The sequence below is a fragment of the Lutra lutra genome, chromosome 15, assembly GCF_902655055.1.
Source record: "Lutra lutra chromosome 15, mLutLut1.2, whole genome shotgun sequence".
Classification (NCBI taxonomy): Eukaryota; Metazoa; Chordata; class Mammalia; order Carnivora; family Mustelidae; genus Lutra; species Lutra lutra.
In genome coordinates this window covers 43,216,102-43,284,623 of record NC_062292.1, presented here as the reverse complement: position 1 = coordinate 43,284,623, position 68,522 = coordinate 43,216,102, and the positions used below count along the sequence as shown (strand labels likewise).

The following is a 68,522-nucleotide window of genomic DNA, read 5'->3' as shown; positions in this document are numbered from 1 at the left end:
TGGCAGGAAAGCTGCACTGGGGTCCGTGGGCATGATGGGGGTCTGGCAACACCGGGTAGGAGCAGGAAAGGGCTGTATAAATAGACGAGCAGCTAGAAAAGACAGGTTCCCCATAAATTGGGCTGCATTCCCGGGACGCCCTGGCCAACAGCTAGAGACACACACACACACACCCCCTCAGGCTTCCACAAAGAGCCATCACGTGGAAGCCCTGGGATTGCCCTCTAGGGAACATGACTAGACACACACTGCTTCAAATCCCCGCTACATCCTTTCTGAGTTCCCCCACCCCTGGGAGCCTCTGCTTCCTGGTCATAGAATGAGGACGACGACGATGGCCTCATGAGGGCTACGTGGGGGCGAAGGGTAGTGTCTGGTGCTCACCAAGTGGCAGCTCGGTATGCTTTACCCCCCATCCCCAGTGTCTTTAATTCCACCTCCCAAAGGCGAGGGGCAGGCGACAGGGAAAGAAGCTGAAGGACTGGGACTGGGACTCAAGAAGGCATCTCTTTCCAAGGACAGAGGGCGCAGGCACTCTGGAGATGCTGGCTGCTTTCCCCTCCCCACCTGATCAGTCCTCCTGCTCCAGCCCACAGCCCTGGCTGGGAGTCTCACCCCGCATGGCATCCCAGAGCCCCTGCAGGCTGCAGCGGGTGCCTGCCGCCACCTACAGGCCTCCCGCGGCACTGCATCCTCCTGTCCAGCCTTGAGGGGAGCACGCCAGTCGTCATCTTTAGAGGGCATGTCATTGTTAGGTTTCCTCCTCTTCCTCCTCCCGCTCCTTGCCTGCTGGAGCTCCCTGAAGACAGCGATGATCTTTATCTTTCTATCTCTAGTATCCAGTGCAGTGCGGACACAGAGTAAGTGTTCAGCTTGTAATTATGGAATGAAAGAAAGAATGAACAGATGCCTTTGTCGTGATAGGGATCAAAATTCGACAGCAGAAGGAAGTGCACGGAGGATTATTTAATTCCAGTGCAGTTGACTCGAGGAGGCTTGCAAATTCTCTTCGAGAGGCCCTAGAGCACAGGAGCCATGCTTCAGAGTCCGGCTTGGTTAGGGAGAATTGTACTAGAAGCTTCGGGGACCCCACCATTATCATGGGGGAGTACAGAGCTCTTCTGGTTTTTCCCTCCTTCCCCCTGGACCAGGATCTTCCTAAAGAAAATGCCCTCCATCCGGGAAAGCCTGAAGGAGCGAGGCGTGGATGTGGCCAGGCTTGGTGCTGACTGGAGCCTTTTTACCAAGAGACTCTCCTTCGGCAACGGCACCTCCCCCGTGGTCCTCACCAACTATCTGGACGTGAGTGCCCGGCTGGGGCCTTGTTCCTCCGTCTCTTTTCTCTCTCGGACCCAAGGCTTTCTGTGCTCTTTCCACGCTGTCTCTGATGGAGCTGTTGAACCACACTGGGCAGCCTATAAAATTCCCATTTCAGAGCTGGGAAGGCTGAGGCACAGAGGGCCGAAAGGAGCCCAGAAGCAGAGTTAGGTTGGGAACGCAGGAATCCAGGCTCTGGGCCTCGAGCCCAGGTGTCCCTGGTGGGTAGGACGGGTATGTGACCTCAGGGGCAGGTCTCTGTGACAGGCTCTGTGCATCATGACTACTGATTGCATTAGTATCCCCCCCAGATGTGGGACACCTTCCTGCTTCATTTTCAATATTTTTATTTTGCTCTATGTCTCACTTCCTGGGAAGTCCTAAGATGGTACTCAGCCTTACACCGAGGCCCTGCCAGAACGTGGAAACCTAGAGAGGCTGTGTGAGCTACCTCATCTCACCTCACGTGCCAGAAGGGGTATTAGGCAAAAGCCCAAGGCTCCCGAGCCTCCCCATACCCCAGCTGCCTCTTCCCTTTCACCCCCACAGACCCAGTACTATGGGGAGATTGGCATTGGCACCCCACCCCAGACCTTCAAAGTCATCTTTGACACGGGCTCGGCCAACCTCTGGGTGCCCTCCACCAAGTGCAGCCCTCTCTACACGGCCTGTGGTGAGCTCCCTGCCTCCCCCCGCCACCCGTCTCTGCAAGACCTGAGGTTCCTCTACCGAGCCCTCCCCATGCCCGGCCAGTCCCGCCTCACACCCTCTGCTGCCATCAGATCCATTTCCTCTCTGTCCCTGCTCTCACTGCCCCCGAGAGATGAAAATGCCCCCCCATTTTCCCAATATGACCACCAAGGTAAAATGGCAAGCCTGAAGAGTCCCCAGCCTGCCCACAAGGCCATTTCTCCCCTTTCCTGAGACTGGAAGAGGACTGACTTCTCCTTAGTCAACAACCTCTTAGTTAATGCTCACTGGGACCAGAATCTTTTCCGCACCCCTGCATTAGAAATGCTTCATTAGAGACAAAATTCTCACAGATCTGGGCACCTGACAGGGGCCCAAGAAACCACATAGTCCTTGATTGACGAAACACATTTTCAAGCCTCCAACCACAGGGCCACCCCACCCCTGTACCTAAGTCCTCAACCACAGGGACCATACACCCAGGGCACCTGCCTCCCCGCCCCCCTGGCCAGGGCTCCATCGGACAGCCCTGAGTCTACGTCTCCCTGACAGAGATTCACAGCCTCTATGACTCCTCGGAATCCTCCAGCTACATGGAGAACGGGACGGCATTCACCATCCACTACGGATCCGGGAAAGTCAAAGGCTTCTTGAGTCAAGACATGGTGACTGTAAGTGGGAGTGCCCCAGGTCACTTGACACCTGCCCTTTTTGGTCCCCAGCCATCTCCTACTGCCTGAGGGCCCATACGTGGGGAGGGTACAGTTCAATCTACCTTGGAGCCTGGGGAGGGGAGGAACCCTGACCCCCACCTGCCAGGGGCCAGAGAGGCAAAGCAGCAGCGTCTGGGACCCAGCAAACCTGAGTTCCTGGTTGCATGTGGGGACATTTATGGAGCCTTTGATCTCGAGCTCACCCAGCTCCGACTGCGCTCTTCTTAACCAGACACCAGACTGAAATCAGGGTCTGAGTCAGGGTCAGTGGTACTGGTGAGGTTAGGGTCAGAGTTTGTTTTAGGGTGAAGCATAGGTGTTAAGTTCACAGCCGAGGTTAAAGTTTGGGCTATGGTCAGGGCTTGGTTTTCTTTTTCATTTGGTTTGCATCTGACCCTCTCCATTCTGGGGTTTCTCCAGCTCCTGCTGTCAGTTATGGGAGCGGTACATGTGGAATGTGAGAGCTAATCAGTAGGAGCCCTTACCCTCCCCTTGTCTGTGAAACCAGGAGAGGAAGCCTGGCTGGGCTGAAGGAATCCTTACCCACAGTGGGGGTGGGGAACTGAGGCCCAGCTCTGCCAGTGTGGAAGCTGGGCCCCTGGCAAAGGGGTGTGGAAGCTCCTGGTGCCTTTTTCCATTACTTTCTGGCAGAACCGTCTTCTCAGCCTCTGTCCCTCCTAGCCCTGGGGCAAGCCTGGTTCTCTTTGGACCCCCACAGCCTGCACAAGTATTAGAAGAGAGGATATGGGGGGGGCCAGTGTGGGGGTGATTGATGAAATGGTCTCATGCCAAATTTCTTCACCCTAGGGCATGTGGGCCATAGACTAGACCCTGGGCAGGAACAGGACAGTAGGCTTGGTCTCCTCTGGTCCTTTCTCCCACAGGTGGGCGGCATCACAGTGACACAGACGTTTGGAGAGGTCACAGAGCTGCCCCTGATCCCCTTCATGCTGGCTAAGTTTGATGGGGTTCTGGGCATGGGCTTCCCAGCGCAGGCTGTTGGCGGGGTCACCCCTGTCTTTGACCACATCCTCTCCCAGGGGGTGCTAAAGGAAGAGGTCTTCTCTGTCTACTACAGCAGGTGAGCCTGGGGCTCCAGGGGCCGCGGCAGGTCGGGGGGGAGGGAGGGAGGGAGGCAGGAGAGCAGGAAGAGAGTCGGGACTGGAATTTTGACGTGTTCATGACTAAGAGGCATTCAGTTCATATACAGAACTCCACTATCCAGGTTGGAAGCCGCCACTTAAATTAATTAAAATTTTTAAAAAGTTCCTGAGTCACACGGCCCCATTTTAAGTGTTCAGCCGCAGTTACTAGTGGCTACATACTGGGTAGTAGAGATAGAGAACATTTCCATCATTATAGAAAGTTCTTATTAGCATTGCTCTAGAACAAGAGGAAAATACAAACTGGGGGAGATGGAAAGTAAAGCATTACTGTAAGGGGCCCACGACCCCACTCACACAGAAAGAGGACTTCATTCATTAATTCTTTCATTTATTTGCCCCTTCATTGATTCAACAAATATTGGGTGTTCATGTGCCAAACGCCATGAGAAGTCCTGGGGTGCAGCCATGAACACATTATACAGGACAGAGTCCCTGCCCTCACAGAGTTTACGGTCTGGAAGGAAGACAAGAAACACCATGACATAATGTGCAGCAACAGGGAGCGAGGGGCTGAAACCCATAGGTGCCTTTTTACTCTGGGCTGAGCTTATGTGGAGTTCAGCCAGCCTCGGGGAAGCCGTTGCCAGCTGTTGGGTTGGTTGCTGGGTCTGGAAAGACAGTAAGAGCTGGACACGAGGAGTCCTAAGGGGAGGAACACAAGGCGAGTGGAGGGGAGGCTCGGGGGCCAGAGAAATCACACAGATAAAAGGAAACGCAAAGGCCACCAATGGGCCCTGTAGCCAGGGGCAGTCACAGGCAGAGCTGTCTCGGAGATGGGGTGTGGCCAGACGGCCAGCCGTTGGGAGGTAGATGTGGGTGTCAGGAGGCGAGGGCAGATGAAGAATGCCCTGAGAGATTCGACAGGGAAGGAAATGTCAGGAAGGGGGTACAGGTGGAGAAGCGAGAGAGGGGTGGGTGTTTGGAAATGCTGGGGGAGGCCGGAGCCTGCTTGCAGGTGGAGGAAGAAGCCAATGGAAAGAGAGAGATGGAAACTCTGGAAGAAGGAGAGGAACATGGAGGGCGCGGGAGCCTGGAGGTCACGGGAGCCTGGAGGCCACGGGAGGGAGGAGAATCCAGCAGGCAGGAAGAAGAAGAGCCTTGTGGAGAAGAGGGCCGGCTTCTTCCTTGACCCTGGGACAGGGAGGAGGGAACCTCGGAAAGATCTTGAAGTGTTGGGAGTGGGGCAGAGGTGGCTGGTGTTTGCACATGCGCATTGTACAAGGGCAGTGAGGTACACGTGCCCACAGAGCATGTGCCAAACCTCCCAGGTGCCCGTTGGAAAACCCCCAACCCACACATGCACATAGGAAACCAGCCTCCTGGGGTAGGCCCTGAGCTGTGGGAGGTGCTGTGCAGCAGGGAGGAGAGGAAGGCAAGGGGGTTAGCTGTGGACGGGGCACCGGGAGCCTGTCTCCACTCACCCCACTCCCCGCTGCTGTGTGACTTCACCTAAAGGGTAAAAAGCGGGCATGGTACCCACCCTGCCCAGCAGAAAGACTGGTGAGGCTCAGCTGAAACCTAGCCCTCCTCTCTGCTGTGTCTTTTTCTCTGCAGAAACTTCAAGTAAGGAGCTGAGCCCCACCCCCGACCCCTGGCCCTGACCCTGACCCTCCTGAACACACCAGAGTCCGATTCACAGCGGCCACCCAGCCCAACTCACCTGTGCAGGCCCCAGCTCTGCCGGATGCCGACGTTGTCCACCCCTCCTTCCAGTTCACCTCCTGCCCCTTACCCGCTCTGACCCCACAGGTCCCCGAGAGCTCCCCAACCCACACACCTGCTCAGCCTGCAGCTCCCCAAACCCAAGTGAGGGTGCAGCCAACTGTCACCTTACCTTCTGCTCACGGTCCTTGTGCCGGATCCTTCTCTGGGGGGATGCTTGAGCGGGTGCAAGGAAGGTGGAGAAGTGGTGTTCCTGCAGCTTCCCGGCCATGCCACCCTTCCCACCGTCCTCTGTCCTGCCCTCTCCCTCCCACCCCCACCCCTGTCTCCTTGCCCAACTGCCCTGGTTGCTGGGGTGCCGGGTCTCCAGGAGCTCTGATCTTTCCTCTAGGGATTCCCACTTGCTCGGAGGAGAGCTTGTCTTGGGAGGCAGCGACCCCCAGTATTACCAAGGGAATTTCCACTACGTGAGCGTCAGCCAGACTGGCTCCTGGCAGATCAAGATGAAAGGGTCAGGAACCCTCCACCCTCCTGCTCTCCAGAACTGCTGCTGCTGTTGCTGCGGGGGGTAGGGGTGGGGGTGGGAAGGGGCAGCCTTACCATCTTGTCCTCTGTCCTAAAATGCAGTACCTTCTTAAGGCACAGCCTACATTTGCTCTCTGGGCGCTCTGCCCAGGGCTGGGGAACACGGAGTTATGATGAGCAGAGGGGAGGGGGTCCACTGAGAGGAGACGGCGGGTCACCAGGCGGTATGCTGGGAACGGGGACGGCAACTTTCCTCCTCCAGTGCATGCCTTCCCATCCTCCAGTGCATCCCGGGACCACCAGCATGGGCCCCCGCCCCTGCCACTGGCCTCACTCAGAGAAACTATGCAGCCTGGCAGGGTCCCATCAGCCTGCTGTCTGTCTGACACTCCAAATGGCCTCCCCCAGGGTGTCTGTGAGGTCGGCCACCGTGGTCTGCGAGGAGGGTTGCATGGTGGTGGTCGATACTGGTGCGTCGTACATCTCGGGTCCCACAAGCTCCCTGAGGCTGCTCATGGACACCCTGGGAGCCAAGGAACTGAGCACAAATGAAGTAAGTTGGGGGAGTGAGGGCACCAGAGGCTGCTGGGAGCACAACCTGGACCCCAGAATTACCCCAGAAGCAGTAGGTTCCAAGTGGGGCCACTCTGGGGCTTCCCCTCCTCTCCTCTCACTCCTCCAGCAGAGGGGCCCAACCACAGGCACGGGGCTGTGTCTGCTGGGGGACTTCCCACACTCAGCGGGTTCCTTTTACCTTCCCCTCAGTATGTCGTGAACTGCAACCAGGTGCCGACCCTCCCCGACATTTCCTTCCACCTTGGAGGAAGAGCCTATACCCTCACCAGCTCGGACTATGTGTTACAGGTGAGGATCCAAGCCGTCCCTCAGCGACAGGGATGACGGGGGCGCAGGGGCCTCTAAAAGGGACCAGGTCTTATGCCTCATCAGTGGTTCTCAAACTCAGCTACAAGTTAGAGTCACCTGGAAGCTTTACAAATCCCACTAACAAGGGGCGCATGGGTGGTGCAGTCCGTTAAGTGTCCGACTCTTGGTTTCAGCTTGGGCTCGTGATCTCAGGGTCATGACCTCGGGCTCATGATCTTGGGGTTTCGAGATCGAGCCCTGCCTTGGGCTCTGCACTGAGCATGGAGTCTGCTTGAGATTCCCTCTCCCTCTGCCCCTCGGGCCGGTGCTCTCTGTCTCACAAATAAAGAAGCAAACAAATCTTTGAAAAATCCCAGTAACGAACCACAGCCCATATCTATTAAATTAGAAGCTCTGGTGCTGAAGCCTGGGCATCAGTGTTTTTTCAAATTTTCCCCAGGTGATTCCAATGTACAGCCAAGTTTGGGAATCACTGTGCTCATCCCCTTGTCTCCACCTTCTCGGCAGCTGCCCCCAGTAATGCTATGTGACTATACTTTTAACCCCTTTTATGCCCAATGGACTTAGGGCAGCTAAATAACTTGCGTAGGATCAGAAGTTCTGCCAGAATGTAAGCTCTTGGAGATGCATTGTGCCTGACGAAGTGTTTGCCCGGTGTCCAGCTCAGTACCCACATCCAGGAGGATGCATGTTGGGTCGAAAGGTCAAGAGAGGCCGGAGTCGATGGGAGAGGAAGGGGTGAATGTTGCTGAGGACAGCTGCTGGGGTCAGGCGAGGGGAAAGGAGAAAGGTCGTGTGCCAGGCAGTGGCAGAAACCCTCTCGCTTCCTGCCAGGATTCCTATGGTAATGATGACTTGTGCACCCTGGCCCTCCATGGTCTGGATGTCCCACCGCCCACCGGGCCTGTCTGGGTCCTGGGCGCCAGCTTCATCCGCAAGTTCTACACAGAGTTTGACCGGCATAACAATCGCATCGGCTTTGCCCTGGCCCGCTGAGAGGCGCTCTGCTGCCCAAGTGGGCCCTTCCTTCAGCCCTAGCCCGGAGCTAGAGCACTCTGGGATGTTCCCCCGCCGGAGCCCTCACGCAGGGGCATGGGGTGTGGAGCTCCTCCCGGATGCTTGCTCTGCCCCCAGCATCAGCGCTTCCCTGCTTCGAGAACAAACAATAAAGACTTCATGTTCACAGCCCTGTTGCACCTGGGTTCACTGGGGTCTGAGATGAGAGACGCAGCCAGGGATCATGTGCAGACAGGAATGTGACATAGAATGACAAACTATCCACTCACCCGCACGCACAGGTTCCTGCGTGCAGGGGTGATGCCATTCATCCTCGCTCAGGTGGGGCTGCTGACACACACAGCCAGCTCCGTGCTCCCCCGCAGCACCTGCAGGACCAGGGCTAATGCTGTGACCTGAGACTGTGGGTCAGAAAGGTGCTCCCAGCTGGTAGAAGCCAGCCTCAAACTCAGGCTCTGCTGGGCCCCTCGTGCATGACACATCCCTTACCCCCCAGCCCATGTCGCCATTGACACATGCAGTCTAAGACACCATCGCCTGGCAATGTGGAACACCAGAGATCTGATACTCCCTTTGTACATGTGGGGAAACTGAGGCTCAGAGAACGGAAGGCATGGGACCAAGACGGCTCGTCAAAACATGTCAAGATTAGAAGCCAGCCCATATGACTCAGGTGCCGGGGGCCCCTTAACCCATGCAGGTGTACCTTCACAGATACAGAGTTGCACGCGCCCTGGAGAGGGGCCCACGTGCACAAGCCCACAACCACATACACAGCTGTCCCCCCCTCACAGACATGGAACGCGACAGGTTGAGGTCCTCTCCCACTCTTACTCCTCGGGCGACCAGCATGGCGTGTGTATGTTGGGGAATGAGAAGCAGCACCGACCTAAAGTCGTGGATACTGGCCCCCTTCGCGGTAGCTGTTCACCCCTCTTTTGACCAAAAAGGGTGAAGCACAGGGTGGCCCAACCAGGCCCCTGGCAAACCTCATAGCTCCAGAATTGCAACCCCTTGGGACTGTGTGGGACCCTGGGGCTCCTCTAGAGCAGATGCCCAAAGGCAGGAGCTGTCGGCAGGGTCCCCTCCCCAAGCCAAGAGCGTGAGTCTGTGTTCAGGATCCTGGATCCTAGCCTGGGACCCCCTGCCCCATTCTCTAAGTTCTCTTGCCAGCCTGCCTTTATTTCCTCATTGCAAAAAGGCAGAGCTGGAGTCAGTGTCCTTTCCAGCTCTATGTCCTGAGGCTCCACGACCTTGAAATAGGCAGGCTTCCCCGTCTCCTGAGCTGTCCAATACGATAGCATCATAGGGTGATTTATATTAAAATTAAGTCGAATGTCACACTAGCCGTATTTCAAGTGCTGGGCAGTCACATGTAGCTAGCTAGTGGCCACTGTGCTGGACAGCACGGATATAGAACGTTTCCACTATCGCAGAAGTTCCGCTGGGCAGAGCTGGATTCTGGACAGCAATAATGATAGGGGCCTTGTGGTTGAGATGTTCCTGAAGAGGGCAAAGGAACAACTTGGAGAAACAGAAGAAGGCCCCTTCTCTGTAGGCACTTTTCTGGATGGGGCTGCGAGAGCTCTCCCACCCGGGCTGAAGACAAGCGATCTTAGTTCCCATTCGTACACCCATCCTCCACATGCATCACCCAATGTCACCTCTCCACCTAATACATGCGTTGGGCGGGGGGTGGGGGGTAGGTTAGGATTTGTCTGGGGAGCTCCCTGCAGAGAAGGGAGAAGGGCCTCTGAGATGAAGCGGGGGACTCCTTTTCCAGCAGGGACCTGCGGCACAGGTGGGCGAGTCCAAGCCGACCTCTTGGTGGCAGCCAGATCTCCATCCACTAGGCTGGAACCCGGGCGCAGGAAGAGGCCTCCTCCGGCCCTGCCCCAGGCCGCCCAGGGAGAGCGGCCCACGCCGATGCAAGGGGAAGGAGGCTGGCCATCGCGCGGGCTCAGAGGCCGGGGAGAGATCCCCGCGCTGCTGGGCCTGGGACCCGGGTGGGGGCGGGGCGGGGCGGGGCTATACCATGCCCCGCCCCCGGCGTCACGGCCTCCCCGAGGGCGTCACCCCCGCCCCGCGCTCCAGGTAGCCGCGACCGCCGAGCCCGAGGCGGCCCGCGGGCCGGGGCGGGGGCGGGGCGGGGGCGTTCCCGGGCCCCCGCCCCGCGGCCCGCCGCCCGTGATGATGTCACAATCGCGGCGGGCCACGGCGTTCCCGGGTCGGCTTCGGGCGCGGATCGGAGCGGGCAGCGGGCTCCTGAGTCATGGACTTCCCCTGGCCCCTCCTCTACCACTCCCTCCGCCGCGCCGGGCCCCCCCGCAGGGGCTAGCGCTCGCGCGGCGGCTCCGAGGGGGTGGGGCTGCTGGGAATGGCTGTGCCCCCTTCGGCTCCTCTGCCGTGCTCGCCCTTTTACCTGCGGCGGCAGGCGCCGTGCCCGCAGTGCTCATGGGGCATGGAGGAGAAGGCGGCGGCCAGCGCGGGCTGCCGGGAGCCAACGGGCGCCCCGAGGGCCGCCGCCGTCCCTTGCTTCGGCATATCCGTGGACCAGGACGACATCCTCCCGGGCGCCCTGCGCCTCATCCAGGAGCTGCGGCCGCACTGGAAGCCCGAGCAAGTTCGGACCAAGGTAGCCGAGGGGGCGAGGAGCCGCGCCGGGGCCCTGTCGGGGCTGGAGCGGGGATGCGTGAACGTCTGTCCGTGCATCCTTCCGGGTGGCGGTCCCAGGGGTGCGCGGCCGCTGTGCAGGGCAGGGTTGCAATGGTGGTTTGGGTGTGTATTTTGCTCCATCTGTTTTGGTCCCCAAGCAGAGCCAGGCTCCCACCTTCCTCGGCCACCCACCCCCTCCCCTGGTCCCCACACCCCCCTCCTCCCGGGGGCTCGTGGGCAGCCCGGAGGTCCACCTGCCCACCGTCAGCATGCTGCGCGCGCGGGCCCCACCCCCTGTTGCCGCGCGCCAGTGCCCCTCGCCGCCCGAGGAGCGCGCGGCCGGCGCTGAAACCTGAGGAGGCAGGAACTTTTAAGGGAGCCCCCCCCACCTCCGCGCGCGCGCGCACACACACACACCCCCCTGCCTTCTCTACCCCGTGGTGGGAGCAAAGTCTCCAGGCTCTGAGCGGGTCCCAAGAGCCACCGTGTGGAATTCCGGCTTAGCCCAGGGCCCCTGCGCCGGATGGAAACCCTCCCCGTCGCCCCAGGCTCAGGCTCTGCACCCCCCCACACAGGGGTGCCTCCTCATCCCCAGCTGGGCACATTCTCCGGGACACAGATGTGGGCAGAGCCTCCCACTGAGGAGCCTTGGGCAGACCCCCCAGCTGATCTGTATTCTCTAAAGGGTCTTCACCTGCTCACCCTCCCCCGCCAGCCCCTCTGGGAGCTGCTTGTGGAGGAAGAAGTCCGGAGCTGGGCTAGTTCTGGAGTGTCAGGGGCTCCCTGCTGCTGGGCCTTCAGGGTGGGGAGAGGCCAGGTTCCCCCACCCCAGTGCAGAGGCTGACAGATACCTCTTGGGGGAAAGATGGGTGGGTAGCATTTTCGAAATAAAAGGCACGCTTCAGTTGTAAGACCCACAGGGCATTGAGCAGGTCTGAGGTTAATTTCAGCACTGATGGAACATGCTACGTGCCAGTCCTTCCCCTCTCTGGGCCTCAGTTTCCCCACCTAGAATTAGTTCGGATGTCCTTTAATCCCCTACTGGCTCTGTCACACTGTGCCCTGTCAATTCCATGGTTCAGTCCTCCTTGTCACCGTACCCAGAAAGTCTAGTCTGTTTCCCCCCACCCCAGCCCATGGCCTCTTGTCTTTTCTGGTTTGGAACTCAGAGGCCCTAAGGAGCTCTGACCCCTAAAACCCTCGGCTGAGTTCCAGCCTCTGTAAACTCCGCACTGCTGTGGCTGGATGGGGTGTGGGGTGCAGCAAAGAGTCCTGAGCCGGGCAGAGGATGAGAGGCAGCTGGGTCAGGATGTACTTGTCCTGGGCAACTCCCGATCCTCCCTGGCCACAATCTGGTCCATAGAGATTTCTTTCAGGGATGGAGGGGTAAGAAATGGGGAGGGGGCTTCTCCCACCAAGGAGTGTGGAAATTCCTCTACTGCCAAATCCCATCTGCTAGAAGCGGACCCAGGAGAGGTGAGGGTGCCTGGTCTGAGGTTTTCTTGTAGAACTCAGGCTCTCCCAAGCACTGAGGAGGGTAAAGCATTAGGAACAGTGCTGAGGTCCCAAAGGATGGTGGGGCAGGGTTCTGCATGGTTGTGCTGGGCATGCAAATGAACACCCCTTGCTGGAGGTGGGGAGCCATGGGCATGGGCCAGAACAGAGACCCTGCCCCACACGCCCTTGTGCTCCCCCTCCCCATGCCAGCGCTTCACTGATGGCATCACCAACAAGCTGGTGGCCTGCTACGTGGAGGAGGACATGCGGGACTGCGTGCTGGTCCGGGTGTACGGGGAGCGCACTGAGCTGCTGGTGGACCGGGAGAATGAGGTCAGGAACTTCCAGCTGCTGCGAGCACATGGCTGCGCCCCCAAACTCTACTGCACCTTCCAGAATGGGCTGTGCTATGAGTACATGAGGGGCATGGCCCTGGGACCCGAGCACATCCGGGAGCCCCGGCTCTTCAGGTGAGAAGGTGGCCCGGGTTACCATTCATTTCCACGATTCCTCAAGCCTTGGTCAACTTCCTTGGCATAGAGTGGAGTCCATGAATGAGTCATAAGGTCTGTGAACTTCCTGAAATTGCATGAAAATGTGTGTTTGTGTGTGCGCACGCGTTGCTCTGCAGAGAGGGGCCATCGGTCTGTATGGATTTTCAGTGGCATCCGCTGGAAAGGTGACCTGCTTCTTAGGCAAGTGAGAATTTGGTGAACCTGGGACCAAAGGATCTGCTTCCCTAAATGCAGCAGGGCTCTGCTTCCTGGCTTCATGTCTCCGCCCTTTGCCCACCCCACATCTGACCTGGAAACATCTTGAAGCCTTGGAAATGAAATCTGAGCTAAATCCCCAGAGCGCCCAGGATTTCCTGCCCCTCCCCTCCTGCCAGGAGCTCAGGCATGCTAGGAGAATGGGCCCTATCCAGGGGGAGCCTGGGTTTAGCAGCCCAGAGAGACACCAGCCCTCCCCCAGTCTGAGCTCCGTCCAGGTTCCCCGACAAAGTGGGAGCCCAGGTTTGGGAAGCTGCCAAGGCTTCCTTCCCGAGGCTCACCAGAACCCATGATCCCCTGGGAGCCCCTCCCAGTGCCTGAATGTGTAGCACCCAGGAAGCGGACTTAACCTTTAAGCACCGTGGTTGCCTCTGTGAGGTCTGGAAGGGGGAGAACTAAAGAGGAGCCCTTAGTGCCTTTTCTCTCCTCTAATCATTGTGGGCACGGAGGTCAGGCCCTCCCTCCCATGCTACCGCTGCCTGCGGAGCCCTCTGGCCAAATGAGGTCCCCAGGCCGACCGAGGCTGACTTCTGATCCTGGAAAGCAGCACAGGGGCCAGCCTGGGATCCTCCGGTTCAGTCCCATCCCCATGAAGGAGAAGGCACTTTCCAGATACCCAGGTGAAACAGTAAAAGGTCATCTAGGGAGCAGACCAAGAAGTTTTTGCTTCCTCACCTGTTACCTAGTTAATCCCAAGTAAGTGCACCTGGCCCTATTTGTGGAGACAGATGGGCCCCCCAGGGACTTAGAAGGGACTCTGAGATGCCTTCCCTCTAGTGCTCCCTCTGGGGCTGGTCAGGCTCTGGGGTATTTGTGTTGTAGGTCTAGTTGTATGTCGTATCTGTGTGTGTGTGTGTGTCTTTGGAGTTAGGGGGACGTGCAAACCTGTCCAGTGGTCTTCTCCGGCTCCTGCTGAGTGACCTGCTTGGAAGCAGGCGGTCAGAGCAGGGTGGGGGCCCGGGGAACCGTGGGCTGGCTTCTCCCATGCCACACTGCTGGCACTCCTTCAGTCTTGTGTAAATAAGCTCAAATACTGGCACGTTGTCTCTGGGTCACTCCCAGTGTCTGGCCACCTCTGGGAAGTGGTACCGTTCCTCGTGCTCTCGTGGAAACAATTACCATCAGGAAGATTGAAGATGGATGTGGGTTTGATAACAACTTTACACTTGGGGGAGAGCCAGAAACTGGGATAGGTGTAGGAGGTAGGCTCTTCCCTGATGATTTTTCCAAGGATAGCCCGTTATCTTTCTCAGGGGAAGGTGGATCTCTGAGGGAAAGGCGAGGAGAAGGCCTTGGGGAGCCACGGCCTCATGTTCCCCTGAACCCCACCTCTCAACCTCTGTGAGGCTTTGCAGCACAAAAATGCTGAGTGTTGAGGTGACTTCCATTGCTTTTTCAGACAACAGCCCTATTGATATTCAAGGAAACGCTCTGTTCATGCTCTAGTCGGACTCTTCCTTCGGAAAGGAAAGGCCTGGGTCTCAGGTCTCTTTCCCTGCCTCGCCTAAAACCCTGGTGGGCTCCCTCCTGCTCCTGGGGCCTCTGGCCTCTGAAAGCACAGCCTCCTGCGCTCACCCTCTCATGGCTGCCACGCCCCCTGCCCCCTCCGCCCTTCAGGAGGTGGGAGCCTGGGGGGCTTCTGGAGGAGACCTTAGCCTGCCCTGCTATCCTGTTAGGTGACAGCCTGCCCCTTCCCAGGACCTGGCAAGGGGAGGGGTGTCCCTGGAACAGCTCAGTAACAAGGTTTCAAACAGCCAATGCCTTTGTTGTCTTTCCCAGTGATTATTATTCGAGCAACAGGCAGAGGCGAAGGAAGCTTGAATGTTGGAGGCTTGGCAGCCGGGTTGGGGGTGGGGCTCCAGAAGGGAGAGCTGGCAGAGGACTGGGGGAGCCCAGCTGGGACGCAGGGCCTCAGACGCTGGGGTCCTTATCAAGGCCCTCCCTCTCTGACCGGTCAGCCCTCCATCCGCCCCCCGCCCTCTCCCAGCCCCCTTCCCCACCGCCCCCTCCTTCTCTCCCGGGACCTTGGATAATGTCCACAGGAGAACTTGAAAATAGAACGCTGGTTTGTTTTGCGTCCTTGGCACCCAGCCGCCAGCATCAACTCCCTGCCGCTGAGGAAAGGGCTGCCCTGGGCCGGCCTGCTTCCCTCCCTACCTTGGCCAGGCTGATAAGAGGCGGGCATTTCTTCCCAGCCAGGCATCACCACCCCCTTCATTCCCTTAGTGCCCTGCATTCACCTCCCCCTGCGGGCATGGATCAGAGTCCCTGGAGGGAGGAGGGCCACTGCCCCCATCCCCAGGTGATCCTTCTGTCCTCACGGGTTGCTGTGGGTACTTGACCTTGGGGTGGGGCAGGGTCACTGACCCGTGGCCAGCGACCCGCAGCTTTGCCTTCCTGCTCCCTGAAGCAGCCTCAGCTATGGTTCTGGAAAAGTCGCTGCTGGGCTAAAGGCCTGACGTCATTTTCAGACCCTCCTCCCGCAGGAGCAAGAGTTGTCAAAGAGCTGTCCCACACTCAGCCCTCTGGCTGGCCCCAGTCGTCACCCTGTTCGAGCCCCTTCTGGTCAGGAGGGGCTGAGCTGGGATGGGCCTGCCCCACGCTGATCTTCTCCCCTTCCTGTTTTCTGTGTAGGCTAATCGCCCTAGAAATGGCAAAGATCCACACCATCCACGCCAACGGCAGCCTGCCCAAGCCCACCCTCTGGCACAAGATGCACAATTATTTCACCCTTGTGAAGAACGAGATCAACCCCAGGTACAAAGATCTGGGAGGGTTCAAGGCTGCCCCTGTCTCTGCTGCCTTCGTGGGATCCCTCCACCCCTCACTCTTCGGGCTCCATCCCACCCCCACCCCCTGGAGGCTGAGGGGCTTAGGTCCTGACTGCTGAGTCTCTGTCTCCAAGCAGAGCTGGGCTGATCGACTGAATCTCAGGAACCTGGACCCACAGCTTTACGCCTGTGTGCTTGCGTCTCACTGAGTCTCTGGTTGTGGTAGAGATGAGGGTTGGGGACTGTGCCTCCCCTTTTACTTAAAGGAGACTGAAGCTCAGAGACTAGGCTTGACCCAGGATGTGGGGCTCATGGGGTGGGGGTGGGGGGTCAGGGATCTGTTTCCTAGCCCAGGGCCCTTTCTACCTAAGCTGCTTTCTGAGCAACCAGAAGGGAGAGCCTGGCCTCTGAGAATGGAGTGAGGCCAAGTTCACAGTCAGTCAAAACTCACCTTGTCAGTTGATAAGCCTTGGGACATCAAGACTCTTGCTACTTGCCTGGACGCCTCTCGTCCCCACATGCCCCTGGGGACCCTGCTTCTCACTTTGTTCACACTGACAGCTTACCATTTCTTCACTGCCCTTTCCAAGGATCGGTACTCCACCCATCCCGACAGTGCCTTTCCCCAGGGAAGACTGGGCTCCCAGACAGCGGGCTCTCCAACCAGCAACCTGAAAATCCTTCTAGCCTTCGGCTGCCTGGCTGTCCCCAGCACAGCCTTGAGTGCTGTTTCCCCTGCAGGGAAAGGCAGTAGTGAGTCTCTGATCCCTCCATGTACCCTACTGGGTTGAACATCTCCCTTGTTCCAAAGGTTCATGGGAGTAGGGTATCTCCTTCTCTCCTCCAAGATGACAAGACAATAATTATCTCTATTCCAATCATGTGTGTCTCTCTCTCTCTCTCTCTCTCTCTCACACACACACACACACACACGTGACTATCTGGATCCTCCCACTTAATGATTATCAAGCCGTGCTTTCGGACTATTTGTCCGGGATGGCCCACATTCAGACCTTCGGTGCCAAATGTTATCTCTGGGACAAGGACTCCCTATCCCCTAGGGCTAAAACAGCACATGGAGAGCAGGACCCTGGGGTGTCTGAGTCAACAGGGCCCTCCGATCGTGCAGCCCACCACTTTCATTTGGTAGATGGATGAACTGAGGTCCAGAGAGGGGATGGGACTTGCCCAAGGTCAGTGGCAGCTCAAGGCCTAGAGTCCAGTCCTTTGTACTATTACCATGTAACCTTCAGGGGTGACCTTGTTGGGAGTGGAGTGGTCCTTGCAGAACTGACCACCTTTGCTCTTGTCATACCTTTGACCTTGGCAAATTGAGCTGTTTAACTTCTCAGAGCCTCTTTAAGGGACAGTGCCTGTCCTAAATGACCTAAGCTGCCCCAAGTGGGGCAGTGATGAGCAGTCACCGGGACAAGATGCAACTCGGGACAAGATGCAACTCGCGAGCTCTAGTCACAGTCTAATACCCCTGATTTAGTCAATCCTGCCTTTCACAAACATCAACAGGGATTTAAAACAATGAAAAATCTAGATGTGACATTGGCCCTGCCCTCAAGGAGCTTAGGAACCATCTGGGTAAATAGGACTTGCCTTTGCACAGTGACAAAAGAAGGAAGGGTGTATAATGCATGTAGGGTGGGAGAACCAGGGCTGGTCTTCCTGGCAGAGGCAGGAGGGGCAGAGCTGGGAAGTAAGGCTGCTCGCTCGGGCTGGCAGAGACGGTGTGAACTCACTTGGCTCATGGGTGGCAAGTGGATGAGGGTGGCTGGAGTGGGCCTTCAGGAGAGATTGGAAAGGGCTGTGGGTGGTGGGGTGCAGAGGTGGGGTAGAACTAGACTGGGAGGACCCTTTGAAGCCAGGTTAGGGAGCCAACATTTTGTTTAGCAGACAGTGGGAAGTCACTGCAGGGGTCTCTGAGCCAGGCAGGGACCATGACTGTGGTTTAGGACGAAGGCTCTCTGGTGTTGTAAGGGACAGAGTCGGGCGGGATTTGGGGTAGGGATTGGAGGTAGAGCGACCCACTCAGGAAGAATGAGCAAGATCCATGGGCAGCCTCATGGTGATGGTGGGGGGGGTGGAGAGTGGCAGGTGTGTCAGGGACCCTGTGGGAATAGATTTGGTGGCCTTGGTGTTTGGTTGGGCATAGGGGGTGGGGGTGGTCCCTGCTTCGGGGGACCAGGAGGAGGTGCAGATGGTTGTGTGGTATCAGGGCAAAGGTGATGAGCCAGGAAGCTGGGACACTTAGTCTGCTGTGGGAGAAGGTACTTCTGTCCGCCCATATCTGGAGAGCTGTGGGGACATTTGGCAGGCAGCAGTGTTTTTTTTCTTTTTCTTTTTTTTTTTTTTTTAAGATTTTATTTATCTATTTGAGAGAGAAAGAACACGAGTGGGGAGGAGGGTCAGGAGAGGGAGAAGCAGATTCCCCACTGAGCAGGGAGCTCAACATGGGGCTCCATCCTAGGACCCTGGGATCACGACCCTGGGATAACTGAGCCCCAAGCAGCAGTGTTTTCATCAGGAACCCCCAGGCTTCCCTGGGATGGGGTGGGGGGGCCCTGCACCCTCATCCTGCTGCATCTGAGGGACCAGGGAGTAGGAGCAGCAGGCTGCCTGGGGTGTGACAGTTTCTGTGACGCGGTGGCGGTTACTATTTTGCCAACCCCACAGCCTTGAGAAAGTCTAGTGGTGTCAGGACTGAGGGTAGCAAAGCTGGCAGGCTTTCAAGTGGCCCGCGGCGGGAAGTGGGGCAGCAGAGGGAGGCTGCCCAGGGAGATAGAAGGCCTGGATGGCTCCTCCGGTAACCATCTGCGTGGCCTTGGGTTGGGTAAGGTGGGGGTCAGGCGGCGGTCAGGGCCTGGGCAGCACGTATCTTAGATGTCAAAGACGTGTTTTTCAGGCTGAGACCCGGGCAAACCAAAGGAGGCCTCCTAATTCTTATCTTTAGATGGTCTTGGAGCAAGAAAAAAAAAGAAAATCTTGAAGGGTATCTTCTTAAGGAGAGCCAAGACTGAAACGCGTTTATGTAGACCGGGCGACCCAGATAAACCCGGTGAGGGTAAAGGAAGGCCTCCCCTGATCATCCCCGGCAGGCTACCCCCCAGCTCAGAGCGGCCTGTGCAGAGCCTCTGAGGGGCACCGGGACCCTCGCAGTTAGGAGGTCTGGCTTGATTCTGCATCCCTGAACAGGCTGAGGACTGCTTCCCTTAGGTGAGGGGGAAGAGGGTTCAGCTGTGCAAGAAACATCTGGAAGCTGGAAGGCCTCTGCTCTTCTTTGAGCCTCCATTTCCTTGACAACTTGGACGAGAGGCCTCAGATCCTCTTCAGCTTTGACGGTCTCAAAGCCTGGGAGGGAGCCTGCCGCTCAGCCCTTCCGGGGGGGGGGACAGGGGGACGCCTTAGTCACTGAATGCTCTTTGCCACATTTTGGCCTCCGGGCCATGTGACGGGGGGACGGGGCATCCTTTGGGAGGATGGGGAGGACGGACGGATCTCACGCTCATCCTCCCGCACATACTCGGGCTGCCCCGGATAAGAAAGCAAACAGGAGCTACATGGAGACAGAACAGGAGATAAAACCCCAGCCTCCTCCCCTCCAGCCATTGGTGGTTCTGGATTTTAAGGGCTGTGCTAACTGTTTGGCTTTTCAGTGTACACAGACCTGTGTGCTTCCTGGGGACCAAAGTTCAGAGCGTCCCAGCACAGTGTGCCCTCAACAGCCTCTCCATGGCCTCTGCTTCTGGCACCGAGGGACCCATTCATTCATTCATTCATTCCTCGACACAGGTTTCTTTGAGCAGCGAGACCTTAGGTACCACGAGAAGGGGTAGGGCAGAAAGAGGGGTGGCCTCTGTCATCTGTATTCCTGCATACAAGTTATGCACGCATGCGTGGTCTGGGACACGGACACACATGCTCCTAGTTCAGGGTGCAGGGGACAAGTCACTGGGGAGCTACAGAGCAAGTGCTCGACTGAAATCCCTTAATATTCCTTTGGTCTTGGAGGAGTGAGCCCAAGAAGCAGTTTGTTTGCTTCCTTCAGTGGGCCCAAGTGGCCTCTCTGTGAGATGAGAAGTTAGCCTTTATGAGCTCTCTGGGCCTTTCCACCTGTGACACCCAGCTGCTGGAGGAGGAGGGGGACGGACCAGGAGTGTCTATGCTCCAGCCCCTCCACAGGGCACTGTGAGGCCTCCCCAGTCTTGTTTTAGAGAGCAGACCTCTGCCCTCGTTCTCGTCTGGAACAACTGAGTGCAGACACGCGTTGTCCCCTCCCGTCCTTCCTGTGCCTCCTTCCTTACCCTCCCCGCCCTCTCACGAAGTAGCAGGGACACTGTTGGATTAGGGACCTGTGTGCTTTGCAAAAGGCTCTTACACCTGTGTTTTAATAAGCTGCTTAGGGTAACTGCAGGAAGTCAGGAGATCAGGATGTCTTAGTGCCAGACGACAAAGGCGAGGGTCTGAAGGGTGGCCCATTTGGCCAGGGGTCCCCAGCAGGAACAGGTAGCGACGGGGCCAGCACGCAGGGCTCCGGAGGCCCAGCGCCTGTCTTGCTGTCAGCCCTCCCCCTCACCGGCCTCCTTTCTTGCCGCCGCCCAGCCTTTCCGTAGATGTCCCCAAGGTGGAGGTATTGGAGCAGGAGCTGTCCTGGCTGAAGGAACACCTGTCGCAGCTGGACTCCCCGGTGGTGTTCTGTCACAACGACCTGCTTTGCAAGAACATCATCTACGACAGCACCCAAGGTACACCTTCCCCGGCTCTGGCTGGGCCGCAGCTGGGCAACACCCTGACGATCCGCGGCCTTCTGGCTGCCGTTGCTCAGACCGGCCCCGAGATGAGCAAAAGGCGACCTTCCGGTTTAGGTCTCAAATTAACTTAAAGGGAGAAGGAAATACATTTCCACTTGGAAAAAATCTATGCCGTGGTCTGTGGAGGTCCTCCGTATGAGGCCACCTGAGCCATCCCCCCTGCTGCAATACTCTGGGCTTTTGAGGACGTCTGGGGTGGCCCGGGCCCTCTAGGGACAGAACCTTTCTGTGTGCCCCATGAGAGCTCCACCCCCGGGGGGGCCCTGACCTTTACCTCTGCTCCTCAGCCACGCGGAGGACAGAGGTCTTGAGTAGCCACCTGTGTGTGGACAGCTGGGGGGCAGGGGAACAAATGAACAGCCTCGAGGGCACCCCCAGGGAGAGCGGGTTGGGCTGGGTTGCCGCCATCCGGGGCATTCTGGTCTGTGGGGACTTGACCGGGCCCCGTTTCCTTCTCCCGGGACCCACCCTCATGGCTGCTATCTTCCCTCACAGGCCACGTACGGTTCATTGACTATGAGTACGCTGGCTACAACTACCAAGCTTTTGACATTGGCAACCATTTCAACGAGTTTGCAGGTGAGAAGGGTATTGTTGTTTGTCTCGGTCCAAGACACTTTCCTCGTGATGGAGGGCCAGGTCCAGGGTGAGGATGGGGGCGGGGGTCTGCCCTCACTGCAGGGAGGCGTGACAGCCCGTCCTCCAAAATCTCACAGCTCAGGGAGGGGAGGCACAGCCTGCCTTGGTGGGGGGGCTCCAAGGCTCATGGTGAGGCTGGACCCGCACACAGAGCAGACCCCCGCCAGCCCATCGGGCGGTTGGGTACCCATCAGGACAATGTCCCCTCCCTAGGATCCCAGGCTTGGCATGCGAGTTAGAAAAGACCCCTGGGGGCCTGGCCGGCTCAGTCGGTGGAACATGTGGCTCTTGATCTTGGGGTTATGAGTTCAAGCCCCACATCGGGTGATTACTTTAGAAAATTAAAAAATTTTAAGAAAAAGCCCCCTTCCTCTACCCCTGGTAGACGGGCTGGCATGGGCCGGGCACAGCCTCTGCCTGTCCCTTTGCTCAGGCTGCCTTCTGCCCAGCACTGCCTGCACGATCATAAGGGTCCTGCCTGCAGAGAAGGAGCAGGACAAGCTGGTGTCCCGAGGAGAAGCGAGGTGGAACTTGCACACACTCTGCAACTTGACTGTCCACGTTCAAACCCTGGTTTGAGGCTTACTAGCTGTGTGACCCTGGGGCTGGTTACTTACCTTCTCTGGGCCTCTGCAAAGTGGAGGTATTAACTGTACGTCCTACTTCTCATCAGCGTGAGCCCCACACGCAAGAGGAGCACATGCTAAGCCTCCTACTGGTGTTCACTGATACTAGGCAGGGGAGCTTTCTGGTAGCTGAGGCGGCCGGCACCGGAACGGACGCAGCTGGATGAGGGGTCTGGTTGTGCCGGCCGGCTGAAGGAGAAGGAAGGCCCAGGCTGCACAATAGCAGCATTTGTGTGAAAGAAGCCGGGCAGGTTTTTCTGGCTTGAGAGCTTCATTGTTAAAGGATCTGACGGGGCCGAGAGGCGACTCGGGGATGGAGTTGGACACTGGGGCTGGAGCGACATCGGGTGGTGTGGGGTGCTTAGGGGAATGGGGCCAGCCCCTGGGGCGCAGGACAGGTGAGGCACACCCAGGCCAGCTGTCAAGCCACCGCGTACCTGGTCCAGCCTCGGCCACTCCCCAGCCTAAGCCTGGCCAATTGTGTCCCATTGAGAAGCCCAGGTGACCGGGTCTGTCAAGCGCTCATTGTACCTGAGAGTGTGACTTCCCAGGATGGCCACCAGCGGCATCGAAGAACCCAAGGGACGGTGGGGCCTCAGCTGGGCAGGGCCCTGGGCCTGTGGGCGCTCAGCTGCCAGACCTGCTAGCCTTTCCAGAAGGGATCATTCTGAAGCATCTTAAGCCTTCCTGCCCCACATAGAGCAAGATTCAGCTGGAATTTCTCCCAAGGGGCAGATTGCATTGTGCTCTCAGGTTGTGAAGGAAGGAGGAAGGCAGGGAAGGAGACTGGGAGCTGGGGAGGGAGCACTCCTGGGTTCTTGGGAGCAGGGAGACCCAGTCCTGGGAGGCAGGAGGTGAGCGTTCCATCCCTGACTTCCCCTCTCCATTGGCTGCCTGGGAGCAGCTTCTGCTCTCTGGGGGTTTCTACACCTGCACCAGAAGATTCTTTCTCAGCCATCCTCTTGGGACCCCAGGAGATGGAGTGTGTTTCTCCAGGAGTGAGGGGAGCTTGGGAAGGACAGGGAGGAAAAGAGAGGAAGAAACCATGGGCAAGGCAGCCCTGCTCCTGTCTTAAGTGAACTGCAGCTCTCCATCCCAGCTTGAAGGCCAGCCTCTGCCACTGGGCCAGGGATGTGGCTGGGGTGCGTTAGGTGGGCTGGCAGCTCGAGGACTCAAGGGCAGGACCGGAAGGAATGGAAGCCACCCGGTCCGGGGTTCCAAGCCTGGCTGCATTTCTGAGTTATCTGGAGTTTTGGACACGGGGCTAGAGGTGCCTGGGAATTTCTTACCAAGCTCCCTGGGTGATGTTTTGAAGGAGCCAGCTCAACACTGGTCCAGGAGGCAGTAAGAGACCCACAATTCTAGATGGGAGACTCTGGCCCATGGGCGGGAAGGCCTTGTGTGGGGCTCACTGGTCTGCATCCCACCAAAGAGGCGGCCCCGGGTGGGGTGCTGTGGCCGAGCACCTCCTGTGGGCCATAGTTGCTCTGAAAGGCACAGGGGTACAGCGATGCTGTCTTAGGGGTCCCTGTCACACCCAAGATCGTGCCTCGCCCTGCAACCAGTCTGCCTCGGCTTTCCTCCATCCCACGGAAAGCAGCACCCCCAGCTCCCCACACTGGGTAAGTTCAGTGGTCAACAGGCTGTATTCCTAGGCACAGCCCCACAGGACATACACAAAGGTTGAGGGGAGCAGGGGATACAGGTGAGCTGGAGGAGTCCCCCGCGCCCCAGGTGGGCCCACCTCTCAGCCACTGCCGTGTGGCCGCTTCCCCCTCAGGTGTGAATGAGGTGGATTACTGCCGCTACCCTGGCCGGGAGACCCAGCTGCAGTGGCTGCACTACTACCTACAAGCACAGAAGGGCATGGCCGTGACCCCCAGGGAGGTGGAGAGGCTCTATGTGCAAGTCAACAAGTTCGCCTTGGTAAGTGCCTTCACAGGGGTGGTGGTAGGGGGGCAGCGGCAGGGGAGGAAGGACCCACCCCCAGCTCCTCCAACAGCCCAGGGCAAAGGAAGCAGAGGTCAGGGTGAGAGGTGAGGTCCTGAGACCCCAGCCCCTGCTCCTGAACCCCCACCCTGGAAGTGAGGTCTGGGAAGAGCCCTCTTGGGCATCCCCAGAATACGGAGGTGCCCTCTTCCCTGCATTTCCCTACCCAAGTCTCTCCTTCCTAGGGGAAGACTTTCAAAAAAGAGCCCAGCTTCCTGTTTTAGCACTTCTCTCCTTTGGACAAGTAATTCTCTCTAGTAGCTAACTTTAGCCTCTCATGCTGCCGTTAAATGCATCTCATTTTTTTTTTTTTTAAGTCTTTGGAGGAGATAAAGAATGTCAGTTCCAATCCTCCTTGTTAACGACCGCCACTGACTCAACTGCATATAAGTCTCTCCCATCACGCTCTTCCTGCTCAAATTACCGAGCTGTCAGTTCTCGATTAGGAGTGCCATTCATCCGGGGTACCTGGTTCATGGCCGGTTTCCTCCGGTGTGTGCCCAGGGGATTGCTAACTAGTCTTATTAACGCCAGCCTCACAGAAGCAAGACGACAGGTCCACTGCCCTGAATTTCACAATACAGCGAGGAGCTTACGTAGAATCTTTACTTGCCTGTCATTTTGGATTACCTCTCCTGTTTTCCTCATTGGCACAAAACTGACTTCCCATCAGGTTCTGCCTCTTAACTGTTCCACTTAGGCCTGCCTCTTGCTAAATGTTTTCATGTCATCACTGACACTTTGCTAATTGGTCTATATGCCCCTTGAAGTCCTAAAAAGTGGAGGTAGGTGCTGTGCAGCCAAACCCCGGCTGAGCAGGATGTGGGGTGGGGTGGGGGGCCCTGGCTTGGGCTAGTCATGATGTCACCACTGTTTGCTCAGGGACAGCTGGGAGCAGGCTCTGGCTTCTTGAGCCTGGGGTGGTCTTATCCTAAGGGCTCCTCTGGTCAAGGGGGGAGCAGTTGAAGGCTTAGAGCCCAGACTCAGGGCCTCGTGCTGTCACACCTACACTTGTTTCCCAGCCCAGCCCACCTACAGACAGAAGAGGGAAAGGGGCTGGAGGACGTCAGTTAAGGGGGTCCTCCTGATGGGACTGGGCCTGTGCTCTGGGGCAGGGGTTCATCTCATCCTGGTGCCTTGGCCTTGAAGGCCCCAGGAGACTTCCCTGGGCAGGGGAGATGCCAGGAATGGAGCTATGCTTAGCATTAGAAGCACCATCCCGCGGACCCCTACCTGGCAGGTAGAGCTCTGCCTTTTTCTCAAGGGAGTAAAACCCCCAAACGCTGACCAGCGACTGGCTCCATGAGGTTCCTGACAGGCAGGAGTGGTTGCCTTGTTGACTTACTCTGGTCCCTTTCCAGGCATCTCACTTCTTCTGGGCACTCTGGGCCCTCATCCAGAACCAGTTCTCCACCATCGACTTTGACTTCCTCAGGTGAGTGCAGAGGGCGAGTTGGGGCGGTGGGGAGTGAGGGAAAGGAGTAGCTCAAGCCAAGGGTGTGGGCGCAAAGGACAGTCCAGAGACAATATCCAAAGTCCCTTCTTCTGCTCTGCTAACTTGTCCCCAATCCAGCCACCCCATATCCAGTGGGGTCACCACTCTAGGGGAAACACCTGAGCCCAGAGCACCACGCTAAAAGTAGTCAGAAGTTCTCGAACCTTCCCATCATGCCTCATAGCAGATTCGCTTTCCCTCCTATATCTTACGACCTAGTTCACTGCCCCCCGTTCTGCAGCCACTGTTCTTAGCCACGGAGCCTGGTGGTGAAAGGAAGTGTTCATTTTATGGCAGAGGGGACAGAGTTCTTCCGGTGCGCAGAAGTGACTCTGTGAGGCCACTCGGGCGGTTTAGCGCTTACCGCGTGGGGTATCAGGCTCAGCTCCTCCCAGTGAGGTACTAGGGCTGACCCCGGGTCCGTACTGGAGTACTGTCTCCTGGCTCCAACGTCTCAGGTACACGTGGCTTCAAGGACCAGGAATCGTGTGGTCTAGCCTTTCTTCATTCTGGTCTCGTCTTGTTGCCCTGTCCGCCCCCAACCCACCCACCCTCAGCTGGGAAGGAGACACTACCCCAACTTCACAATGTTCACAGTGACTGGAGAAAAGGCCAAAGACACATCTGAGATCTCCCCCTCACACTTAGGATGGCTGTTTTGTATCAAAGAAACAGAAAACCAGCATTGGGAAGGATGTAGAAAATCGGAACCCTTGGCCGCTGCTGGAGGGAACATAAAAGGGCACAGCTGCTGGGGAAAACAATACCGAGCTCCCTCAAAAATTTAAAAATAGAATTCCTGGGCCACCCAGCATTCTCACCGCTGCGTGCGCAGCCAGAGTCAAAAGCAGGGGGTCAGAGAGAGATGTGCGAACCCGTGTCGATAGCCCTATTCACAAGAGCCTAGAGGCGGGAGCAACCCCATGTCCATGACGCCTGACTGGGGACACAAAGGTGGTCTACACACACGAGGGAGTGTTCCTCAACCTTTTAAAGAGAGAAAACCAAGTCACATGCTAGAACGTAGGACCTCTGAGGATCTGCTAAGCGAAAGCCAGTAACAAATAGACCATCACTGTAGGATTCCACTTATGTAACTGAGTTAGTCAAGTTCACAGAACCAGAGCAGGAGGGCACCTGGTTGGCTCGGTCAGTACAGCATGTGACTCTTGACCTCGGGGTCAGGAGTTTGAGCCACACATGTGGTGTGGTTACTTAATTAAAAAAAAAAAAAAAATAGAGTGGTTTTTGCCAAGCGCTCAGTTGGGGGGGTATAAGTTGCTGTTTAATGGGTACAGAGTTTCAGTTTTGCCAACTGAAAAAGTCCTGGAGGGCTGTTTATAAAGATGTAAGTGTACTTTACACTGCTGAACTGGAAAAAAAAAAAAAAGCATTTAGGGAAGGGCTGCTCCAGTCTAATCTAAGAAAAATAAAATAGTTGGAAATTAAGAAAAAAAACACATTCTCCTGCCTGGGGGTGGAGCTGGTGAGACTTGCTCAGGGTGTGAGTCCCCCACCCCAGGGCGGGCCCACCTGGCCTTCTCAGCCGGGCTCCTCTGCTCTCCCTCCCGCAGGTACGCAGTGATCCGGTTCCATCAGTACTTCAAGGTGAAGCCTCAAGTGTCAGCCTTGGAGATGCCAAAGTGACCAGCTTCCCCATCTCTCCCTTACCCACCTGCCAGGCCAGACCCGTTCTCCGGGGCTCGGTCGTGCTCTGGGGCCCGCCCCCTTGGACAAGGTGGGAGAGGGGACAGGTGGGTGTCCAGGGAGAAGGCCCCACCCCTGCTGCCAGCCCCCGCCCCCACCCCATGGATGTTGCTGGAGACCACGTTCTTTTGTTTGGAGGGGCTGATAGGACCCAGCTCTGGGGGTCCCCTTCACCATGCCAGATTTGGGGGTGGGGAAGTGCCTGCAGTCAGCCAGGGCCTGGACCACAACCACCCCTGGGAAGCCCGGTATTCCTGGCCTCAGGCCACGCTGGAATCGGGGCTGCCTTAGATGTGTCTTCGACCTTCCTGGCTTGGGGAAAGGGGGAGGTGGGAGGGCTCCTTTCTACCTCCAGTGCCCTGAGCCTCCAGCCCATCTCCCCCTGCACGCCCCACGTGGGAGGTGCTGATGAGCCCAAACCAGCATCATGCCAACTCTGACAGATGGATGTACATATCTGGGGGGAATGATCTAGAACTAGGGTTAACGGCTCCCCAAAGCCGCCTCATCCGAGATCCCCTCCCTTTCTCCAAGCCAGATCCAATCAAACCACCCTTTCTAAAACCTCTGCCCCAGGACCTGTGTTCCCCTCCCCTCCCCTTTTTGCTCTGTGCTTGTGTTCTGTCCCTCTGCCGCCTGCTGGGAGGGAAGGCAAGGGAGTGGTGCCCTCCTGGGCCTCCAGAGCCCAGCTCGGCTTTGTGCTTGGCCAGAGCAGAGTGGCCACCACCGTGGCCAGCAGCGTCCCACCTTGTTCCCTTCCCTGCCCTCCAGGCCCTCGTTTCCAAGGATTTGTCTCTCCCTCTTCACCTTTTGTCCTGACCCAAAGACTTCCTGCTAGGAAATGAGTAGTGGGAGTCAAGGGGGCGGGGCTAAGGACTTCGGGGTTCGCCGTGCGGCCAAGAGCCTGGGTAGGATGCGTGGGTCATGAAGGTGCTGAGCAGCCGGTCCTGGTCCCCGACTCTCTCGACGGCCTCCACCTCCTCTCGGCCTCCACCTCCTCTCTGCCCTCACAGCCTCCAGGCTCTGGCCTAGGAAAGTGATTCATTTGTAAATTATCATGGTTTTCTGCATTAAAATGGCCATTTCTGGACCACTCTGTGTCTGAGTGCCGATGGTGAGGATTTGATTTTGACATACAGGGTATAATGGACTAGTTCTCCTACAGTGGGTGGTAGGGGTGGCTGCACCTGCTTCCCCAGGGTTCCCTGGGGCTGCACCCTTCCTCCCCCACCCTCCGAGCACCTGGCTCATGAGGCCTGTGCTCCTGGTCCGGGATAGGCCTGGGCACAGCTAGTGCTTTCACCACTCTTCTACCTCTGACCATCCTGCTAGAATAAGGGGAGTCCAGGACACTGCTACTGGGGAAGGGAGCCCAACTGCTGCTCCTCCAGGTGGTAACCAGGCAAGAGACCCTGGGGGAGGGTACTCAGGATTTCTTCCTGCCCCCAGTCTAGCTCCTAGCTGTTGAGGGGAGGGGGTGCTCCTCTGCTGGAAAGTAGGCAAGGATGATTTCTGGAACCAATCTGTTACTTTCTCAGAAGGCTAGAGGGAAGGGAGACCAGAAGCTTAAAGGAGAGCCAGGGTACCCCTGTTGGCAGCCTGGGCTGCTACCGCTGTGTTGCCTCCAGGGCCCGGCAGAAGGTACCCAGTACCCTGAAGACCAGGGAGAGCAGTGGCCGCCTGCCAGGTAGAATCTGGCTGTTTGGCTTTTGCTGGCAAAAGTACTGGATGCCATGGCAACCGCTGGAGCAGAGCTAGACCCAGCAGCTGGGGCCTTCAAGGTCACGGTGATCCAGTGTGGCCAGGGGGGGCCCCCAGGGTAGCTGTACCAAGCCCAGGAAGGGTATGGGAGAGGACATGGAGGGGGTGGGCCTGGCCTAGTGATGGTGCCAGGGCTGGGCAGGCAGGGCCCCTCAAGGGTACCATGGGGTCAGGTGCTCGTGGGCAGGGCCTTCTCGTGGACTAAAGGTCAGTGCCCACCCTCCTTGTTCCTCTCAGATCCACCTCTGGAGCTGAGGGCAGAAATAACCACTGTGAAGGCAGCTTCGTTTCCAGCCTCCTGGGGCCTTGATGTCACAGCGTTGGAGACGGTGTTGCAGTGGTGAGCAGGGAATGGCTGGGACAGGGCCCCCCAGGTACCATCCTGTGCCCCTACGGCCCCCCGCCACCACCTGCACCAAAGGAGCGAACCTGCAGGCACCACCCCACTGCCTTTGAGAAAACATCCTCATTCCTCCAGAGCTCCAGGGGGAGGGGAAAAGTGGGGGCAGGGTGGGGGAGGGGTAGTTTAGGACACCCCTCCCCCTCAAAGCCTGGAGTCCTAGCTCTCCTTTCACTGCCACCCCAGACCCCAGACTAACCAGCTCCCCTAGCCCCTGCTCCAAGCACCATGCCTCAGCAACTCCCCGGGGAAGGGGGGGGGCAGAAGGGGAGGGTACGTGGGCTCTACAGGAGCTCTAGCCAAAGCACACCAGGGCAGAAGTTCATCTCTGCTGGGCTCTGACCCTCAGCCTTTGCCGGAGGCACAGAGAGGGCAGAGAATGCCCTAGGCTTCCCGGAAAGGACTAGGACTTTTCTGTTCCTGGTCTCATCGCCTATGTGACCCTGTGCTCCCTCTCCCAGGGCAGAAGGGGTAGGGCTCCAGGACACCAACCAACAGTCCTCATGGAGGGCACTGTCCATCCTGGAAGGATCCAGAACATGTGATTCCATGAGGGCAGGACAAGGGTTCCTATAGTGGGAGGAGGATGGTTTTGGCCCCAGTCTCCCGAGGCCACAGCGGACCTGGGAATGGGGAAGTGAGAGGAACTCAGGACTGGCAGGGGTGAGGGTGAGCCTGGCTGGGAGTGTCCTGACCGCCCTGATTTGGTTAGAAACACAGTGTGGGAGATGAGTCTGGTGGGAAACAGCAGTGCCAAGTTAAAATGAGCAATTCTCCCCATGACCACTAGAGGGCAGGCGCTGCAATCAGCCTCCCTCATCTTCCCAAGAACCACCTCCGTCCTTCCCTGGGGGGCCGGGCTGTGCTTGTTAATTCCACCTGAGCTAAGAGCAGCAGCTCTGGGAGTGTGGGCCAGGAAAAACTCGCAAAGGCCAGCAGCCAGGACTTAGTACTTCCTGGGGGAGTCTTCTCCCGAGTTAGAGACCCTGGAATGAAGCACACCTAACTTCTCACCACCACCCTCTCCTATGTCCCCGGTTGTGAACACACAACCTCTATTAATCTGACCCAGGTCTCATTCTTCCACTAGACTTACCCTTCAGCTTTGCTGCCCCCATTCCATACAATGGGATTGATGTCTGCTAAAGAGTTGGTCTTTTTATTGATGGTTGTTAACAAGCACTTTGAGAGTTTTGGTTTGTCATCAGCCCTTTTAAGTCTAATGGGCTGTTACTTCTTAGTGCCTTATGTGTCTAAAATCCTCATTCAAAACAAAGGTCACAGAGCCCTGAAGCACATCACTGGCGCCCCTGCTTCATTACTCAGTATCCTGGAGGGCTCCTCAATGGACTGGGGCATCCATGGGAGCCCTTTCCTGGGAGGAGGGTCCACCGCTTTCATTAGGTTTTCATGGGGCTCCTTCTCCAAAAGGAGGTAAAGACTACGGATAAGGCTTAACGTCGGATGAAGCCCAGACAGGAGACCTGACACCCGCCTCCCCAGCCAAGGCCACAGGGCCAGTAGTGGCCTCCTGACTGCTTACGGTGCTCGCCCTACTGCCTTCCTTCTTAGGGCCAGGGTAGACCAATGTGTGGGGGGGTCTAGCTTACCTCCTGGAGGCAGGGGCAGTGTCTTCTTCAGGGCTCAGGCTGCTCTCTGGGTGGCCTCTGACCCTCCAAAGGCTTGGCCTGGGCTTCACTGGGCTCAGAGGCTGGCTCCCAGATCCCACACCCGAAGTTCTGGGGAGTTGCCACAAGGGGGCAGTAGTGCCTGGGCTAGCGGCACAGTTAGGACTTGTGGTTCCGGGCCAGCCTCCCAGGTCCCCCACTCACAAGGACTAGATTCTGAAATGGTCTGTCTTTATTATGCCAACAGAAAACAAAAAAATTCCCCAAGTGTAAACAGGAGAAAGGTGCTGGTTAAGTTACTCATCATTATCTTATTATTAACAAAATAAAGCACTATCTATGTTTACAGTCATAAAAAAAGAAACAGCCTGGAGAGAAGTTGGACTGAAGGGAAGGGGGGGGGGTGGGAGGAAGAGAAGGCGACTGGGGGAGGGGGTTGGCACAGACACCACAACTGCCTCTGTGGGGTTTGGGGTTCCCTTCCCACCCTGACCCAAGGGCTGTTCTGGATCTTTGGAGTCAGGTGCCAGTGGGGTTCTTCTAAGGGACACAACTTGTCCCTGTGAGCAGGAGCTGAGGCAACTTCCCCAGTGAGTGAGGGAGAGGAAAGGAGCCGGCAGGTGGGAGGGGCAGTCTTCCCCTCACCAGCCCGAGAATGGGGAGCCCCCTCCCACTGCCCACTCACCAACTGCCATGAGGAGCAGCCCTGGTTCTCCAGGGCTTCCATCAACTGTCAGGAAGGGGGGGGGGGTGTCATCAATCCTCCTATCCCCAACTCCCGGCACTCAGGCTGGGACCAGGGACTGGGGCACTAAGACCCCCTTGGAGGCTGAGCACATTCCCATGCTGCTCGGAGCTAAAAATGGCTCTGTGGGAACCAGCTGGCAGGGGAGAGGCAGGGAGGGAATGAAGGGACAGGCACGGGGAGGTCAGAGCGGCTGGTGGGCCCTGGGGCTGACCAGTGGTGTCCAAAGGGCAGAGGCAGACCCCAAGAAAGGAAGAAAAGCACAGCCCTGCAGAGAAACGAGGACAGAAACACACGCAGGACACAGAACCTGAGACACCCAGACTGACAAAGAGGTAGCAATTTGGGGACAGTGAAGCACGGAGAGGCCCCCAGAGAAGCAAGAGTGGCATCGAGAGACACACCCACAGGAACCTAGCAATGGTGCCTGGCACGGAGCAGGCGCTCAGTAAATCCCTTGTGCAATGAGTGAACAGATGGAAACACGCGTGTGCACATACCTACACATACACGCGCGCGCATCAACACAGCAGCCAGAGGCACCACAGGCTTGGCAGAAGATCAAGACAGCGAAGGACAGCCAGACCTTTTTGCACAAAGTACAAAGTGATCCTGGGATAGAGGAGCGATGTGGGAAGGGGGGCGGGGTGTGTGATGGGGGAGGGTGTTGGTCCTACAGGGGCTGGTCCAGCCAGGACGAGAATGGAAACAAAGCATGTGGCCCCAGGGGGACAGGTCTGGAGCTGCCACATCCCTGGAGTGAGGAGACCCGCAGGAGGGGAGGGTCCTACAGTGTCCGCTGGCTATGAGCCCCACCGGCCGAGGCCCTCAGCCCCAGAGCACCCTACAGGTCCTGCCCAGCAAGGCCAGCAGCTCCTTGGGCGTGGCCGCAAGGGTGGTGGGGAGGGCGTTTCCCCCCAGGAGGCTATCTACAAGTGCACAGCTGTGCCCCTCTCCCTCGCAGGCCCAAGTCCAAGTACCAACAGAGTCCAGGCCGGCTGGCTGCACCCATGCGCTGAGGGCCAGGTCTTCCTGGGGGGAGGAGGCCAGGCCCACCCATCCCGCTAGGATCAGTCTGTGAGCACCACCAGCTCCCCGTCGCTCTTCTCCTCGCCCTCCGAGTCCTCGTCCTCACTGTACCGGTACAGCTCGCCCTCCGCCACCGAGTGCCTGTCTTCCGTGGCCTCACCCTCCTCCCTGAGGCTGCAGGTGTTGACGATGACAGGCATGTTGGGGTCCAAGCTCCGGGGCACGTAGTGCTCCACCAGAGGCTGAGCCAGGGGCACGCCTGCCACCCGCGGGTACAGGACGTCGGGGGAGCTCATCTGCAGCTGGCTGGCCTGGGGGCTACAGGGCAGAGAAGAGGCACGTTTCGAGGGACCCTCACTTTGCACCCCCTAACAGCCCCCACCACCTGAGCCACTTTGGGGCATGCCCTCCCTCCCCACCACCGTGCTTTCAGCTCTCTCTCTTTCTTGCCCCCAGGGCTGGCCTCCCCACGGCCATGTTCACGGTCAGCCACAGACCGGCACACACCTGCGGTCTCAGGGCCTGAGCGTGCTCCCCAGATACTCCTAGCGAATCATGTACGAATCCAGCATTTGGAAGTTAGACTTAAATGCCCCGGCGTGGGGGCGGGGGGGGGGTTGTGTTTCCGTTTACAAGACTCCATGAAGGTACTTGCTTCTGTCAAGTCAGGCACTCCCTGTACAGTATCACTTTTGTTTTTTTGTTTTTGTTTTGTTTTGTTTTTAGATTTTATTTGCCAGAGAGAGAGAGAGAGAGAGTGAGCGAGCACAGGCAGGCCGAGTGGCAGCAGAGGCAGAGGGAGAAGCAGGCTCCCCGCCGAGCAAGGAGCCCGATGTGGGACTCTATCCCAGGACACTGGGATCATGACCTGAGCCGAAGGCAGCTGCCCAACCAACTGAGCCACCCAGGCGTCCCAGTATCACCTTTGTTTTTAGGAGCCCTGAATTTTTTCATGAAGCTTGTGATTCATATGCACATTTTCCTCCAGGTACACATGGCCAGTCCCTCCCCAGCCTGGCATAAACCTATCTCCTACACCCCTGCAGCCCCACGGGATGGGCGCAGGGAGACCCACACGATGCCCATGCACACGGGCGTTCCAGGCCACCAGACAGCACCCCGGAGCCCCACACCAGCCCTCGCAGCGCAGGGACGTGGGACTCACGGAGTCACGTAGCTCTGGCGGGCGTCCTGGCGCCGTGTCCTCATCAGGGCCTTGTACTCGCCCACCCGGAGCCGCTTGCCCTCCACGATGCACGTGCGCTTGGGCCGCGGCTTGTACTTGTAGTCAGGGTACTTTTCCAGGTGCTGGCGGCTCAGCCTCGCCTGCTCCTCATAGTACGGCTGCTTCTCCTGGTTGGTCATGGACTTCCAGCGGGAGCCTGGCCCAATCCCCGGGGCGGGCAGTCACTGCAGGGCTCCGCCCACCCTCCCCAGCACCCCAGGGGCCCCCAGACGTGGGTCCCCAAGTGAGACCACAAGGCGATCTATGCGCCAGCATTTAGCAAGAAACGTGGCCCAACACGGGTGCTCCTTGGAGTCCGAGGAGCAAATGAATGAATGAAGCTGGCACACGTACTGGTGTCTATACACTCAGCACCCACGTCTCCAACTACCTAGCAACTTCTGGGAGGCCTCTGGTCTGCATGATTTGCATAAACAAAACAGCCAACCCCAGGCCACCAACAACAGACAGTCTGTCCCCCAGCCCTCTGCTTAAGGCAAAACACCTTGTCAACTGTCTTGGTTGACAAGACCCATGGGGGTCTCTATCTTGAAGACAACAGCTGACTTCTAGCCCCACCTGCCCTCCCATCCCTCCTCGACCTCCAGTCAGGACCTAGAATTTTTAAAAAACCCTTTCTACTGGGGCAGTGGCTGGCTCAGGAAAGCATCTGACTCTCGGTTGGGAGTTTGAGTTTAATTAAAACTTTTGTAAAAATTATTGATTAGTAAAAACTATTGATTATATATATATTATTAAAAGACCTTTCTAATGACAGCCCAGAAACACCAGTCCTTCCTGTTTCCTGCCAGAGCCAGACATCCAAGGGTCTGGGCAAACATAACAGATTAGGGAGAGATCAGGGGTTAAAGAATGTGTATCTACATGCATGCGCACGCGCGCACACACACGTACACACACACATAGACACACACACCCTAGTTCTTGGGTGCAGAGCCCTACAACGATACAAGACCCCAGGACCTAGCCTCTAAACATCCTGCCTAACCAATGTGACTCCAGACTCCTCTGAAAGTCAGGATGATGGGGACTGTCACCCAGCAAGGAGACCGCTGTCTCCCAGAGCCCTGAGAGCCCCCTGACACCCCACTCACTGCCCCTTACCAAGGATCTTGCTGATGCTAGAGTTGTGCATGTCTGGGAAGGCTTGGAGGATCTTCCTTCGCTCATCCTTGGCCCACACCATGAAGGCGTTCATGGGCCTCTTGATGTGGCTGCTGTTGCGGGACTCGGGAAAGTGGCGGGAGCCTAGGGGACAGGGCTGGAGTCAGCCAAGCAGGGCAGCTCCTCTAGGGTAAGGAGGCCTCCCGGGCTGGCAGTCATCTCCGACTTGATCACTAGGGGGCGATGGCGGGGCTCCCACAGCCACCATGGACACCAGCAGCAAGACCTCATCAGAGGCCCAGCCAGAGACTGGGGACTGAGAAGGGACAGACACACAAGGGGACTCCAGAGACAGACTATGGGAGAAAAGGCATCAGGGACAGGACAACCTGACCCACCCTGGGCCCTGTGGGAATCAGAGGAGGGCCCTCCTCCACACCAGCCTGTCGCCTGGGGCCCTCACCGTCCATGTCGCAGCCCAACATGGCTTCCTCGAGGGGGTGCACGCAACTCTCCTCCAGCCGCTCCTTGGTCGGGGACGTGTCCAGGCTGATGAGGTCCTGGGGTTGACAGAGGAAATCGGTACATCACTCCACTGCCCTCGGCATCATCCCACTGCCCTCCCTCACCCCTCCTCTGGTGACCTCAGACTTGAGTCTTCTGCCCCAGTTCGTGGTCTATTGTCGGATCCCTAAGCCCTGGTACAGGGGAGTGGGGGCCGTACCTTGCGGAAGGGAGCATTGGGAGAGCTCTCTAACGCCCCACTGTGGCCATGCAGCAGCTGTCGAGCGTCCTGAATGGCTTTGGTGACAGCGTCCCCTTCACCGAGGAAGCCTATGGGAGGACAAAAGGGAGCAGAGGGGGTCAACCCCGTCCACACCAAGCTACTCCTGCAAGTTATTCACCTGGCTCGGGGTCCCCTCTTGCCCCTCTGCACCGTACATCCCCAACTGGGCACTATTTACATTGGCTGTTGCACAGTGTGCCAACAGACTAGAGAACCACTTCCCCTGAAATTGTGCAATTCAGTGGCCTGGATCCCTGATGTGGGGGTGCCCGGTCAGATCTGGCAGAGGGCCAGAGAGCAGGGGAGCTTCTGAGATGCTAAGTGTGGAAACAGGCCAAAGGCAGGTCTAACCCCTGTTTTCCAGAAACTATAACCCAGAGAAGGGAAGGACATGCCCAGGGCCAAAGGATGCCCTCCTGACAGAAAGCTTACCCAGTGGCAGGCTGGGCGGGCTGGTCTGCAGGTCCCGCGTGGGGGCCCCATGGCTGGGGGGGCGGGGTCCGCAATTGTTCATCTTCAGGCTTGGGGAGCTGGAGGCATTGGGCAGCTCGGGGGCCTTGGGTTTGGCCGTGAGGTTCAGGGGCTGGGAGGGTTCCTGAGGGAGACCCAGAGATCAGAGGCTGAGACAGACACGGAGATCCAGAGGGACAGAGAGGACACATGGAAACAGCAAAACAGACAAGCATACCAGGGACAGACAAGCAGATGGCAGGAACAGGTGAACAAGGACAGAGGAGGGCCCCCACCACCCCCTAGGGAGGCAACCCCAGCCATCCCATGCAAGGGAGGCTGCCCCAGGCCAGGGGCAAGGTGGAGGGGACAGTACCTGCAGGGGGTGGTGGGCAGCCATGGCCCCGGGCCTCTTCACCACGGGGGCAGGGGGCGTGTGCAGCAGCGGCAGGGGATAATCCACTATGGAAAAGGCGGCAAGGAGAAAAGTCCTGGATGAGCACAGAACAGCAGACGGCCTGCTTGACGAGGTCCCAGCGGTACCAAGGGGACAGAGGCTCGCAGCCAGCCCAGTTTGCTTCCAGCCAAGTCTCTCCCCAGCCCCAGAGTGCCGAAGGCCTCCCATGCCCTCATCCCCGGCTGTCCTGCCCTTCCCAACCCACAGAACCTCAGGTTCCAACCCAGTGGTAACAGAGGACGGGTATAAACCAGTGCTTGCTCTATGAGTACTTGTGTTCCATACCCACTATGTTCAGGGTATGAAAGCCGCTCCCCATGTTAGCCCGTCTCCCGCAGAGGCTCACGGTAATCCCTAGCATGGGGTGTAGTAGAGGCGCTCAGCCCAGCACCCCAGTGTGCAGAGAAACAAAGATGGGAAGACAAAAGACGGGTTGCCTACATAGCTCAGAAATGGGAACACAGACCCGGGAATCCGGGTCCTCAAGACTCCACAGCCCATCCTTTCCCCTTTACGCAGCCCCCAACCTCTCCATCCTACTGGGCCCACCTCATTCGCCCTCAACCCAGCCCTGCTTCAAGAAGCGGACGATTCAGGTGGAGAGCGGAGCTGTGTACACAAATCACTAACCCCAAGGCCGGTGAGGATACGGCCCGGCATGGGTAGCATGCCGGAGAACTGGGTTCCAGCTGGGGCGGCCTGAGCAGGCTCCTTGGGGCTAGTGGCTGCAGGCGGCCAGGCAGAGGGGAGCAGCAGGCTGAAAGCCAAGTTGGGGGAAAGGAGACTGGCCCAGGATGGGCAACCCTGGGAGTTCGTGGACCCCGTGCTGTAGGCGTCAGGGCACCGTGTAGTGCTTGTGAGCTCGGGAAAGGCATTCCACACTGGGCTTGGGGCAGGGCCCTCTGCTTACTAGGATTCTGGGGCCAACAAAGCCGGTGGCAATCTGGCCAACTGAGGACTTCCACAGCTTACTTCCTGCCTTCCTTGTCCAGAAAGCACGGGGACAGGTGCACCCCAATGCCCCCAGGCCCTGCCCTCCTCACCCCAGCAGCTCTAGTCACCTGAAGTTACAAAATGGGGGTCCATGCTGCTGGTCTGCTCCCCCTTCCTAGTCTCCCTACCTTCCCGGCTGGAAGCTTCCTGAAAGACAGGGCCTGACGTTTTCAGTCCTCTGTGTCTCCACCCCCCAGGGGTGCCTGGTGTAGAATGAAGCAACAGCAGAGTCAGTGACCCGCGAACTGTGCCCATAGCCCACAGGCCTTGGTGGCAGGACCACAGGAACTCACCGGCCTGGTCTCGCACACAGAACAGGGAGGGTGGACCGGAGGGACTCGACCTAAAAGCAGTCCCCACTCCTGGGGCAACTATGGGCAACATCCCTGCCCTGTCACCTTTCACAAGGAATCCATAATCATGGCCTACGAATTCCCCGTGCCTCTGTCCCACCACCTCCGCCCAAGTGCAGGCTGTCCGGTTGTCCCTAGAACTTCCTGAGCAGCCCCCCCACAACTGGTTCACGCTCCAGCTGGCACCCCCCGTCCCTCTCTGCTCCCCGTCACCCACAGTCAGTGTGACAACGCACCCTCTGTTCAATCACTCAAGCATATCTGGTTCTACAAAAGATTCCCTCGCCAGCCTGTTCCATGACCACCCCATCACGTGCTCCCCTCAACTCCAACCCTGGCCAGCTTCTGGCCTCAGGCTCCAGGGTCTCCGCCTCAGACTGCCCTTGACCCTCAGCTTCAAACCCACAGTCCACCTCCTAGGCCCTAGTTAATTTCTGACCTCCTCAGAAAGCCTTCTCAGATTGCCTGGTTACAAGCATCTTTCCTCCCTCCCCAGACGGCATATTCCCAAAGCTCTGAGTCCAGCCTGATCACCCCGTGGCCACCAGACATCATAGCGTCTGACAGGTGGCTGGCGCTCAGTCTGCGTTCACCGGATTTCGGTGGTGGGGCAGAAGGGGCACGGTTGGGGAGAGACAAGAGTGAGTGAGGGGGCCACCTGGGTGGCTCAGTGGGTTAAAGCCTCTGCCTTTGGCTTAGGTCATGATCTCAGGGTCCTGGGATCGAGCCCCGCATCGGGCTCTCTGCTCAGCAGGGAATCTGCTTCCCGGACATGCACCACCACACCCCCGACCCCGCCTGCCTCTCTGCCCACTTGTAATCTCTGTCAAATAAATTAAGTCTTCAAAAAAAAAAAGGGGGGGGGGGGAGTGTGAGTTTGGGAAATGTAGACACCTCAGTGAATGTCCGAGATGTTTCTATTCTGGTCCAGTAAAGGTACCAGAGTTGGGGAAACTGCACCTAGACCGGCCACACTCACTTCCGTCTGCAAAGTACTTCTCGGTGTTGAAGCGCTACTGTGTTTTATTCTCGCAGTGAAGTTCAGAAAGAAGGGATTCTTCTTCTACTGGACAGATCCAAAAGTGAGGCCCGGGAAGGCCACATGGCAAAGGAATGCATGACGGCGGTCCCGGGCTCCTTCCCAAACCTCAGGACAGCCTCCGCTAGCGACCGCACCCCACCCCCACTCACCTGGTTTGCAAGGGATGGGCTGAATAGGCAAGGCCAGCTGGGACTCAGGAGTGACAGGCAGGGGCTGGTGGCTCGGGGGGAAGGCCGGGATCATGACATAAGGCATGTTGACCTGCTGAGGGTGAAGAAACCCTGTGTGAGTCCCTGCAGGCCCACACAGCTCAGCACAGGACACGGCGCGGGGACCCCTGATGTGGGAGGCGCAGAGACCCCAGACACTGGAGGCCCAGTGTCTGGTACAGGGCCAGTCTTCAAAAGACTCCAGCGGACCCCACATCTCCTCCCGCTCCCTGCCCTCAGCTCAGCCCCAGCTGGGGACGAAGATACTCCGGCGGCTCCCTTAGAACAGAGGAAGGTGACGAGGGTCTGGGGCCAGAGCAGAAATGAGCCCCTTCCTCAGGGTCACGTCTGAGTGATTCTGCTTAATCTGTGCCCCGTCCCTCCCTGTTCCTGGCATGTCCCAGCTGGTATCACCGCCACCCCCCCCCACCCCCCGCCCTGGGGCCACCCCCTTCTTTACCTGGATCTGCTGCTGGAGGAGGTTGATCTTATGTTGCTGCTGAATCAGCTGCTGCTGCTGCTTGGCGATCTGGCGGCAGGAAAGAGCAGGGGGCACGGCCCTCAGCCCCAGCCCGGCGCCCGCCACCCCCGCACATACCGTGCCCTGGACAGGGCAGGCGGCAGGCAGCCCCCCTTCACAGTGCCTTCCCCCTCTCCACGAGCTCACTCCTCCCTCAGAGGCCACGGCGGGAGGTGGGACAGGAAGCAGCCCTCACACAGAGCCCTGCAGGCCCCCTCTGCTCCCCGGGCCCCCACAGGGCTGTCCAGAGGGCAGCTCTGGGACTCCTAGGGCCCCTGCCCCCAGCCTCGGCCTGCACGCGCCAGGGCTGCCCCCAGTGTGCTTCCTCCAGGCCCCGATAGCCTCCCCCTCCCCCAGCCAGACAGCCAGACACCAGCCAGGACCTACCTGCTCCTGCTGCTGCCGGGCCAGCTCCATCTGCTGCTGCTGCTTCTCGAACAGCATGGCGGCCATGTTCTTCTGCTCGGAGTGCGCCGTCAGGAGCTGGTCCCGCAGCGTGGACAGCTGGTGGATCATGACCAGAAGCTGGAGCTCCTTCTCGGCCAGGCTCTCCTGGGTCCCTGCTCCACGAGGAAACAGCCACCGGCGAGAATGTTGTTTTTCCGGCCATCTGCCCACCCATGCGTCCTCCCACCCACCTGAGGTTCACTGCTCAATGGCTACTTCCCGGGTCCCTCCCTGTTAGGGGCTAAGTGACAGAGGACGGAGACATGATCCTTGCTCCGGAGGAGGCTTGCTTGCTGTCAGACAACCACCTGCCCCAGGTTCCCACCCACAGCCACTGCTTCCAGCCCCTGGAAATGCCGGCCGTGGGACATCTCAGTCCTGCATCACTTCTTGGAGGTCCCCGAGTGCCCCGAGCCGCAGGATCAGTGTGGGTAACTATCCCACAGGAGGGGCCAGCGGGACACGCCGCTCAGGCCTTGGAATAAGATGCAGGAGGCGTGCAGAAACCCGGGGTTCAAATTCCCACTTGAACTGATCCTGTCTGGGGACTCTTGGACAAGTAACCGACTTCTCTGTGCTTCGGATTTTTTAATCTACAGATGAGCACAAGAGCGGTCCCTTCACAGGGGTGCCGTGGGGCTAGGATAATGAAGGTAAGGCTTAGTCCAGAATCTGGCACATGGTTCTCGCCCAGTAAGGGCCTCTGCTTCCTGCCCTCCAGCTGAGCTCGTGACAGATGCCACCGGGCCAAGCTGCAGACCACTCGCCTCAGAATCACTCAGGGAACCTTCAACAAAGACACATGCCCAGGTCCCCAGCCCCTGGAGTTCTCATTCAGCAGGTGGAGTGGAGTGGAGCATCCGTACGGTCTTCAAGCTCCCCTGGGGTTGTGACCGACCACACTGGGAAAGCAGCCACGCTCATGAACCAAGCAGCAGCCCTTGAATTTACTTAGTGAGGTCCTGGTGGCCCAGAATTAATTTTTAGCAGTGAAAGGGCACGTCCAGCTCATCTGATACAGTTAGACACAGATCTGGGAAGTGGCATTGACCTGCCGGGGGTCACAAGGGTTCCTATAAGAGTCCAAATCCATACTCAAGGACCAAAAGTCCCACCAGGCCTCTCCTGCCAGAGAAGCCAGACAGAATACTCAGTTCCCAGAGAAGGGATGGTGCCGACCCCCGAGGCCAGGCAGGAGGGGACCCAGAGCCGCCCCCCACCCAATAGCCCTATAGGCCCAGACTGCATGGCCAGGCTGGGAGGAGGAAAAGGGTTCAGATACCCTCCCCTGTCTACCCACATGGGTCTTCACCTTTGACATCTTTGGTTTCCACAGAGCTCCTTCCCAGAAACCTCTCCTTCCAGTCACTGGACAGTAGCTTCTCGATGGCGGGCACAACTAGAAGATACGAAAGGGATGACGAAAGGGATGACGAACGGCATTCCCAGCACCGCCCCCCATGCCCGCCTCCAACGAGGGCAGACGTCTTACCCTGCTTTATTGCCCCCCCAAGATTTTGTGGGAGAGAGAGACGAGCAGGGGGAGCAGCAGAGGGAGAAGCAGACTCCTCACTGAGCAGGAAGCCTGACTTGGGGCTCAATTCCAAGACCCCGAGATCATGACCCGAGCCAAAGTCAGACACTTCACGGACCAAGCCACCTAGGTTCCCCTAGACATCCTACCTTCTTTTAAATGTTGGTTGAAGTCCAGCTTCTCCTGGCTTCCAGAGGCAGCCTCAGAAGCTCCCGGTCTCTTGGGTTCCGGGGACCCATTGCTCTCAGGGGAGCTGCAGTCCTGCAACACACACTGAATGTCACTGTCACCCTCAAGAGAAGGGGGCAGACTGCAGGGGGAACCAAGCAGCCCTGGGACATGCACTCCCTCTCCACCACCACCCCCCCTGGCCCCCCAGCCAGGCCCTCTCTCCCCACCTTCCCAACCCTCCCTCTGGCTTTGCCCCATATAGTGAAGGCAGAAAAGGTTTGCCGACCAGAGATCAGGATTTCAGGCCTGGCTCAGTGACTCACGAGGCGCTTGATCCCACATGAGACTCTGAACTTCTCTGAACCTGACTTACTTCCCTCTTCTGAAAACGGAACTATAAATACCTCCCCTGTCAGGGCTGTTGCGGGATCAAGGACGCGAATGCACGTGAACGAGGCTCACTGCCGCAGTCTGAGTGGCCAGCGAGCTCGTCCTCAGGACTCCCTTGCACACAGCCAAACCTGCGGCTGGTGGGGGACCCCACCTCACCCTCCTTAGGGCATCACCACCCCCAACTCTGTCTGCTCAGCGGAGTCCCCTCGATTCTTTAAGGCCAACCTCGAGGCCCTACTCCTCCAGGAAGTCTTCCTCAGCACTAGCCGGACCCCCAACCCCTCCCACAGACCCCTCCAGGCTGGATCCCTCCTCAGGGTCCTAAAATTCTCATTTTCATTCATTTGGTTTTAATTACACTTTCCCCCTTTTTACAGCTCTTGCACGGAATCAGGATTTTTAAGGATTCCAAGAACCCTCCCTGCTCATGTAGTTCAGAATGCCTTCATCTTAAGGACGGGGGACTGAATGGTCTTTAACGGCAGCTGATCTCAGGCTCAGGTAATGAGGCTGATTTTCTCCAATCATATGGTAGGTAAACCTCGAGCAGATGTATCCTGTCTCTCCAATGAGTCCTCAGAGGTAAGGACTGGGTCACACGTGGGTGAGCAGTTAGTACCAGGTGAGCAGGGGTGAGACAACGTACCGCTGGGACAGGTGGCCTGACTTGGCAGCCCTACCCCACCCACCGAAGTCTTGCCCCAGCGACAGATGTTCTGCCTCCCATCTGCCCAGCTAGGGGAGTGGGCGCCCACCCTGCCTCAAGGAGAGGCTGGGGATGGCATGTGGGTGTGGGCTACGAAGGCAAAGCAGGGACACTGACCCAGGAGCCCCAGGGAAAGTGCCAGGCACCTGGGCTGGAGCTTGGGAGTCAACAGCATCCTGGGGAGCCCGGGCTGGGTCTCCGGGCTGGGGTTCAGCTGCGGCAGCCGAGCCCTGGAGGGCCTCATGGCAGGGCTCCTTCTTCCCTTCCGACTTGACGGTACAGTTCACCATGGTGCCAACGCCATCCGGGGCCAGCTGGGCAGAGCCCGGGCTCCTCATGGACATCCTGAGGGAGGAGGAGCAGAGGGAAACTGATGGTGGATGCGGCCACTCCAGCCTCGCCCAGCTCAAGCTTCCGTTTGGAACCCACAGTGGAAAAAAAAAATCAGGAAAGAGTCTTCAGTCCTGCGCTTTTCTTAAATAGGAAGGTCTTCAGTCAATCGGGCCCAGCCCTCAGCAGGCCCTGCCTGTTGCCTTGTTGGAGCTGGCTGGCGGGATGGTCCACCAAAGGAGGGGAGAGATGATCAACTGGCAGTTTCTGAGCCCAGCAAAGTGAAAACTCTGTGTGTGTGTGTGTGTGTGTGTGTAATTAGCTGACAAAATTTTTTAAAAAGTCACAAGACATCACATAATCCGGATTTGAACGGCTCTTGAAGTTGCTCTGGGGCGACAATGGGCTGGAATTAAGTAGCAGGTGCCCTCTATGGACAGGCCAGTTTTCCTCAGTCCCTACCACTCCCTAATGCCCGCCCCAACCCCCCCTCCGCCAAAGGAGGAACCAAGTGTTAACTGCCCCATATATACATTTATCCTTTTTTTTTCAAGATAAAAGAGCTATTTTTTATATCCATATATCTACCAAAAGTGGGGAAGTAAACAGGCTGAGAGATGTAAGGCGTGAAGAAAAATACTTTCCTTTCTCTAGCCAGTCTCTCCTTTAGAGTCTCTCTCATGGGCCCCTGTAGGCATCTGCAATGCCTCCCATAAGCAGCCTCTGCACCCACTGCTCCCATCACCGCCTCCCCTGTGCTACCCCCCCACCCCCCACACACACACCAGGAACAGCTGAGCAATGGAAAGATCCCAGGGAGCGATGCCGGTGGTCATGCCAGGCTCAGAGCCAAAGCAGCAGAGGCCCCCCAGTGCACTTGCTCCAAGGTCACTGTGACAAGACCAGTGGGGACACCCAGCAGCAGCAAGTTCCAGGTACCCGTAGGTCCTACACCCGCTATGGGACCTTGGGAAAGTTACTGAACCTCGCCACACCCATTTCCTCATCTGTAAAATGGGCGGTTCTGAGGACTAGGCCATGCTAAAATGCATCCGTTCAGGACGCTGCATGGCACTTGTTAAGCACCCCGTGTTGAGACACCACAGAAACGCGGTCCCTGTAAGAGACCCACAGTCCGCGCGGGCCCGGGGGCTGCGTGGGAGTTAGTCATGGGTCACCTGCAAATCAGAAACTGGGGGCAGAGCAGGAAACTACTTTAACAAACCCTACAGTGATTCGACACCCACTAGTTTGAGAAGCACTGTTAAATAGAAATTTAAGAATTTCTGCACGGGCGTTACATTTTTAGGAGACAAGTGTAAGGCACAGATCGGATATAGCAAAACATCCCTTAAAACTGAATTGCAGGGGCGCCTGGGTGGCTCAGTGGGTTAAGCCGCTGCCTTCGGCTCAGGTCATGATCTCAGGGTCCTGGGATCGAGCCCCGTCGGGCTCTCTGCTCAGCAGGGAGCCTGCTTCCTCCTCTCTCTCTGCCTGCCTCTCTGCCTACTTGTGATTTCTCTCTGTCAGATAAATAAATAAAATCTTTAAAAAAAAAAAAAACTGAATTGCAGGTGTAGAACCCTACAGGGCGTCAACTCCGTAAAACAAAATGTTTCCTAGAACAGAGATGTGAGGTTTTGTGCTGGATCCAGAAGTCCCGTGCGGTGTTTTATAGTTTTATATTAAACAATTACAGTTGAGTAAGGTGTATTTGATTCGATGCTGTCTCACCAGAGCAGACTTCTCACGCCACTTTCAAAGGGTGGGGTGCCCTGGGGACCGACATGGGACCCAGGACCAGGCACTGCAGGGGGAGCAGAGCCAGGCAGACCCAACCCTAAGAACCCCGGCTTGGGAGAAAAGGTTCCGGGATCCGGCTCTGGGGTCCGGCCCCAGGGTCCCCTGTCACCACGCAGGGGCCTGGCCAGTGTCCAGGAAGCGGGCGGCTCAGCCCATCCGGGCACAGGGAGGGGTGCCCAGCCAGGGCCCGGGCAGAGGTGGGGAGGTGGGGGCGGGGCTGGCGGGGAGGGGGGTATTATCCCGAAGCTGAGGGCAGCAATTACATAACAAACAAACCCCGGGCTCAAGCTGTGAATTAATCAAACCGCTGAAAATAAAACCTTCCTCTCAGGAACTTCAGACAAAAGAAATGAAAACAACCAGGCCGGCTGGAAAATAAAAGGCAGCGGGGCTGAAAGGGGGACAAAAGGAAACCAGACAATAGGGTGTTGGACAAAGGCAATAAAGCCAAAGGAAGTGTGACAGGCGAACAATGCGGGCCTGTGGGCTTGTGATCCCTGGCAGCTCCGCGGCCTCGTCCCACACCCACCGCTCTGCCGGGCGTGGGCAGGCCACCAGGTCACCTCCTCGCTCCCCACTCGGGTCCTAAGGGTTTTCGCCTCCATCCTGTCCCACCAGCTCCTACCTCCAAGCCTTTCTCCCACTGCAGCCCAGAGACCCCCTGGGGCACAGCTGGGCACACGGGTACAGGAGTGGTTGGCGGGCCTCGAGGCCTCCGTGGTTCTGGCGCTGCGCCCCCCAGAGCGAAAAGGCTGAGCCGCCATCCATGCCCCCAGGGCTGAAGGTGAAGGCAGAGGTGATCAACAGCCCTAATTAACTCTAGGACTGCACTGCCCTCCACCGTAGCCACCCACCACCTGCGGCCACAGCGCTGGCAACAAGGCCAGTACCCGTGCAAATGGGGGTGTAACCTACAGCCCGGTTTCCGAGGCTTAGGATGAAAACCAGAATGTAACCTAGCTCATGAATAAATGGCTATTGATTCTATGTTGAAATTATTATGTTTTGGATACATGGAGCTAAATGAAATTGTTTTCACTTGTTTCTTTTTACACTTAATGTGGTTACTGGAGAATTTAAACTTACGCACGCACGAGGCCCGAATTGTTATTTCTGCTGGAAAGTGCTGCATTAGGACATCTCCCTTGGAGCGCCGATGGCCTTTTTAACCCACACTTAGCCCCCAAGAGTACCCCAGCTGGATACTGGGGTTTATCTTTATGTTGGAGAGCTTGGTTCATCCTGGTCTCTGCCAACAAAGAGAAGGACTCCCAGTGACCAGCCAAGCTGGCCTGGAGGTGCCCATCTGTTCACCAGGACGTGGTGCCCACCAAGGAACCCTGCCAGGTCCTACCGCCCAGACAAGGTCCCTTCCACTTCTACAGGCATCTGCCTCAACTTCGGGCCCTGGGCACTGGCTCTCCGCTGGTCTCTCGGGACCCATGTGTTGATGGAGAATCAACAGCCCAGACCTGATTGGCTCCTCCCAGGGTCTCGTGTTTTGGGGGGAGAGGGTCCTTGGGCAGCTCCTTCTCTCCCTCTCGAGGAGCTCCTGGAGCACAGGCCTGCTCCAAGAGTGGTCCCTTTCCCTGCCCACAGACACGAGAGGCCCTCGGAGAGGATCAGCTCCAAGCTCTGGACCCAAACCATCCCGCTCTCATTCCTCCCAGCACAGAGCGAAAGCTGTAAGTGATAAAACTAAGTAAGGAGAGAAAAAAACAGGTGACGGGTACGGAGTCGATGTGCGGTCCCTCTGCTACTCTGCAGCTGAGTGGTGCAGGCTCTAGCTGTAGGACAAGGGGACTCGGGGGATGGTGGTGGTGGGTGGTCAGTGGAACAGGCTTTCGAGCTCCCCAACCTGGGTTCTGCCACCAGCTGACGTGTGTGACCTCACTTAACTCTGAGCTTCTTCTGTCTCATTTGTATAATGAAGATAAGAAATCCCTTTCTCACTAGTGCCCATGAAGATTAATTAACAGAGGGTAGCCATCAAGTTGTCATAGAGCCCAGGATGCTCCGAGAATTAGGTGGTTGAGAGAAAAGGGCTGAAACAGACCCGCGCACATCTAAAAGCCAACTCTGCCCAATCAAATTGCTGTGCCATCTTGAGCAAGTGACTTCACCTCTCTGAACTCATTTCCTACTCAGCAAAATAAGAATACCCAATCTGAAGAAATGAGCCTTTCCCTAACACTCCAGACTCTATATTATGTGCCTGCTTTACATTCTTAGGACACCCTAAACTTGGCCTTTGGGCTACTTAGCACAGTGATAAGAGACCTTTACATGCTTCATTCATTTCTGACCGGCCCAGTAGCATGAGAACCCGCCCACCACCCACCACCCCAGGGCACTGTGGAAACATACCCGTTTTGGCTCATCACAGTAGCCCCCTGAGTCTAGCACAGAAGGTGCCCACACACAATCAGAGTATAATACAGTTCGGCAAAACAGCACAAGGCAGATGTGGACATGTAACCAAGTGACAGCTATCACAAGTGTTCTCCAACTTATGATGGGGTTAAGTCCCAGTAAACCCATTATGAGTTGAAAATATCGTCAAGTCGAACATGCTTGTACTCCACCTAACCCAGTGAATGGCGCGGGCTTTCGCCTAGCCCACCCTGAATGCGAACACTTACGCTAGCCTACAGTTGGCAAGATCAGCTAAACCAAGCCTACTGCATAATAAAGTGTTGAGTATCTCGTGTAGCTTACTGAATACTGTACTGAACGCGGACAACAGTCCCAGAAGCACTGTGAGTGTGTCTCGTGGCTGCCTGGGAGGCCACCGCTGCGGGGCATCACAAGGGAGCACCGTACCGCATAACCACCAGCGCCGGAAAAGATCAAACTCCAAGTATGGTTTCTACGGAACGCGTATGGCTTCCTAATCATCGTAGAGTCGAAAAACTGTAAGTTGAGGCACCATCCATCAGACCGTCTGTGTTACTATGCACCAGAAGCTGCTCTCTGCAGTGCAATGCCCACGCCCGGCTCTCCTCAGCTGCCTCCTCCATCTGACTGCTTCCCGGGAGCGACTTAAACCCCCCAGCACCAAAGCCAGTCCAATCCCCTTTGCCTTTACCTTGGGACAGGGGAGAACCACTTCTTACACCTTTTGGAGCCTACTGGAGTTTTCTCCCTGAAGTCTCTTCTTTTTTTTTTTTTTATTTTTTTTTAAAGATTTTATTTATTTATTTGACAGACAGAGATCACAAGTAGGCAGAGAGGCAGGCAGAGAGAGAGAGGAAGGGAAGCAGACTCCCTGCTGAGCAGAGAGCCCGACCCGGGGCTCCATCCCAGGACCCTGGGATCATGACCCGAGCTGAAGGCAGCGGCTTTAACCCACTGAGCCACCCAGGCGCCCCCCTGAAGTCTCTTCTTTTCCAGAGACTAAAAAACCCCTCCCATTCCTTTACCCCTTCCTCAAAAAGCACACTCCATGCTTCCCTTACCACGTGGTTTCTCAGGAAGTTTTTAGATCAGCAGCTACACCTGCCCCTCTCTCCAGAGGCCTAGAAGCCCAAGGATCCCGGGCACACAGGAGCTCTGAGTTACCAGGTTCCCCCAGGTCCCGGTCAGAGGCCACAAGCCCATACATAGGGCACTGGGGTCAGCCACCCAGCCAGGTAAAAGTGCTCCTGGGAACCCAGTCCCATCCCTCCTCCCCAGCCTTACCTGCATTTTAAATGGAGAGACTGAGGCAGAGGGAGGACCAGTTTCAACCATCCTTCTTCGGAGCTAGCGGCAGAGGACGGGGGACTGGGGTACAGATCAGCACCCCTGCTCTGCCCACCCTTCCCTTCTAGGGCACCCACTCCCCAGGCCCCCCGCCACCTTCCCTCTTGGCCTTATCTCTCACCTGAGTATCCGTAAGAGGCGAAGGCCTCACAGGGGGAGATGGTTCAGGCCATCCTCAACCCAAGGGGGCAGACACAGCCTTGAATCTGTGAGTGGTGGCAGAGAGGTCCCCCCCAAACCCAGGGCCCAGTGCTCCACAGGGCCAGCGGCTTGGAGCACGCTTATAGGGCAAAGCTGACTGCAGATGCCAGTCCTCTCCCTTTTCTCCTCCCCTCTCCTCTCCTAGGCCCTCGGACCCCCACCCACAGGCGCACGCGCACAGGCCCCCTTCTATCCAAAACAAATCACCAGCCGCTTCCTCTCCCAATCCACCAACGACCTGGCCCAGCTGGACTGGAATCAAAGGAGTTTTTTACCCTTAGCCCTTCCTCCCTCCATAACGACAGCCCCCTCCCCGCCAAAATATCTAGATGCAGATAAAGATAGAGATAAATTCTAGTCATCAGAGCATGACGGGTGACTCAGACCTAGGGGTACAGGAAGACAGCCTGAACACACAGGCATACCCCCCGAGAAGGGCCATGACCACACTTCCCCACGGCGCCCACACCAAGCCTACAGACTCTACCACAGGCTCCCCACTCCCTGGCTCGCCGAGTGGGTGGTGCGAAAGGGTACCACCAGGGAGAGAGCCCACGGCAGGGGTGGGGCAGGGCCTGAGTCCCAGGGGAATGTCACTTCCTCTCAAAGCCCCAGAGAGTGGTGAGCCTCAGGCAGCCCTGAACAATAGCCCGAGGCGTGGGTGCCCAGAACGGTGCCCCCAGTGCCACATCCTGCCATTCTTCTCCCAGGCCGCACCCTGCCACCCTTCCTGGCTACGCCCGATCCTATCTCTGATGTTTACTCAGTGCTGGGAGCTGGGCGGGCTACAGGCTTGGGGAAAAGCTTTCCGGGAGGCCCCTTTCACCTTCTCCAGCCTCCGCAGGTCCCAGGGGTACCTGATCCGGGGCATGCACTGGTCTGGTCTAGCCCAACTCAGGAGACGGCCACGGCCAATACCCCCGACCTGTGCTGGGCAGGCCAAGATAGTATTCACCCGCAGGCAGCAGATACCAACCAGTGCAAACTCCATGAGTTCCTGAGCGCCCGCCCTCGAGCCTGTGAGGGCCGGCAGCTTCCCCCGTAACCCCTGGCCCAGAAGCCCAGATCCGGCCTGAGTTCCACCGACTGCCAGTCTGAGCTGCACCCCAGGCCAAGGGCACAGCGCACTGAAGGAGCCAGGGAGAGACTGGAGCTGTGATGGTCCCATCCATGGCCCCATGTGGTCATCCTAGGTCTCTGAGGCACCTGAGTCTTGTCCCAGGCCAGGAGGGTCCAGGAAACGACAGAGGACAGACTGCAAGTGCTGCTGGGGCTCCCAGTGGGATGCCTGCCTGCCCCACCGTCCTGGGAAAAACAGAGAAAGTTTACCAGGTGTTTCCTGGAGTCCCTTCTCTGGGGGCCCTCTTGCCTTTAGGGCTGCGTGCTGTCTCCAGCCCACCCACAGGGATAAGGGGCCCCTGCAGTGCTGTTCTTGTCTCCCAGTGACCAGGTCGAAGCCCATGTCCTGGACAGGGGAATGTGTCTGGTCTTCTGCACCAGTCAGGTCCCGCCCAGGGCCAGCAGACAGCAGAAATGCAGCTGAGGCTAACTGGCCTGTCAGAGGCCTCCCTTTGGGGATAACCCCAAATGTGAACCAAAGGAAGAGGGGGCCAAAAGAGCATTCGAGGGCAGAGCACTCGCTTGGCTGATAGGCAGCGAGTCAGGAGGCTCACCGTGCATTTCCTCCATCCTCCCCGAGGCTGTGTGGAGGGGCACCTGAAGCCAGGCCTCCGTGATGCCCAAAGCGAGGCCTTTTCCCACTTCCCGAGGCCAGTACGCCATCACTCTCCCTCTGCCCCAGAAACCAGGACCCAGTCCAGTACAGACAGATCTGCTGCCCTCCCCACTCACAGGATTCTAGTTGGTTTTGACTCGAGTCATGGCCAAGGAAGAATTACCCAAAGAAATCAGGGCTCCTTTGAGGACCTGGAGAAAAGAGTCGACCTCTCAGAAACTCCGTTTCTTCATGTGTAAACGGAGATCCCAATGCGCCCCCCCCCCCACCATGCTGCCTCCCTCCCGGGCTGGCCAGGCGGGTCCCAGGCTCTTGGGTCCCCAGCTCTCCAGGACACAGGACGGTGGGGGCGCCCCTCTGGCGTTGCTGGGAAGTGGGCTAGCACAGCCAAAAGAAAAGGGTCTTTGTGGCCACCCGGACCTGTCTGAAGCCTGGCTCCGCTGCGCACTCCTGGCTGCTAGCTGTGGGACCACGTTTCTGCATCTCTAAACTGGGACATAACTATCTTGTAGAATTATTCAGAGGACCCAATGTGATGTTTGTAAAAAGAAAAAAAAAAAAAGTTTGCTACCCGAACACTCCCCATCGCCCTTTGGGGAAGCCGCCCCCACCTATGCGTAGCCAAACATGCAGAAGACCCACCCCCCGAAAGGACAGTGCAGCGTGTCACCCTCCTCCCCCTCCATCTGCTCCCTGTAGGTCTCCCTCCCTTCGGCCCCATCTCACCACCCCGCCTGAGCTGTCCCTAGCTACCCTGGAGTCTCCCCTGGCCGGTGCCCGCCCTGAGTCAGCATCCAGGCCTCACACGGTGCAGACAGGCTGAAAGAGTCCCGCATTTGCCAAGGAAACCCCATGTCCCCGCCCTTCCCCAGCCTACGACCCAGCAGCTCTGAAGCACTGAAAAGCTCCCTCATTTCCTCCGGAGCCCAGGCGGGGGAAGGGTTGTTCCCATGCACCCTTGCAGTCCCCTGACAACCCCAGGAGGGGCACAGGGGCAAGTGGCACCAGCCTGAACACAACCGGGTTCACCCACCAGGCTGGATGGAGTCTCATCTGGGCCAGGAATTCCCCCTACCGGCGCCGGGCTGGGCTGGGCAGCTCTCAGCTCTTGCCTGATGTCGAGTCTAAGCCACATGGACAAGAACCATGGTACACGGTGGCCTGAAGGCTTGGAGCCCCAGGCAGTTGGTTCAAACCCTAGCATCCCTCTCACTTGTGGCCAAATCAGGCCAATCACTTCACTCTCGAAGCCCACTACTTTGCTTACTAGGAGAGTGGACTAGGAGTATGCAGCCCCTAGCGTGCTGGCAAGGGGTAAGGAGGGGATACGGGACAGCAAGGCCAACCACTGCCCGAGCAGCCTCATCGGGGTCTGCAGCTGGATCTGCAGCTGGAGCCAGGGCTGGACGCACCCAGCTCCCGCGGCTCCACGGAGGCACCCAGCAGACCCGAGACCTAACCTCTTCACACCTCAGATTCTTCATCTGTCAAGGGCGCCAGCAATTCCCAGCCCTCATGGCTGCTGGAGAATTAGTAAGTCACACACAGGAGCAGCCCCCAGCAGGCTCACTCAGAAGAGCATGTAACTCTTGATCTTGAGGTTATGCGTTTGAGCCCCACGATGGGTGTCGAGATGACTTAAAAAGTGAAGTCTTAAAAAAAGTAAGTCGTAGGGGCACCTGGGTGGCTCAGTGGGTTAAGCCGATGCCTTCGGCTCAGGTCATGATCTCAGGGTCCTGGGACCGAGCCCCGCATCGGGCTCTCTGCTCAGCAGGGAGCCTGCTTCCTCCTCTCTCTCTGCCTGTCTCTGCCTGCTTGTGATCTCTCTCTGTCAAATAAATAAAATCTTAAAAAAAAAAAAAAAAAAAAAGTAAGTCGTGGATACAAAATACCTCATCTTGCTCCCAGCTGAACGAATGAATAAATGAGTGAGCGCCCAGGGAACCTCTGCCAGGCACAGTGCTCAGCCCAAACCAGCACAGGTCTCAAGTACCCTTCTTAAAGCCATTTCAAGTATCAGCTTCCACATGGCCATAAACCCAGCGCCCCCTCTCCGAGTGGGCACCCGCACATGCCTCATGGGATCCCCGAGGGCTCAGGAAAGGTAACTGATCCTCTTCCTTCTTCCTGCCTCAGTCACTCACTGCAGGGGCAGGGATATGGGTCCGTGATCGAGACGGACAGTTGGTGCGAGAAAGAGGATTCCGTCAACGCCGGTCACCAGGAAGGCCACCGGGCAGTGTTGACAGGGAAACAGCTTTGAACCCAGAAGGCCGGCATGCAAATGACCAGCAAATCCACTTCGGCCTCAGCCTTTCCTCCCTGGGATGGGCCTCGAGCAAGGCTCCACAGAATGTATACCCTGAGAGAAGGTCTGGGGGCTTCCAGGGTAGCTCAAGCATCGAGCTCCCCAGCTGGAGCAGACAATGGAGCAACAAGGTACCCGCAGCCCTGCAGTGGTCGGGGAGGGGCTACGGGCTGGACCCTGACATAACAGCCTCACCTTTGTGCACTGGCTCAGGTCTGCAGCCTGCCCATTGCCTCCCCTTCCCCCACTCCAGGCTTTGGGTGGGAAGCCACCTGTGCCTGGGGTAAACCTAATCACCACCATCTCCCCCAAGACAAGCTCACTCATCGGAAACCCCAATTCAGCAGCGCCTGCTCAAGCAGCATTCATTCTGCAGGCAACAAAGTGTTCCGTTCTTTTTCTCTGCAAAGGCCCTGTTTCCTCTCCCATTATCTACCCCATCGGCAGCCAAGCCTGCCACAAAAGCAAGATTTCTTCTTTCTTTTTGTTACTTTCGTGGTCCCCTTTATTTTTGGGTGGCTGTCCTTTCTTGGCTTTGGCTCCTTTTCAAAAGGGCAGGGAAGCAAGGGGAGGTGAGGGGTAGGATAGTGAGTCTCTGGTTTCATCTAAAATGCTCATCAAATGATCCCCCACATAGCAGCCTGCATCCCAGTCTGCCTTTGGAAACTGAAGCAGAACCACCTCAACCAAAGAGTCAGAGCTGGCCAAGGGGTGGGAAGAGGTGGGATTCTGGGAAGGATTCTGACGTCTGGAGCTCACGATGCGAACAATAAAATAATAAGGGGGATATTCAAAATATCTGGTAAAGTGACGGGCACTGACCCATTAGATAGGACTCCGGGGGCAATCAGGGGAGCTGGCAGATGCCAGCCACTATCAACCAGTTGACACACTGGTGTGATCTGCTCGAGAGCCCCTCCAATTCTAGCTAACGCTTACTGAGCCGCTGCTGTGTGCCCGGCCCTGCTGCAGACATCTTCACTTATATGAATTTATTAAGTCTTTACAGTAACCATCTGGGGTATACCCATTTTACAGATGGAGAAACTGAGGGACAGATGTGATCTGCACTCAGCAGTCCAGTGTCAGAAACCAGCTCTCAGACAACAGGAAGCGAGCAGACAACATGCTAAGTGTCGTCTTTGGGGATGAGCCCTTCTAATTCTTCCAACACTCCTGTGAGATAGTTACTATTATAATCTGTTTTACTGATGAGGCAACAGAGGCTTAAGGAGTTTTAAGCAACTGCCCAAGCAATTAGTCTTCTCTGCTGCTGCCCTGAGGTTTCAAGAGCCACGGGAAGTCATCTCCTGGAGCCAGAACTGCCTGTCCTCCAGTCCCAACTTCTGCTGTTTCCAAGATGGGGGTCAAGGGACGCAAGCAATTTCTAGTTCAGCTGATGGGAGAGAAGTCGAAGGCAAACCTGGGGCTGATGAAGCCCCGGTTTCACGGGTTTGCAGGCCTCTCCCCCTCCTGCCAGCTGCACCACGGGGGCCGCTCAGTGCAGCCCCCCACACCACTTGCAGACGTAAAACAATTCAAAGCCAGCGTCCTACCAGGTGTCTTCCAAGGGAACAGGCAGCAGCACTCGGGAAGTCACGGGGCTGCTCCAGCCTGAGCTCCCTTACAGTCACCACTTCTTTGTTTGCCGGCCATCTCTCCCGGCCACCTATCCCCACGCCTCCACACCTGCTCCCTTCGCTTCCCATTCATGCCTGACTCCAACCGCATGGAGCAGAACTGTGTGCTCCGCGGTCCTGCAACACATACGCCTAGTGTATGTGTTATTATTACTTTCTTATCATTTTTCCCTGAATGTAAAAGGAATGTGTGCTCATTGTAGGACATCCGCAAAACTGAGGATAACACAGAAAAATGTGAAAGCCACCCGTTTCCCATCAATCTGGAGGTGGCCACTGATGAGAATTCAGCAGATTTCCATCAAATCTTTTTTCTATGCATAGTTTTCTTTTCCACTATCGAGCTCATAAGCAAGTTTTATACTACTCCCACCCCCTACTTAATAGTCTATCCGAGGGAGTTTTCATGTTCCTAAACATCAGAAATTATTGGAAACGCTTTACAAGGTCAGCTGTAATGTCTGCACATCCCCTCCGTGATGGCACCATAATCTTTGCGCCCAGTGCACAGGGTTGAAATGGTCCAGTTCTTGAGGAGTTTCTTATTACTGAAACCTCTTCACCCTCAAGGTCATGCACCCTCCAGACACCTCCGGTGGGTCACAGCCATTCCATTCCTGTGACAGATGAGAAGGTAAGAACCCTGACAACCCGTGAAAAGAGCAAGGCACAAGGACCTCACCTGCCTCCTCTTTGCCAGCCGAGGACAGAGTAGCAAAGGAAGTACAAGATAGAGAGTGGAGGCCAAATGGGGGCCTGGAAGCTTGGGCCCAGGGTCTGACTGCTCCCGCTACGGGTAGGGCCTGTCTCGGCATTTCTCAGGGCCTTGACTTTCCCGTAAAAAGATGGGAGAACTACAATGAGTAACACTTCGCACCTGCCATGATGGAATTTTTTAATTTTTTAATAAATTAAAAAATTAAAATTAAAAATATTTTTTAATTTTTAATTTTTTTTTAAAGATTTTATTTATTCATTTGACAGACAGAGATCACAAGTAGGCAGAGAGGCAGGCAGAGAGAGAGGAAGGGAAGCAGGTTCCCTGCTGAGCAGAGAGCCCGATGCGGGGCTCGATCCCAGGACCCCAGGACCACGACCCAAGCCGAAGGCAGAGGCCCAACCCACTGAGCCACCCAGGCGCCCCTAATTTTTTATTTTTTAAGATTTTATCTACTTATTTGACAGAGAGAGAGAGAGAGAGAGAGAGAAAGCACACAAGCAGGGGAGCAGCAGAGGGAGAAGCACTCCCTGCTGAGCAGAGAGCCAGATGTGGAACCTGATCCCAGGACCCTAGAACCATGAACTGAGCCCAAGGCAGATGCTTAACCAACTGAGCTACCCATGTGTCCTGATTTTTTTTTCCCAGTTGTTTCCTTGTTTTTGTTTTTTTAAAGAAGTATTGGCAGGGATGTGGGCAGTTGGTGATGGGGGAGAAACACGGTGGGTAACAATATGGCAGCCCCGCCCAGAATTAAACATACAATAACCTTATCGCCCAGCTATTCCACTTCTGGAATATACTGAAAAGAACTGAAAGCAGGGTCTCGAAGGACTATTAGACACCCATGCCCATAAGCATTATTCACAACAGCTCAAAGGTGGAAATCACCCAAGTGTCTGTGGAAGGACCAACGGATAAAAAGTGGGATGTGTGTGGACAGAATATGTATTTCACGTATTATATGTACAGATGTAGAAGTGTTATCAGCCTTAAAAGGAAGCAAATTCTGACACACGCTGTAACGTGGATAAACCTGGAAAACATGATGCTAAGGGAAGTAAGCCTGACAGAAAAGGACTAGGATTTGGTTCTGCTTATAGGAGTACGTGGAAAGTCAAATTCATAGACACAGAAAGTAGAATAGAAGTTACCAGGGGCAGGGAGAAGGGGACTGGGGAACTGTGTTGTCGAATGGGGACAGAATTTCTGTTCGGGATGATACAAAATTCCAGAGAGGGATGGTGGGAAGGCCATATAACGTGAACATACCCACTGCCCCGAAACCATCCAATTAGAAATGGTTAAAATGATAAATGTTGTATTGCATCTTTTAACACACACACACACACACACACACACACACACACACACACACACACACAAGATGGAGAAGATGAAGCTGCTAATAATTTACACTTTCCTGGCACCTTTAATTGTGCAGATGGGCAGAGGAAGAGCATAAACACAGCCTCAGAAACTGGGGACGAATGTCAGACTGGGCGTTGGGGAGCGGCGGGCTGGAGACCGGCTGCCTTTGGAGAACCCCATGCTCACAAAGCCGTAATTAACAACACTAATTGAAGTGTCTAGAAAAGGCCAGAGCCAGACAGTGCCAGACCTGCCCGCCGGCTAGAAGGCCTTCTCCTCTATGCCTCCCTCACCTCCAGAACAACCAAAGGCTTCCCCCTGCCAGGCAGACACAGGTGTATGGAGGACCCCTCAGCAAGGAGGGAAAGGGATCTGGGGGCAAGGAAGGAGGAAAGGGGAAGAGATAAGCATCCCTTAAAGTCGGGTCCTTGGCATTCCCGGAAATCCTTTCCTCCAGTGTTCTTCTCAGGGTGGCCGTTTCAAGAAAAGCACTGGGCCGACACCTGGTTTCCCGAACAGATCTGCCCCGACTTGCCGTCCATACCTGGGCGCCTCATTCTACTGCTCCGGGCCTCTCTCAACAGCCATGTGGAGAGGACACGGTGACAGTGGTCCAAATAGAAGCTCTACACCAGAAGGTCTGAGCTACAGGGGACTAGGGCACGGACGGGACAGACAGACCTGGGAGAAGAGGGAAATGAGAGGGGACTCATTCCCTTACTCCACAAATGCTGGCTTATGGGCCACGTTGTCCTGTCCTCCTGGATGAGGGACAGACGGGGACCAAAGTCCCAACCAGCCCCAATATGGATTTGCTATTTCCATTTCCTGTTATTGGTGCCTTTCCTGGTAAAAATATCTGAGTTCCCACTTAATCAAGAACACATCCCAGGGTCCCAGCATCTCCGAGAGCTGCCTGTGCTCTGTGGCCACACTGACAGCAGCCCACCACAAGGGACCCTTGGAGACTTCCTATGGAAACCAAAAGGCCACCCGGCATCTTTGTCCAAAGAGGAAGAGAGATGAGCTTTCCCCTCCTTGCCCTGGCCTCCCTAGTCCCTGCCCTGGCCTCCTCAGTCCCTCCCTCGGCCCCCATTGGACCATCAGAGCGACTGTTTCCCATCCCCCACATCCCGCTGCCCTGACCCAGGAGGTGGGGGTCAATGATGGGGTCACTGGAGGCCCCCAGCTCAAAACCAGCTCTAGCGCTTAGGAAAAATTTAACCCTCTCCTTCCCAGCTCATGACTACCCAGCCTGGCAGATCTACCTGCAGAGAGGGACGCATAACTGCAGAGGGGGTCAGACAGACCCAGGTGAGAATTCTGAGTGCACAGGGGAACGGAACTGGACTTGGCGGACGACGGTCTTGAGCTGGAGCCCCAGCTCTGACGCAAACTCAGGATGCAGTCCTGGACAAGTCCTCCTTCTCTGAGCCTCAGTTTTCCTATCTGTAAACTGGGAGTCAAAATACACACCCCCGGAATGCGAGGGACCGCAGCACAGTGACTTTCTGAAACCGTCAAAGCGCTTCATACTCCTGGGTGTTTTATAAAGCCCCACGCAAGAGAAAGGGATCCGGAAGCTTTTCCTTCACCGTGGGGCCCAGGCACACCACCCAACTCCCCATGGTCTCAGTTCTTCCATTCGCACATGGAGTGAATTATTACTTCTTCTTCCAGAGACAAAATTAATGGGGGAGGGCTCCAAGGTCTTTGACGCCATGGAAATACTAGAGCCGCTAAGCCCCTGGTTTCCACTTGCCAGCTGCTGCCCCAATCAGCAGAAAGATAATCACAGAGTGATCACAACGAGCTCAGCACTTCACAGATCTTTTCGGCGGCAACAGGACCCACTTGATAGGTGAGGCAGCTGAAGAACCCTATTTAAGATCTGCTTGGCTCCCCATCCAAAACCATCGCACGAGGAACCTGGAAAAAGGCTGCTGCCTACAGGCCAGCCGAGCCCAGTGAACCCTCTGCAGCAGGAGGGCTGGGGGCCGCGAAGACAGCCTTCACTTCCGGCCAGGGCCTCGCAGGCAGCTCCTGAGCGGCCCCGAGTCCAAAGGTTGGTTGACGGTTGCTTATTACTGTGAATCATTACAACTCACCAGCAGCTGGTTTTGGGGAATGTGCTGGTTTCGTGCCTCGAGGGAATCCCAACTACAGGTGAATTTCACGGGTTCGACAAAAATCCATCCTCCTTGGGGTAGAACTGTCCCCCCCACTCAATGACCAGTCTAAGGGACAGCACTGGGCCAAGGACAAAGAGCCGTGGGCTCTGAGCAGGGTGGTCACTTCTGTTCCGCCCGGCAACGCCCCACCTACACTAGCAGGTGACAGGCCGTTCATTCCCTTCCCTGGGCTACTCCTCTGCACCAGCCTGGTGGGGTCCACACCCCACCCCTGCCCCAAACTTCTGGAACACCCGCGGCAGCAGTTCTCACCCTTGCTTCTTGGAGTGAACGCCTCCCAGGAGTAACAGGATAATCACGGCGATGAGAAGAGCAAAACCCCGGGGTAAGATTTCCACGCGCACCGGCCGCTGCTCTGAATACTGGCCGCCTCTTCAGTCCTTTCAACGAAAGCCTCCCAATGCAGAGGCAGGACTGTGAGCAGCAGTTTACGGTGGCGGAAGCTGAAGCACAGAGAGGCCAAGTAACTTGGCCAGGGCTACACAGCAAGGGTATCTGCGTGCTGCCCGTGAAGAAGGAAAACTGTGCAAGGTTGAGAGAGGTGTGGGAGCCAACAATCCACCCCCAGCACACTGTGGAGGGAAAACCCTCCCTCTTTCCCAGATCCCAGAGGCCATGCTCAAGACCCAGGAGAGGGCTGTCTGCACATCCAAGCAGGCCAGGAGAGCCATGGTTCTCCCACCCCATCAAGAGCCCCAGAAAGCACCACCACAAGGTCCACCATCCTCGGTCCAGCTCCCACTTCCTGGAGCCTTCCACACTCCCCGCCCTGTACGAAGGCCTGTGACAGCTGCATCACTTGATTTAATCCTTTTAACCTAGTGAAGTAGACATTTTATGCTCTTCCTGCTTTCTCGGCGAGAAAACACGGCTCTAAGAAAGTTCTAGTATTCACCAGAAATCACGCGGCTCAGAAGAATCAGAGCCAGCACTCAAATCTGGGTCTATGTGACACCACCTGCAGCCTTCCAACCCAAGGCTGTGGAGGCAGAAATGGGTCCATCAGTCCTGACGCTATGGCCAACTCGGCTGAGAAGTATTATTCCCGCAGTGTTGTTCTGGCTCCTGGGGTTCCCTGCCTCACAGAGTCGCTCTGGTTCCTGGGTTCCCTGCCTCACAGAGTCGCTCTGGTTCCTGGGTTCCCTGACTCACCTCCCCAGATGGATTTTAGCTTCCCCAGGACAGGGTCTGGTCTCCTCTCCCCCCGCATCCCCTGACCTCATCCAATCCGTTCACTCTTATCGATTCCCTGAGGATCACATCTGTTCAAAAATGTATCAGACCACTGCTTTTTAAAAGATCTCTAGAGATTAATAATTCTCAATCCCGGGGCGCCTAGGGGGCTCAGTCAGTTAAGCGTCAGCCTTTGGCTCAGGTCGTAATCCTGGAGTCCTGGGATCAAGTCCCATGTCGGGCTCCCTGCTCAGCGGGCAGTCTGCTTCTCCCTCTCCCTCTGCCCCTCCCCCTGCACTCTCTCTTTCTCTCTCTCTCCCCCAAATAAACAAATAAAATCTTTTAAAAAAGTAATTCTCCATCCTGAACAATGTAAATTTGCCCATTTCTCAAGAAATGCACATGCTGGCTTTCCCAGGAACGTTGGCTACACTTATTTACTTGGACCCTGGCAGGGCCAAAGCTGAGGGCCACAGCATGGGTCTGGACAGCCAGCGAAAAGGAATACCCCTCCCCCCTCACCTCCCCCACCCCAGGGCCACCAGCCTCAGCCCCACACCCTGGGAGCCCACTAGGCCTGGCAGGGAAATGGAAAGTTGTCTCGAGTACCAGATGGTTCAGCATGATTTGAGGCAGCAAAAATGTCCTTGAATGGAAAGCAAAAGAACAGGGTTCTGTTGGAATTTTTCACAGAACAATGGGAGAGAAGTTTCAGTCTGAATGAATGAGCTAGCCATTCTGAAAGTTCTCTGAAACAGTCTCTGGTTCCTCATTGTCAACAAAGTCCTAGCTCCCTGACCTGCTCTGACCTCGGACCTCGGTGGTCTTCGCCTAACTGTGATCTAAGCTGATGCCCCCGCCTTTCCACGCCGTAAGGCTCAGGGAGGGCAGCTCAGGCCACATTGCTCCTTATAGTCCCCAGCACAGAGGTGCCCGACAAACGGTCGTCTCAGCAGGACATGGGGTGGCCAATGAGCCCCAAGTCCGGTGCTGCGCCCAGAGTATGTGCTCCAGACTCACTGCCCAAACTTCCCGCACAAAATTCAAACTTGTCGTTCACCCTTTCAGGAACCCCTGGAAAGAGCCTGGAGCTAGCTGGGGAGGAGGCTACCGAGTCAGAGAACAGAGGACAGTCACCCGTCCCGGGAATGAGCCGCCTGGCCATCAGCTGTGCGAGGAAAATACTAAGATAATCGTCCAGACCTCACAGCTGGAAAGCAGGCCCCATTCTCTCACCACCCAGTGCGCACCATCTTGGCCCTGGCTCTTTCCAGAGTCCCCCGGAAGCTTCTCCCCTTCCAGAAAATCTGCCCTTCAACAACCGTCCAGTGGTACCAACTGAGCACCTGGCTGGGAGGCAAGGAACTCGCCTGTGTGGTTCGCTCGCTCTCCCCAAAGCAGCCTGGGCCCCTCCTGGCCATGAGGCAGAGGCCAGAGGCGGGAACCCAGCCGTCCCTGAACCTGAGAAGCTCCCTGCCCACCCCCAGGACCCCTCGGGGACATTGACCCTTTGAAGAATGGCCAATGCAGCTCCATTCTTGTAAAAGCCCAACAGTTGGGAGGAGAATGAGGGGAGGCCGATGGAAGAAGGAGACCAACTTACGTGTATGGGGGGAGGAAGGGGACTTGCTTCCAGGAATGGGGACCAGTGTTGAGTCCAGGGGGGCGTAGAGGCCAGACTGGGGGAGAAGGCGCCGCCGGTGCTGCTCCTGCCCTCCACATCGTCTTCCGGGACCCCCTGCGGCACAAAGCCCAGGCACCCACAGAGCTCTATCTACGGCCGGATCTCATGGCCACCAAGCTCAATTCCATCAGCTCAGCACTTCTGCAGAAAGGGGGTTGTTCTGCTTACGCACCTCTTTCCACAGGTCATCGTGCCCACTCCCCCTCTTCCGGGGTCCTCTCTCCTCCTGTTTTCCTTTTGGGGCCCGTGTCATCTCAAACACCTCTCGAGAAACTCAACTGTGGCTCTGCTCTGAGCGTCACAGCCCTGACCCCAAGTCCCAGAGAAATCTGGAGCCCGAGGCCCAGTGAGCATGTGTGCGGGAGGGGAGCCCACCCGCCCCACTTCCAAGAGCCACGTGGGCCCCGTGGGGCTGCCATGCCGTCCGGAAGGGCTTCTCCCCACGCAGGACTGGGCTCGAGTTGGCCCCATGCTGAAGCCACCCCCCAGCACAGGCCAGGACGCCACACAGCCATAAATTGTTGACCTGCCCCTCTTTCCTGTCCAGCCTCACGCCGTGGCCCTGAAGACTCCCCCCGATGCTGGAGAACAGAATGTGCTTGGCTGGAGACCTGGGTGTCATAAATTGCTAATAACAGATTCTCAATCTGAAAAACAAAATCACAGAAGGCCTGGCCCTTCCTTTCTGCTCCTCTCATCCTCCTGCAAGGCCAAGAAGAAAAAGAAACGCCTTCTCTCGCCACAGAGTGGGAATCAATTCTTCCCCTCCCCGGGACCCCCAGGGGATCAGTCTCTTCATCTGCCTCGCGCTTCTTGGGTACAAAAACCAGGCCTGAAGGAGCCTGTTCTGGGAATGCCTGTTTCCCAACATCCGCTTTGGTCTCTAACTTTTATCCTTAGATTAGCTGAGCACCTGCTAAGTGGTAAGCACTGTGCACCAGGTAGGAAGGTGCCCTATCCACAGATGAGGGGTGGCGCTGGGGAGCAGCGGGGGTCTGGGCCGTGCTACAGGCAGTGGTGTTGAGAGTGGCCCAGCCCTCTGGGCTCACCCCACAGAGACCCCCAGCCAGACCAGGAAGGCTGACTCTGTTCCCATTTTCCTCTGCCTGAGAGCCATCTGGGGGGACATGGGACAGGGGTGGGGAGGCGAAGACAACAGCAAAAGCCAGAAAGAACAGTAGTAGAAGACAAATCTGAATGTTCCCAGGGAGAGATTATAAACTGAAGTTCAGGGCAGAGGTTACATGCAAACCGTACGTAAATACGTACATGGTCCCTGGACAGACCCACGTGTCTGCTGCTCTTTCGGCCTCTGCTCTGACGCAGGCAGTCTCCAGATTACCTGAGCACCTCGCCAAGGGCATCTCAGACCTTTGTCCCCAATCCCATCTCCCCGCACCTTCCTCTGCACCACCTTCGCTCCCAACCTCCCCTCACCTGAGGAGCAGCAGGAGTGCAGAGGAGGAGAGAAAAGGCGGGGGCGGAATGCCCTCACTGGGCACAGCCCAAGTGGCAGGTGAGGAGGGCCAGGTGGAGCCTGAGAGCCTCTGCCAAGGTCCTTCTAGATCTGGTCTTGGGACGGGTTCCCTGTGATGTCAGGAGATCCCATGGGCTCCAGACATTTATCGATGCCCCCGTTCCTCCCGTTCCTCAAAACCAGTGCCAGGAGGCCAGGGGGCTCCACGGCAAGATCCCAGAGTGGGTTTCCACTTGAGTTTGCACAGAGTCAGACATGCCACACAGACCAGCCTTGTCCCCACAGCCCCACATCCAGAGTGGGGCTAGGATACCCCACCACTTGGATGAGTCCCCGTCCCTAAAGTTCAGATTCCTCATCCACAAAAACGGGGGGGTGTCTCTGCCCTCCCCAACTCCCAAGGTTCCTCAGGCACCTGAAGGTAAGCCACCCACAAAGAGACACAGAGGGTGGGCTGTGACACAGCGTCTGACTCCACATGCGGATTCTGAAACCGCACCACAGGTTCCCGGGGTGGCGGTCATTGTCCTCATCTGACTCTTCCTTGCCTTCTCCCAGGAGGGGTCAACACAGGCCTTCCCAAGTTGCAGACGGGAGAAATGAGGTTCCGAGATGAAGTGACAGGCCCGAGGGCACAAGGGCAGGAGCAAGGAGGGCCTCGCTGGGGCCCTCAAACATCGGCGTGGGCGTCAGAGGGAGAAGTGAGCGGGGCCCCGGAGGGCTTGTCCCTGCCAGAAAGGCAGGACAAGGGCCCCACTGCCTGATCCACGGGGAGCCACAGCCCCTGTGCAGCTGGGTAACCCCTCCAGCCCAGCAGGCCTGGACGGGGCCCCGGGAAGCCTACCCCAAGAGCTTGGGGTCCTGGGCTTCTGGGCCTGACTGATCTGCCCGGGAAAGAGGCAGCCTGGCCATTTCCAACTTGACAATCATAGAACGAAGATGACAGCCTGCCATTTCCACATGACAGATACAGAAACCAAAGTCCAAAAAAGCTTATGACCTGGACAAGACAGAGAGTAATCCTAACCGTTCCCTTTACTATGCAATTGCTGGGCCTCAGCACGGGGCACACCTTTTTCTGGAATCCTCACAACAGGTTACCATAGGGGACACACCATTACCCCATTTTACAGGTAAGAAAAATGCAGCTCTAAGAAATTGGGCAAATGGCCTGATATCGAGACTCAAAATCCCGAAACTTCAATTCTAGACCTTTCTGACTGTATGACTCCCTGGTACTTTCACTGAACACTATCCTGCTTCCAAACTGAAGAATGTTCTAGAGTGAGACTGAAGTTATTCATGATGCATTGGTATGGGGAGGAGGAGGAAGGAAGAGATAAAGTGATGACCATCGTGCAGCAAGCTGGGGATGGGTGAGTCCAAACTCCTTTGCCTGCCATGCAGGCCGCTCTCTGCCTGGCCCAGGCCACCCCCTCCCCACCAGCTGCCATCCCCCACACACCTATAATGCAGGCCCAGACATGCGCTTTCATACCGCTGGGCTCTCTGGCTAGAAGGCCCTTCCTACATTCTTGACCAGAGAACTCCTACACCTCCCTCTAAGCCCCACTCCAATATTGCCCTTTCTCTAAAACTTACTCCCTGATCATCCTAGAAGAGTCGACTGCTCCTCCAGGGAATGCCAGTCTTTGGACATCCCTGGTCTCTGATACTTGATCGGAATCCCAATTCCTCAGCCTTGGGCTGGATTTGAGCCCCAGGGACAGGGACAGTAATAGTCTTCTCTAACATAGCCCTCCCTAGACAACCCTAGCCCTCCCTAGAGCACACTAGGCATCTCTTCACACACCTGATGATCACACAGTCCCACGAGGCAGCAACTCTTATCACCCCCACGGCACAGATCAGGACTGAGCCTCAGACAGGCTAAGTTACCCGCCCCCGACCACACAGGCAGTCTGGCTCCAGGGTCTGCCTGCCCATGCTGGTTCTGTATGACTCCTCCTTGCTTCCCCATCCCTAGTGCAGTGCCTGGCATGTGGTAGGTGCTCAGTAAAGGTTTATTTCATCAAAAGGTGTGCAGGGAGGAGGATTCCCACCCCCTTCCAGCCTCAAAACCCACCTGGAATTCTTTTTTTTTAAGGAGGGGGGCACCTGGGTGGCTCAGTGGGTTAAAGCCTCTGCCTTCAGCTCAGGTCGTGATCCTGGGGTCCTGGGATGGAGCCCCGCATCGGGCTCTCTGCTCTGCCCCACCTTCCATCACTCTAACATTCAGCACTTCTTTCTTCCAGAAACTTCCAGGTGCTTTTCCTGTTTCCCATCCATTTCCTGAGTGCCTCAGCAGGGGCGAGGCGTCTTGCTGTCTTTCCAGTAGGAAACTGAGACCCACAGAGGCCTCCGGCCAGGGGATCTGTTCAGAGGCAGTCTCTTGCCTACGGGGCTGGTGCCTTGTGTGGACTGGTTTTACCTCTGCCTCAAGCAAGAAAAAACAAGCACCAAGTTGCGAGGGTGGCGGGGGAGGGGAGGATTTGGAGGTCAGCACCTGCCCTTCCCTCCGTGCCAGCACCCCCCCTGACCTGGCCACTGGTCTCTGGCTGGGCCTGAGAGCCGAGGAGGGGGGGCTGCTCCCCTGGGGCTAGAGAGGAGGAGACAAGGGGCCCTTTGTGTCTGCAGAGCTCCTGAGACACCTGTTCTCCCTCCTGCCTGCCTGTGGCCGCCCTCCCTCCTGGCCAGCCTGTGTGCGGCCTTGTTTATCCTACGGGCCTGGCAGCCAGGCCCAGCCCGCTCCCAGCGTGGGGCTCCGGCAGCCCCTGCCAGCACCTGCCCGGTCCTGGCAGCCCCGGGGTCTGCGGGCCAAGCACAATCCCCCTGCTGTTGACACAGTTGTTGATTTTCAGGAGGGCAGGGAAGGCCGGGAGAGGAGGGGAGAAGCAGCAAAGGCATTTAACGCCGGCCTGGCTAATTTGCAGTTGGTCCTAGCAATCCTGTCCCCAGCTGCCTGGGAGAGGCTTGGGCCTCCAACCCGGGGCTTCCTGGACCACACACCACAGCGTGCCAGAGTCCCGCTCGACCCCGCAGGACCACACCACAGGCAGCCCCGCACTCCGTGCACGTCAGCATACCCCCATGCTGGCACACACGACTCAGAGCCAGGCAAGGCCTCTGGGTGCCAGGAGCCCCCAGCCCCTCCTCTGTCTTCAAGGGCCTACCACTCCCCCTGCCTCCAAAGTCATGAGGCCCCCTCAGTCCTTGGCAAAGGGCAGGACTGTCTGACAAGCCCTTGGAGACCAAGGGAGGGCCCCGGGGAGACCTGAAGGAATCTGCCCTTATAATATCTCTGACTTGTTCTCGAGGAATGCTCTCCTCCTCACCCTCTGGATCTTTAGGTTTCCTCTTCCAGGGAGCCTTCCCTGACTGCCCAACTCTGGATGCGACATCCTCCTCGGTCTTCCCAAAGCACTACACACTACACCGGGCACCTCCCCATCTCCACTTCAGTCAGGATGGACTGAGGACTTACTTCCCTTCACCTTCCTCACTGCTGTGTCGGGGGGCTGGGCTGGTCTCAGCCCCCACGTAGCCGGGCGCACTTAGCAGGGCCCATCTGCGAGGCAGGTGCTCCCTATAGACCCAGTGCATGGTCCCCACAGGCCCGAACATCCACTCCCCCTTCACCCCAAGCTCCCCATCGGACAGTCACCTCCTAGATGAACAAGGCCCTGTGGCTGGTTAAAAGGCTTTGGGAATGACCCACAAGCACGTGAACTCCGACCAGCAAATCTGCTTCACCAGTGATCTCCTTAGAGATCAAAGAATGGGATCTTGAAGGACAAGGATGGGTAAGTTTTGTGCCTGAAAGGGGGAGAGAGGAGGGCAAGGGTGCAAGGAAGACCCTGCAGGCTGCTGTTAGGCCAGGAAGGAACTCCCCTGCCTCCTCCACAGGCAGCCTTCCCTGCCCCTTCCCTTCTGGAGCTCCTAAACCCATCAGGAGGTCCCTCACACCTGTGGCCATCTGTCCCAACAGGACATGGGTGATAGTAGTTGAGCTCCACACACCTTCACTCAACCGCCCACCACACGCACACCCACACCCTCCCCTCAATTGTTTCCCCAAACTCCAAGTCAATCAATGCCCAGAAAGGGGTAACAAAGAGCCCAATCACTTCCAAATTTGGGGTGTCATGTTGAGGAGAATGGATCTCAGGCCAGACAGAGCTGGTAGACAGAAGGTAACGTACACTATGGAAACCATAGTTCCCTGATGTTCTGAGCCACTTCCAACAGGGTCACCATGTACAGCTGTGCAGACTGTACACTGCACAACACTAAGAGCCCCATTCATCCAGACTTGTATGCTTATCACAACTTAGATTGCCGTTAAGTTCATCCCTTGACTTCCTCACATACCAAAGAGAAAGTTCTGCTACCCTCCTCTACTCCCGGCAAGAAGGGACACAGATTTCCTTCCTGTTCTTTGACGTGTTTCTTGGCTTGGCTAAGGTACCTGTGAGTGAAGGCTGAGTCCATCACCCCAACTAAGAGGAGAGGCCTCCCTCTCTCTGCCCCACTGGCCCCAGCGAGAGGACCCCCTGATTCTACCACTCTTTCCATTCCCACCTCTGCTCTTTCTCCAGCCCCTCACCCTGGCTAGACTCCCCAGCATCACCCACTCCCAGGGAGAGGGTATGGCTGCAGGCCCATGCTCCCAGAGACACAGCAGCAGGCAAGGGAGTTTACAGAGAGCAAAAGGACTGAAGGGGAGTCACTACCCACTGGCCTGTCCCTCCCCAGGTAGAATGGAATTGAAACCCCAATCCTGTCGGCACCTGAGGCTCTGCAGAATTGGAGGTCATGGAGGAGGAGAGGGAGGAGGGCCTTCCTCTGGCTCTCCTGGGCCTTCCAGTCCATTCTCTCCTTTCCTTCTTGACGTTGGTCTCATGTCCTCGGTCTTCCTGGGGCTCTCAGAGGCTCTAAGGGCTGACCAAGGTCTCTAGAACGCAGCACCCCCAGCCCAGCTGCTGACGAACAAATGCATGCATGCACACATACACACACGCACATCAGGACGGCAGGCCCTTGCCAACCAGCCAGGGAAAGGGGAGCCGGGCCAACAGGAGGAATGGCAGGGGCTGGAGGGGCCACTCCCTCTGCTTTCAATACCTCCCTATTCATTCTCCAATCCCCTCACCCACCTGCCTCTGAGAGCCAGGCTGTACCTGTACCCAGGCCTCCTTTCAGCCCCTCCCCATGAAATTTTTCTTGG

General features: G+C 56.9%; 3 protein-coding genes across 6 annotated transcripts in view; 2 read left to right on the top strand and 1 right to left on the bottom strand.

The window, feature by feature from the left end:
- REN (renin) overlaps positions 1–8,140 on the top strand; it is a 10,824-nt gene extending 2,684 nt beyond the window's left edge. Inside the window, exons 2-10 of one of the 2 annotated variants that reach the window (XM_047704972.1) lie at positions 1,152–1,302; positions 1,867–1,990; positions 2,560–2,678; positions 3,605–3,801; positions 5,441–5,449; positions 5,940–6,059; positions 6,482–6,626; positions 6,839–6,937; positions 7,793–8,140. In XM_047704972.1, coding sequence (XP_047560928.1) covers positions 1,152–1,302; positions 1,867–1,990; positions 2,560–2,678; positions 3,605–3,801; positions 5,441–5,449; positions 5,940–6,059; positions 6,482–6,626; positions 6,839–6,937; positions 7,793–7,954 — 1,126 coding nt within the window. In that variant the 3' untranslated portion in view covers positions 7,955–8,140. The remainder of the gene's footprint in view (positions 1–1,151; positions 1,303–1,866; positions 1,991–2,559; positions 2,679–3,604; positions 3,802–5,440; positions 5,450–5,939; positions 6,060–6,481; positions 6,627–6,838; positions 6,938–7,792) is intronic. The other variant, XM_047704973.1, reaches the window with a different exon arrangement.
- A 1,997-nt stretch (positions 8,141–10,137) lies between these two features.
- On the top strand, positions 10,138–33,618 carry ETNK2 (ethanolamine kinase 2). Of its 3 annotated transcripts, XR_007122994.1 has the most exons (10): positions 10,138–10,610; positions 12,338–12,597; positions 15,532–15,654; positions 20,280–20,422; positions 20,984–21,067; positions 23,534–23,679; positions 25,104–25,177; positions 26,812–26,991; positions 28,943–29,045; positions 33,496–33,618. XR_007122994.1 is itself a non-coding variant. In XM_047704322.1 (8 exons), the coding sequence occupies exons 1-8, from the start codon at positions 10,353–10,355 to the stop codon at positions 26,882–26,884; spliced, it is 1,161 nt and encodes a 386-aa protein (XP_047560278.1). In that variant the 5' UTR covers positions 10,138–10,352; the 3' UTR covers positions 26,885–28,034. The 3 variants fall into 3 exon arrangements, 1 of the variants encoding a protein (XP_047560278.1); XR_007122993.1 differs by lacking the exon at positions 33,496–33,618 and having other exon boundaries at positions 28,943–31,093; XM_047704322.1 differs by lacking the exons at positions 28,943–29,045; positions 33,496–33,618 and having other exon boundaries at positions 26,812–28,034.
- SOX13 (SRY-box transcription factor 13) lies at positions 32,430–63,245 on the bottom strand. Its single transcript, XM_047704321.1, is given in 19 exon segments — positions 32,430–32,825; positions 33,673–33,889; positions 34,858–35,001; positions 35,321–35,417; positions 35,582–35,691; positions 36,077–36,239; positions 36,471–36,556; positions 39,089–39,203; positions 39,609–39,677; positions 40,056–40,228; positions 41,428–41,514; positions 41,799–41,910; positions 43,066–43,264; positions 61,738–61,872; positions 61,991–62,123; positions 62,126–62,329; positions 62,332–62,387; positions 62,389–62,605; positions 62,608–63,245. Coding segments are annotated over 19 exon segments (2,676 nt in total). The 5' UTR covers positions 62,690–63,245; the 3' UTR covers positions 32,430–32,548.
- Between the last annotated feature and the right edge of the window lie 5,277 nt (positions 63,246–68,522).

Excerpts from the sequence above, each read along its gene's own strand:
- ETNK2 (XM_047704322.1), top strand. The coding sequence starts at position 10,353 with ATGGCTGTGCCCCCTTCGGCTCCTCTGCCGTGCTCGCCCTTTTACCTG. Across the intron at positions 12,598-15,531 it reads CGGGAGCCCCGGCTCTTCAG|GCTAATCGCCCTAGAAATGG; the intron begins GTGAGAAGGTGG and ends TTTTCTGTGTAG. Across the intron at positions 23,680-25,103 it reads AAGTCAACAAGTTCGCCTTG|GCATCTCACTTCTTCTGGGC; the intron begins GTAAGTGCCTTC and ends GTCCCTTTCCAG.